Source organism: Silurus aristotelis (assembly GCF_946808225.1).
Source record: "Silurus aristotelis genome assembly, chromosome: 7".
Lineage (NCBI taxonomy): Eukaryota > Metazoa > Chordata > Actinopteri > Siluriformes > Siluridae > Silurus > Silurus aristotelis.
In genome coordinates, this window is record NC_139580.1 from 12,586,980 (window position 1) to 12,659,068 (window position 72,089).

Sequence of the window (72,089 nt, forward strand, 5' to 3'; positions counted from 1 at the left end):
GGCACTGCATCATTACAGACTTTGTAAGTGCAGGCCCATGATGTACATTTGACTGAAGCTTATGCTTGAGAAACTCTTTGCATAATTACCAGTAGAATCTTCTAGACAACACAATCCTGTCATCAGTTGAATGACACAGTACATTCAGTTAACAGCCCTTTTTACGTTTATTGAACCGAAGCAAACTTGTTCGCCAAATTAACAAAACAAAAAGAAGACTGTCCTCTATCTGACTTTAGGGGGGACAAAATTATAAAACAAGTGGCACACTGCATTTCTAATTCACAATCTGTTTGTGTATGCGTCAGTGTTTTTTGCTGAGATCCGGGAACACTACTTCGCATCTGATTTCTATGCTGGTACAATGCAGACTCTACAGAGCTTAAGCTTACCGCAGTAAGGCATGCTTCACAGGGGATCCCACGTTTCAAGACTGACTTTATGAGCACGACACTCGGCCGCTCTGGCAGCAGAGCAGAAACACAGGACCATGAGCAATTCTATGAAATCACTTTATTCTCAGTGTGTGGTGATTCCATTAAGGGGTGTGGTACAGTGTTAAATCAGTCTAAAATGGGCATGCAGTGGGAGCTAACAGGTGAAGCGATTAGGACACAAGAGACACACACAGAAGTATCTTTAACAACCTTGCCTACAGCGCACACCATATGCATGCATACAATTTGCCAAAGAAGAGAAACAAAATAATGCACAAAAAAGAGCAACAGATTTTTTCCTCTTAAAAATACAACACCAGAAAGACAACAGGAAAAAGATACAGACATAAAAACCACAGCAAGAATCGTTTATCTTGTATCAGCACAAAGGACACGATTAAGGACAATGTAGAGAAACAACACACATTTACATTCAAATCACAAGAATGAAACAGCTCATAGTTTTCAGTCAGGCAGTTTGTTGATGCTATGAACATGCGAATGAAGAGGACATGGTCAAAGGTGAGAGCTAAAATTCTGTGTACGTAGGTTTATGTGTGTGTGTGTGTGTGTGTGTGTGTGTGTGTGTGTGTGTGTGTGTGTGTGTGTGTTTGTGCCTTGAGTTTGATTTTGATTTTGATTTTGATAAATATATGTTGGTTTGGAAACTGTCACAGATTATTGGGTGGCAGTCTGAGTAAACAGAAACACTGCTTAATTTTGAATGTCAAAATATAGAAGAATTTTGAAATGCGAATTTGGTTACATTTTGGACAGTATCTTACTCTCACTCAAGTATAAAACATTTTGGACATGAAATAATACAAAGACTCAAAGTAAAATTAGAATGCATGATGATGTGGTGTGATAAATAATGTCAAAACAAGAGTAAAAACTTATTCCACATTAAAAACTTATATTACATATAAGCCCACTCTTTGGTTTAAGAAAACTTTTGTTGTAGAGGAGATGGGCAGAATGAATGGGTGATGGAGTTTTCTGGGCAGTGTTCCCACTGTACGTTAGCAATCATCTCACAGGACACAATGTGTGATCGACAACAATGAGTGAAGCTGAAGGCAGTTTATACACGTTTAAATAAAACACAGTAAGTGTTGTGCACTAGACTTCAGTCTATTATGTTACACTAATTATTTGTTAATGGGAGGATTTCTCTACTGTATACTGCAATCATTTCATACAATTAAGCAGCATAACAGCACACTAGTTTGGACTAGCACAGTAAGATCCTTTATATTTGTTGCTTTCAGCAGTACATGGCAGGACAGATAGCTATAGGGTACAATGTATATTTGTAGGCTTCACTACTATTTCTTAGAATCTTTAGAATTGGAGCCACATCACATTATTTGATGCATTTAGATTAGATCTAATCAGTCCAATCTAAATGCATCAATGCTTCAACAGCTGCATATAAATCAAAAATAAAATAATCTGGGAAATCAACCGAGGCCAGATGGAATGTTTGGAATATTCGGAATGTTTTAAGCAGTCCAGTGGCAGCTGATAGCTAACTACATTTCTCTGAGCCTAAAAAATGTCATGAACTCCACATTTTAAAAATTTCAACCGTGTGAGAATGATTTCACCTGAATATATAATAGTTCATAGTTGTTATTTACTCTAATACAAACAGTATCAGCATTATTTGAAATGTAAGCATGTTTTCGAACATTATACAAAGCCACTGTTTTTTTGTTGATTTTTTTTTTTTTATTCAAAGAAAGTTACAATATGAGCTATGGCTCATCCGAGATAGCTGATCTTGCATCACTGACGAATGCAGACCCATTCTTTTCCTTCTAATCGGTTGCTACAAATGACTATCACAATGACACTGACTGACAAAAACTTAAATAAAGGTGCAAATAATCTTATCAACACAGGTTGAGGCAACATTGACAGAGCACGGCTCAGAAAACCAAACCGCGTTTTAAACCTACATTGAAACTCACACTGACAAATGAAACTAAATTCTCTGCTCCCTGCTTTAGCTACACACATCTCAATTGTTTTGTTTGACTAACAATAGTAAGACAACACAGTATCTGAACACTAACATTCTTGAATTAATTATTAAGTTTGAAATACATAATGATGAAGATTGTCTGTTATTGCTGATCTGGGAAAAGATTCCCATAATTAACCAACGGACACAGGACATCTTCATTCTAAAGCAAATATTGCACTGTTGTCACTGTCTGCTCACTTAAAGTGTACGCACAACTGAGTTGTGTGTATAAACAAATATGTAAACACTGAATAACTATATTCATTATTGTACAGAGATGACAATGAAGATTACATATATGGATTTATAAGTGTGTAATATATATATATTTGTAGAGCCCTATTGGTCCAATTGTAGCAGTATGCACTCAATGTCACGCTGTCAGTAGGAGCTAAGATAAGCTATTTTGATTCAATATAGCACCTAGCTCTATGTTTCACTCATCGTAACTACATTAACATGCCTGACACACTTTTAGACTGGGACAATGAGTTTACACACAAGGGATGTACTGTCATTTTTCTAAAGGAAGAGCTTTACATATATAAGGTAGCATGTATGAGTCAACAAAATCAAAGAACCAGAATTATTGCCTTAAATATCAATGTATTTCATCTAAAAAAGTCAAATGAAATGTATACAGTGCATTCACAAGATTGCCATGCTTAAAAAAAAGATGATTTTGTTCCCCCTCTGCTTATTTCCATTTTCCAAGATGTCCAGTCATTTATAACAATTTAAAATAATGAAATGCTATGATAAATGGTGTTATGGTGATTTTTACATACAATTATACACTTCTACTACATGGCTTTAACAATAATATCTTTAACAGAACAGCAAACATGAATCAAAAGTACAATATGGTTTGGAGGACTTACTCCAAGTTAAAATTATGGCTTTTGCTCTTAGTAATTGTGTTCATAGATATTGTTATATTCTAATATTCATATATAGACTTTTTATAAGCTATTTACAAACAAAATATGTGGCGCTTGGGTAACTTGTCGTTCCATTGACTGGACTCTGCCATTAAATGTGTTTTTAATTTGAAAAGACAAATGTATTTGCAATTTTAGTGCACAACTGTAGATGTGATTTCTGGATCAAACACTCCAAATTAAAGACTACATTCATGGCATGTTCAATGAGTCCAGTAAGTTTGGAACTAATGAGTGAAGGGTAGGGAGAAAGGGGATGTGTGGGGTTGAATGTTATAACATTAATGACAGGTTGAATAACAACACCTTTATGGATGTGTTACTTCTTATTGAACATGTCTACAAGAGAACCTGGAAGGAACTTCATGACTGTGTCCACAATACTCTCTTCCTCATCCTCGTCATCACCGCAGCCAGTGGGCACAGCTTTCTTCGGACGAGTGAGACTGCCTTCGGACGCCTGCTCCATGGCAGCCTGAGCCTCGGCCTCCTTCTCCTCCTTCTTCTTTATGCCATACTAAATTTACGACAACAATTTACATTTACAACAGAGAAGAATCTGAGTTGTCTAAATTATTGTTATTATTCTGTTAAAATGTTGACATTAATTATTGTTACGTTTTACATTAAACCCATTTGATTCAAAATGCCAGTCAAAGAGGCAACTATTTATAAGAACTCAATAATACATTTAGCTTTAAAGATGGTGACTTTTAATTCCTATAACTGTAAAAAAACATCACTGGCTTTCCTTCACAGACCACTGATACTTAACAACCAGCATAAATCTAAGCAACTGCATGTCAAAAACTGTAAACTGTATGCCCGTGACTCTAAGCCTGTGACTGTATGTCCATGACTGAAGCCTGTGACTGTATGTCCATGACTGTAAGCTCATGATGTTGGCAGAATGCCACTAGGCAAAGCTTCCCAATTCCTCTAATGTTCTGACAATTAGCCCAGTGGTTCACATAAATTCATTTATACTACATGCATTTGTTCATTTCAAATTAATGTTCTGATTAAAAGGCCTTGGCAAATACTGACAGAGAAGAACATTTTATTATACATGTGTTTAGATTTCAAATGGTCTCCAAAAGTCACTAATGCAAAAAGAAACCTAAATTATTTAGCCTTGGGGTTTAGTGATGTTTAATTTTTTTTTTTTTATTGTGTGTATTAACATTTCGTCTGTTAAATATTCTAAAAATTGCTTTAATATTAAATATTGTTGTGGGAGGAGCATTCGTTTTTAAGCACTTGAGAGTTACTTAAGGGGAGTGATTGAGTTTAAATCTCAGCTCGACTAAGCTGTCACTGTTTGGCCCTTGAGCAAGGCCCTTAAACCTCAACTGCTCAGTTGTATAAATAATATAATTGTAAGTTGCTCTCAATAGGGCATCTGCCAAATGCCATAAAAGTAAATGTTACACAAAAGCAGATCCCTGCCAAACCCAAGTTCAGCACACTTGGAGCTTCCTCTGTATTTCAGTCACATCTTCAGAAAATGTCAGGATGCAGTCAGAATCCTTGTGACAAATTAGACCCATGGGGTGAGTCAAAGAAATGCCTTTCTTTATCCCTGAGATGCAAACTACGGGGCTTTGCATATAAATTTATCTCTTCTAATCAAACTCTGTTAACTCACAGTCGGAAATGATTCACCATTTCATGCACCCATGCACATAGGCCATTAGCTCCAAGAACCAACATAACCTAACACAATACTCACCATTTAACAACTGCTGCTAAGTTATTCTAACAGTCGATACACATAACATTGGGACAACAAATAATTCAAAGCCTCTTAATACTTTTACACACATACTACCTCAACCTGCAATAAGACAGTCACCACACTGAAATGTGTGTTAATGGGAAGTGAGAAATCCATTGTAAAGAGTGCATATCTATTCAAAGTAGGGAGTCTCACTATTGGCACACAGTGGGAGGCCAATTTAGCAATGTAAATCCAACCTCCCTTTTGTTTTTATCTCTTAATGTTTTACTGTTCTTTTACTTTTCTCCGTGATTTTATTTTGATCATTTGGTGTATCCTACAGTAATATGGAAAATGACAAAATCTTAATCATATAATATTGTACTATACTGAAATGTATAAAAGGCAAAAAACATTTTTAAGTATTGTCTGGCATTTGTAATTTATCTCATGACTCGATTGATTATTTATATAAACATCAGTATAGGTTTAATTGACTTAACACAAAGAAATGATAGTTATAATAAAAGAAGATTCATAATTTAATTTATTTATTTTTATTTACGAGCCTGATGAATATATGAGTAAAAGTTGTTATCTGTTTCTGTATTGGTTTTGCTTGTGCATTGTTTATATGGCTAAATATCTGTATGTGAATTGTTCTTTAGCTACTCTAGCAAATTAATAATCAATAATGGGGAATTATTCATGCAATTCCAGCATACCTCCATATCTATACAATAGTGCATATGTGTGTATATGTCAATTAAAACATTTATCAAATTGGTTCAACCAATGAAAAACTTGGTCAAGTAAAGTACTATGAATGTTAAATCCTGCCATCTCTAAAGCCATATTGTAAAAAAAAATGCTATGTGACAGTGTTTAGGGTAAGTCAAGGACAGACAGCCTCTTTGTCTACAGCAAAATGCTCAGCAATTCTAAGCTGTCACTTTTCCCCTGCTCCAGATCAACACAAGTCCTTTCTAACTGATACAGAGTCTACCACTCAGCAAATGTTTGTATGCTTATACCTATATGTATGAGTCATAATATGCTGGTAACCTTGACAGGATTTTGTATATGTGTGTGTATATATATATATATATATATATATATATATATATATATATATATATATATATATATATATATATATATATATATATATATATATATATTTATATATATATTTGACACTACAAAAGTATTATCTTTATATCTTCATATACATTATTACTACACACTACTGTACTATAATAAGTTCCATTTGGATCTTACTTTATCCCTGATGCCCTGTCGGATTGATTCCCTCTCTGCTTCCATTTTTGCATATTTAGCCTTCCTCTCTTCTTCTTGCTGTCGGAGAGCCTCTTGTCTTTCCTCTTCCTTCTTCTCAGCATCAGGGTCCTTCTCTTCCTTTTCTCCCAGCATTTTGCCCATGTCTTTGGTCGCCCCTAACAAAAGAGGGAAAAAAATCAGATGAATCAAAGGATCTCAGATGAATAGATATCACAATGCAATACATCACCCCATGAATTCTCTTTAACACGATTGGGATGGAAAAAAAAGAAAATAAATGAGTTCCCTTGCTTATTCTGTGTCTTTTATATTCCCTCACTGTGGCCGCTGCTGCCTATTTCAATGCAACAGTGGGACAGGAGGGACAATGGGTCAGAACAGTACAATGTTAACACAGTAAGCGAGATTGCAGGATGTGGACCATGCAGATAATAAGTTCTGATTATCTCAACCATCCATTTATCACAAACGCAGCCAGCACTTGTTAATGTCTCTGAATGTGCACATTAACAGTGGCTGTATGTGTTTCACTGTAGTTCTCTACTGATGCTTGGACTGCATTAATGGAACGTCCGGTCTTTACAAGCTGCTGACTGTCTGTACCAAATCGCCTGCCATATTCAGTTCTAAACACAAAGCTGTGTATTGTACCTGACAGAACATCTCTGGATAAATGAAAGCTGCGCTTTTCATCTATCACAAATCACAATCAATGTACTTGATGTTAACACACATTGTACAGAACACTGCATCAAACTTTAATTACATCAACTGATACTAACAAGCAACTTATTAAAATAATTCAAAACAAGGTCATCGCAAGTTTCAGAAATTTCACACATTTATTTCCAGAAACGATAATGGAAGCTGATCAGTGTGGAGAAGAATGGACTGAGGGAGAACAAGTCTAGTACATGGATGACTGAGATTTTCCTTTTAGAAAACATCCACAGTTGCATCACAGCAGTGTGTAGAAGTCTCCCAGATGTCTCTCTGAAAATCAGGACAATTTTGTTAAAAGATTTTTGGGGTATTTTATCCAATTCTATTTAAATTTAATGATTTGCCAGTTCTCACACACTCAATTTTAGCTCTGCAATGCAACAGCTACCAAGCAAGCAGAGTTAATGTTTACACAAACTTATCTGAAATGTGGAATGGGATTCAAAAAGCAGGTGTCCACAAGCTTTTGTCCATATAGTGTACCTGAGGTCACTGATGCCACGGACTATTAAGTGTCTCAACACAGAAGAGAGCAATCCCATCCCTTACACATCAAGAGGCATAGCCATTTCTTGGATTCTCAGCTTTGGGTAGTTATTGATATTAAGGTTTAACTTCACCAACAGGATGAATCATTGGTTCAGAGCTGTAGTTGGTTTTAATTTGAAGGGAGAGTTCATCCTCATTTGTTAAACACCTCCCAGATTCATTATCATGTGGCAAATTTTAAAATGAATTTATTTAGTATGCTAAGAGATTTAAATAGAGCAAGCCTACAACAAACTGATTATCATTAACCATTATATTCATACTTTTGACTTGACATACTTGTGCCTGTGTGTTTGGATTTAGCAGCAGAAATACACTATGGATTCAGTTCTCAGAGTCTTCAGAGCCTTTAGTGTTATTTTGCTAGCTAAAATGTACTCCCTTGTTGAAGGTTTTGCTTTGCACAAAATATCATATTAAATATTAGAACAGTCAATAAATCGCATCCTAGTGAGTTTTCTTAAAACCTTTTCATAAAACTTTGAAGTTGACATTGAAATTTTACCTGTTGTTTGTTTGCAGCTCGAAAACATCCTGTTACACTGCATTTGATGTCATTTTGTCCATTCCTGATAGCATAAACTAGCATAACACACTCCCATCACTGAGATAGTCACACCAGGCAAAATGCCTTTCTACCTGTAAGGTGCAGTGAGGAGAGGATATGTCCATATATACTTCAATGGAACTGAAAATGGGAAGCTCTAGCTAGAATGTTCCAACAAGCAATTTGATTAAATTGTATAGCTTTTTTAACAATATACATTGTCACAAAGCAGTATTTAGATTCCTTAGGAACAAGTCAAAGACAACAGTGGCAAAAGAAAAACTCCCTGAAACAACACAAGGAAGAAAACTTGAGAATCTAAAAATGGAACCCATCTTCTTCTGGGTGACAGCAAAAAGTGGGATTATAAATCATTACAGTATACAGTTGTAGCAAACATGTCAGAGCTGATCAATGCAGATATATCCAGGCAGCTTGTATCAAACTGCAAGAACTTCTACAGAGCCAGGACATATAGCTGGATATGGTAATTTAGATGCATTTCACTGAGGTTTGTGTTTATCATATCATAGCCACTGCATTTTCCTGTCACTATACTAAAAAATCAAAGAAACTGTCCAAACTGCTGTTGCTTTAAGTTGATTATAATTACAATGCTATTGTTTTGCCTTATATTATGTTTATTAGCATGATCAGTAACTAGACAAAAGACACCGCTACACTATTATTAATGATTTGTTTTTGTCTTGAGAGACAGTGTAGTTTTAGAGACTTAACACAGATTCCTCAACATTGCTTCTTTTACCAGTTTTATATAGACTGAAATTCATATATCATAGATATATTAGGTTAGCTATATTAGATCTTATTTAAGTTAGACTATATTGATTAATTTTTTTTATAATGGTACAGCTTTGACAGTACTGTGACAGTGATTATTCTTTCTTTTTTTGTTTTTTTGTATTAACAAAATGCACAGGGATTTGTATAGTGGACACACAACATCTACAGACCTGTAAAATGTATGTAACTGTTGATATAGTAGTTTTTTTATGTAAGAAGATGTTGTAAAACAATGAACATAGCAATAAATTATTAACAGGAAGTTGATGGTTTGGGAAACTGATGTGGTGTAAGTGGAATTAACCATTATAGGGCAATTAGGTATTGGAAAATAGAGGGTAAAAGTAAGTGCAGTTACACAGACTGAAATATAGTGTTCTACTAGATAAAAGCTGGATGTGTTGGATCAATTTTGAAAACCCATGGGTCCAAGTGAATATGAGTGTATTTATAAGAAAGAGAAATAAATGTATATATTTTGTATTGTTAGCCTTAGGAACAGTTAAGCACAAATAGAAAGATCCCTAAATCCTAAGTGACACCGTATTGGGTTGTTTTCTTATGTTATTGAATTTTTGTCATGAGTAGCATTCTGAATACCATTAGCAACCTCTGGGTCTGAAATGCCGATATTCGTTGGAGCGTATTCCCTGTGGTCTACATTTTGCCTGAGGAAAGGAAACACAAAGTGTTGCTAAGATTAGCTTGTATTACAGAAAATTAGTTCCAATATATGTTGAGCACACAAATGTGGCATGCAAGCTATATGAATAGGGAAAAAAACATTTGAGTAACCATATATTTAATATTTAATAATTATAGAACTATTGGAGATTTAAGCCTGCAAATTCCCAAACTATTTACTTATTCAGCTGGAACTACTATAAATTATGCAATAAATAGAAATGAAAAAAATTGGAGAGGTGGGGACAATGAAACTGTGCCATGGCTTCTGGGAGTTCAGGATTAAAAAAAAAAGCAAGTAGAAGGCACCTGTTTTGCTGAAAAGAATAATTTGTAGTTTAATCTTTGCTTTTGCCTAAGCTTTGTCAAACAACCAAACAAAATTGGCTTGGATAATGAGAAAAATCCTTTCAGACATAAACCAAGTATGTGTTTACACACCCAACTGATTGTGTGTGTGAGTTTGCCATGCGCAATACATCTCTGCACTTCCTTGCATTAATGATGATTATATTCGCACTGCAGTTTTCTCCTATCTGAGCTACTACGTGTTTCATTATCTGTTTTTAATTAAGGCTGTTTTCTCCTGCATCGCTATCTCTCCGCCGTGCAGCGCTGCTAATCTGAGCTCTTAAGGCTAATTAGCTCAAGTGATCGTGACAGAGTTGCCATGCCGCCAAGCGAGACAGCTGTGTCCCAGAAGTCTTTGCGACATTGCAGTGGAGATCTGTGCTGCCAACTGTGCAGGAACTCAGCAAGTGGTTCAGCCAGGCACAGTAAGATTACCCTGTGATCTGTTTATAGCAAGCCGCTAGCTGGCTTAAACCAAAAAAGGCCTGGGACTGCTTTTTTACTGTACCCCAGTTAACACAGATGTGAGAATGCTTTATTTTGGTTGTTTAAACTGCATGCAATGAAATTAATTTGTGTGCATGAATTGGAAATACAGTCATTCTGATTATTTTTTTAAGTGGCGAAAAATCTCTTGTAGAAATACATGTTAAGAGGAACATGTGACAGGCAAAAATGATTGCATCATAAAAACAATGTCAGGTTTTAATATACAAATGAAAGCCATGTAGCACAGATTTTGTGTATTCATAGAGCGAGGTTTTCTGACAAAACCCGAAAAACTGCACATGCTGTATTATATATATATATCATATATGCCCATGATCGTCAGAGCATATAGCTAGACTTGCTAGAGCTGCATTTTTAATGCAACTAAATGTGTTTATCATATCATAACTGCCACTAGCATTGTAATGTAAACAATGTGGAAATTTAAATACTGCAGATGCTGTGTGTTTTATAGAAGTATATTGCTATTACTGTATCTTGTGTTTTGCCAGCATTGTTGTGGTCGATAGCTGGAAAAGAGACACCACTTCACTACTATAGATGATTCACTTCTGTATAGGATCAGTACAATTACAATGAGTGAAATATGGTATTGTGCTAGATAAAGGCTGGATAACATTATGCTGGATCAATATTCAGAACTCCCGTGCCATATCCTTAGGAAAAAACGGATGATCTTTTTCTACATGTTCAGCAATGTATTATTGATTCTTTCATTAAAGGTACCACTTTATTCTGGTCAGGGTGGCAGTGGATCTGGAATGTATCTCTCACCACAGAAACAAACCAGGAGAATTCAATCTAAACGACAGTCTATTTTAGGTAACACATATATTATTTGCAATACAATCTGTTGTTTAAACACCCAATGGCCTTGAAAAGAAAGTGTTAAATGTTTTTTACACTTAGATTTCTCAATATTGCTCCATTTATAATACAGTTACTAATGTTTTTACATTTTTAGTAGTATAGGGCTATTGAATTCTTAAATAAAATTGGCTGATAAATTCTGTAAAACATCACAACTTTGAAAATGATAAAATTATACAGTACGATACAGTATATGCTGGTGCTAATACATTTTTTGTTTCTATAGTAACAACATGCACAGGGGTTTGTGGTGGGCAGACTACACAAACAGACCTGTAAAATGTGTGTAATAATTGGTTTGGTAAAGGTTTTTTTGTAAGTGTCTGCTTATGTTTTTGGAAATGGGAAAGATTTCAGGACAGAGGAGATTCTTGTGGGGAGGGTTTTGTATTTTTTTTTTATTATTGTCTAAAGAAAAAAAGTAGCATTGAGAGAAAATAACATAATTAAACATAACTATAAAAGGATCTGTATGACGTGTTTCTTAATTAAATCATGGTGGAGGTATCTGTATAACAGTCATGTATACTAACTGAGTTGAAGCTTGAGTTCTTGGAAAGATTTCGCTACAGCTATGGAGCATTATCCATATTGTTAAACTTCATGGGTGTTCTCTCAATGTGATGCAGGTCTGCCTATCAAGATTCTGAAACAGCTAGATGAAAGGAAACAGTGAGAAAATATGCTCCATTTTGAAAGAGCTCTGACCGTGACTTAAAATGGCCTGCGTTATGTAAAAATCTGCAGTGTGACAGTGTGAGAGAGGATAAAAGTGAGAAAGTGATGGAACTGGTACGCTCAATGGCTTGCATGTCCTTGAGCCTTTGTGTGTCTGTATGTGTGTGCATGCCCTCCCAGTGAGAGAGTGTGGGTGGAGGAGAACAAACTGTGCCACTCTGTGTGAGCATGTGTGAGAGAGCAAGAAAAAAAAGTGAGTGAGAAATGTATGCATTGGTGAACATTTCTTTGATTGCAAATGTTTTCATGCATTTGCAGTGTGTGTCTTGTGCGTGTGTGTGTGTGTGTGTGTGTGTGTGTGTGTGTGTGTGTGTGTGTGTGTGTGTGTGTGTGTGTGCGTGTGTGTGTGCGTGCGTGCTGGACTGTGGGTGTCGGAGTGTATGTGTGAGTGTGTGTGTGTGAGCGAAGGTCATGGCTATGCACTGAAGGACACTGAAAGGTGCAGTAGAATCCCTGTGGAGCTGAGACATGCATGTGGTGCTGTGAGAGGAGCTCAAGGACTCTGTGTTCTGTCTCCTCCATCTGTCATTTAGTGACACCTGCTCTAGGAGCAGAGCCCAGCGCCCCACCTTGCACTCCCACAGAGACATCAACTTCCCTCTCTGTAGAAAATAAACCACACCGAAACCTACAGCCTGCAGCACGCCCATGTTTTAGACACCACACAAGTATATAGTAGGTGAATTGGCCTTTAACACCATGGGTATAAATCTGTTCGAAGTTGGACACATTAAGAACGGCCAAACATGCCACAGAATTTCTTTTGACCTAATTTGTATGAAAGTAATTTTAATATTGTATTAATCTGTCATCTTTAGGTCATTCTGACATTTTATTACTCAGCTGTGGTCCTAAAATCTTTATTTACACTTTTTTATATTTACTCATTAAACATTTACTGATTACCATTCCTTTCTGGTTCTTCCTGGAATTATGGGTGCTGACACACTAAACTGACCCACATGACCCACCATACTAAATCCCATCACAGATGAGTGTTTGTGCTTGAAAGAGTACATTACCTAATTTATTTAATTATAAATTAGATAATAGTATATGTATTTTCTATGCTGATCAAACGTCTTCATTGATCTTACAATGTACGATTTTAGTTTCAGGCATGTCATGAATAGCATCCATCTTACAAAATGATCTATGCATATTTCCAGAATGTGTCAAAGGGATAATCTGCTTAATTTACATTCCAGGGTCGTTTTGTTGGGTTCTAATAAATGTTGCACCATTTATTAAAACCCAACAAAACGACCCTGGAATGTAAATTAAGCAGATTATCCCTTTAACACCCCTGTTTCCTTCTTGCCACTCTAAAAATATTATCAATGATGAATGTCAATGCATATAAAGAACCAGTTCCACCTTTTTATCACTATTAAAATAAAATGTTAAATTAACATTAATAAAATGCCTCTTATTAATTAGTTTTGCTTTTTTGTTCTTAATTCTTTTTGAAGCAAGTGAAACTTTAGTACTATGAGGAGGAGAACTTATTAGGCCTGACTCTTGTTGACCATAGTCTGTTTCAGACAGGCGATTAAGTGTTAAATGACACCCTTAGCCTGTTATGGATCTGTCCAGTGAGGCAGGGTGGGAGAGCTGACCAGCAGAAAGTGCCTTAATGAGTGTTTTATGTGAACAGAGAGACTAGACTACATATACACTGAACCTTGTCTTACTAAATCACTCTGGGGGAAACTGAACAAAATGGCAAGAGCTACATCATGGAAGATTTCTTCACTATTATCATCCGCAGCCAGAACCCAAAGTGCAGGTAATATGGAAGGATAGCAGGACTAGGAATTGCTACATCTTTGATAATGTACATCATTTTACAGCTCTAACACCCCAGTATCTACTATACAAGGATTAAGACTGGGCATTGTAGCTCATTTCCAAGAATGTAATAAAATTTCCTAAATGAAATAAAACATGATTATTTACTATTTATTAATATTAATATTTTTATTTTATTTTACATTTTTATAACATGCATGGTGGACTACATAAGAAAAAAACTAATTGAAAAGTAAAATAATTATTTTAAATACAAATAGAAGTTCTAGTTACGAGAGAATAAACGGGTATGTAAAAGAATACCCTTATTGTTTTTGAGACAAGGAAACTGCATTGCAACCAATCTTGCATAAAATCTAGTTTGTTCTAGTTCATTAATGTAACATTATTGCATGAAGAGTATTCTCCTCTACTCTAAACTTGACTATAATGTACACTAATCAATTACTTTGTGTCTCTGTTATTAATTGTTTATGATTTAGTAAAAGATCACAATTACAATGCAGTTACTTAAGTCAAACAAATGATAAGTTTGTATCATAAAAACATTTTATGAAGGAATTAATCTGTTTGTTTTGAGTCTGAACATTGTGCTTAGTACTTTGTGAACACATTATTTTCTGCTTTTAGAACACCCTGAATATAGAAAATTGAATTTTAAAGAGTGCTGTTCCTCTTTCTCTTGAATTTGCTAGCTAAAGCTCTGAAACCGGTAGACGTGATCGTAAGCAATCAGTCACACCACACTAAGCAAGTCAATTTTATTACTCATACCCTCTGCATTATCTTTTTTAAGCCAGGTTTTATGCCAGCTGTTGGTTCCTGGCTCTAGAGATAAGGATGCATGAAAGCTATGTGTGCAAAAAGTGCTGCAGTCATTCTTAGGACAGGATGGTACACTTGGTTGGGTACCAAAGATCATGCAGGGCCTCGGTCGGCACTCACAGCCCATTTATGGTTCACATGTGTGTAATGACAGTGGGTGTGTAAGACAATGACAAGAAGGCAGAACTACCCATGGTTAAGAAAATATTTGAAGTGAATACAGAATTATAGCAAATTCAGAATTCTGCCATTCATGCCCCTTGATTGCACTTCACTTTACTGTTGTTATCATGAAATATTTTGAGCAGTGGTTGGGGATGAAAGAGAATGAGAGAAGAGTTATTAAGGGTCCTGGCAGGTGAAACACATTTTAGATTCTGCTGAAATATTTGCACGTTCTGTTGTCGATATGAGGATATATCCATCATTAGCACTCAGTAAAAATGCACACTTTCTCTATAAAGTTAAGTTTGCTGAGTAAAACCTTTATAATCATTTATCTGGAGAGCCCTAAACTAACTTATATATATATATATATATATATATATATATATATATATATATATATATATATATATATATATATATATATATATATATATATTTTTTTTTTTTTTTTTTTTTTTTTTCAAATATTTTAGTAGCTCTGTGTCTTATTACATGGCTCAGGCACAAAAACTGTGGTTAACTGAAGCTAATGGTGATAAGTTTGAAAAGCAACTTTGAAGGAAAGGAAGCTATAATTATTAAGGCAAAATATAGCCCACAGAATTTAGACAGCTATATAAAAAATGGCTATATAAAACAGAATGTGTAAAACAAACAGTGTATAGAGTGATATAGATGGATAGAGAAAATTTTACTGAGTCTTTTACACTACATTACTGCTTGTCAGGTGGTGGGAAATCATCTCACTCTAGACATAGCTAAATATATTAGCAAACTAAACCTTCTGTATAGTAGAAGAAGGAGTGTTTGCACACTTTTCATAGATTTTCATATTTTAAAAAGACAACAAAAAAAAATTTTTAATACAAAAATAAACTTAACCTCTATCACTCAGAATAATGTGTTTAGTTGTTCTGACAAATACATTGCATCATTTACAAAGACAAATCCCTCACAGTCTTTTACTTTTCAGAAAACTCTAAAATACTGTACTTTTGGTGCTTCAGGCAATATATTTTAGTAAAGACTTGGACTCAGCTTTATACTGTCATTTTGAGTAATAAAATATGTAGCATTTGATAAATTCTAAATATAATAAATGAAAAATAAAATGAGGTAAACTTTTTTCATTTTCATTCTGTGCAAATGCTGCCATGCCCTCTATTATGTATTCACCTGCCACATCTTAAATCTCATTTCACTGCAGTCATCCTGACTAGATCCTGTCTTTAATGGCTCTCTTAAATGCCTGGCTGCAAAGTTGATTGAACTTGAAAATGCAGATTATCCATTAAGCTCAATTACAAATTACATAGTGCATGTTTGGATTGTCTGGCACTGTAATTGTCTTTCTCTCTCACAATTAAACCACAGCAATGTCTACTATGTTATTTGCATTCTACTGAATGGTCTTGATTATTTAGTTCCTATTATCCTAAACTGTCAATCAATTCTTTAATATTTTCCCATGTCAGATATTTATTTGAACCCTTTCGGCTTGCAAATAAGTAATTGTTTGAAAGCAGATATTAACATCTTCTTAAATGTCTACAGTGAGATTATCAGAAATGTATGGTGTTAAATATCTTCCTCTCCTAAATGATGCAAAAGAAAAGTGTCTGGCCAATCATATAGAGGTTGCAAATTTGAATCTGATGATGCTATCTATGGACAGGAGCCAGAGAGAGCAGAATTGGCTGTACTCTCAGTAAGGGAGGGGTGAAATACCACATCACTCACAGCAACACTATCCAATTATGGTCGTCTGCGAGTTGATGCATTTAGAGGGGGCGGATGACGCTTTATGCTGCACAGTAACACAGGCAGTTACACTATACAATGAGAATGGGTTCCACATTTGCAATTTTCCTGCTAATGCCACAATCAATAATACCATACTTGTTATCTAGTTGATCGCTAACCAGTCAAGTCAGCCAAGCTTGAGTTTCTGACGTAATTCAGAACTGCATTGTACAGCTATATTGCATATATATGCTATATTCTGGGACAAGTTTGCTGTCATTACTACTTCAGTGTTGAATGTCTAAAAAATGTTTAGTAAAAAATAGGTTTATAAGAAGCTAACAGAAAAATTTCACTTATGCTGAAATTATTTTTTTGTGCTTGTAGCTGTGCTAGCAATGACATCAGACTGCTAACATCTTAAAAAATAATAAAAAAAATACAGCACAAACCAACAAATTTGCATCGCTATACACATAAAGAGATGGTATTTAATGTGTTTTAATGTGGACTTTAATAAGACAGATTAACTTTTTCCTTGTCACACATCCTTGTCTTTGATAATTTATATTATACAGCTTAAACTGTTTAGTTAACAATAGCCCACTTTTGACTTGCTCAAGCAATTTTGAAGTGCTTGTTAGTTTAGACTGAGAGATCTTACGCATGGTTATAGTGCAGTATATATTATGCTGAAGGCAATACAGCTGCACAGTTTTGATAGCCATTTGATAAAATTCCATTTTCCTCTTTGACTGGAGGTCACCTTTCCTTGCTGCAGCTATTTATGTCATAAGAATGAACCAGAATTTTGTCAGCATTTTTCTGAAAGCACATTTGCATATATTTTTAACAATGGCTAGACTGAAAGATCTATGCATAATAAATTGAATGTGAAAATGTAAAGTTTCTTAATTTAAAAGAATGAGAGTTTGCTTCAGTTAAGGTTTTGTTTTACGTTTGACCAAATAGAAATGTTTCCTGTTTGAATTGTTTGGAATGCCAGTTGTTCCAACCAGAAGTTGGAAACCAGAGTTGTTAAATTCATGCAACCTCAAACCAGAAATCAAAATAAGAAATGCAACCTGACATTCTTTTTCTTTGCTTGATGCAATGTTTGTTTCTTTTTTATTGTAACCCGAGATATGCTTAGACTCAGTCCTACAATATCTGTGGCAACAGAGGCTCACCACTGCTCCGTCTATCTTCTCTTACAAAATCACTCCCTGTTGTCCTTCATGTGACTCCCAGGAGTTGGCCATCAATCACACAGTCAATCTGATTCCACAGATAACCAACATCATTATTCAAATGGGATTCACCCACATTCTCCTCACCCTTCACTCCAGTTTGGAGAAATCTGTTTGGCTTCATTTAATCACACAATCTGTGAAAACCCATTTTGGGGCAATCCGATTCCCAGCATGATGCTCCTGAGGGGTCAGAGCGCACTGCTGGGGATTTCCCACATATCTTATTGGGATGCTATATTTAAATACCTTCTCTCTAGTGGTTAAAATCCTGGATATTTTTTCTTATCCCATCTTTTTAAAGGCATCTGTCACAGACAGCCAGAACCATTACTGTTGGTGGGTAAGAAATCACTTGAGGCTTCAGAGAGGTGTCTTCAGGCCAAGGACAACGTAGTGCCCTTCAAGGTTTATCAGTTCCCACATGCAGCTAAGAAGTCTTTTTATTCAAATACATGGCCACTTTGATCTCATTTAGTAATGGAGTGGAAAATAAATGCCTTAAGGAGCTGTATGAATTCTGAAGAGCATGCTGATTTTTTTGGATTTAAGAAGACATGTTTATACCAGCTCAAATTAGAGTTCTTATTGTATGTACATTTTACTTATATTTTCAATTAGCAATGTGGCAATAAGAAAGGATCACAAACATTTTAGTATTTCATTTTAGGTGAAGCACTCACAGCCTGTCTTTCAGGGCCATTCTGGATCCTTTATTGCACATGTAACATTTATATACAAATAAATATATATAAATAAATTAATTAATAAATAAATAAATACAAACTTAACTCTACTGCTAATTCTGCCTATTGGTCCAGTAAAAAACAGCCTTCATTTAAGCTTCAACTAGCCTACATTCACTGTGCAAATATACTCCCAACATTCTCTTTTTGGTCAAAGAAAAAGTGTTTAGTCACTCACTCAGGTGACCAAATGCAAATAACACACACTTCAAATGTGACAGACTGAACCACTTCATAAAGGACAGAATGGAGCACTTCAGAAATTATAGTCTGGGACATTTCAAATCTCACAGACTGGAACATTTTTGTCATGCCTTTGAATGGAGAAATGACTAGACTGAATCAAATACATTTACAGTCAGCTGGACTGAGCAACCTCTTAAATGCAAATACAATGTTTATTGTATTAAATATAATATATAATTTCTGAATTCTGGTGCATGAATTTAGTCATTGAAACCTCTCAATGGCTGCAATAAAATTAGTGCCAGACCTCATTGTGAAAATTACAACAGCTGGAACCGAGCCTAATTTGGTGGTCATGGTGAGTGGAGGCTTACACGCATCTCTGACTTACAATTATGACACCAAAGAAGAGACACCATGCAGAAAGTGTTGATCCACAATAATAAACACTGAAGCTCTGCTACTTCTGTGGGCTGACTGAGTCAGAATTAATAGAGTTGTCTATGCTTAAACCTTTTTTTGTTTTGTTTTTTTGTTTGCATGCATGTCATTTGGGCTTCCCTAAAAAGAACAACAATGTGAAAGTTTTCAAATGGCCCATATGAAAATCTTTTATGTTGTTTAAAAGCAATTCATGCCATTTTATTGTGAAATCATGAGTTATCTATATGCAGATTTTATGCCAAGTGGCAGGCAGCAGTGCTGTGCAACAAGTCATAGGTAATGTGTTCAGCGGCTTATTCATAGGGAAAAATGTGAATTAGCCCCACCAGATACATAAACCAATCACCTATAACATTAAAACAGCCTGCCTATAAGTCACCTTTGCCACCTTAACAGATACATAGGCATGGACTCTAAAAAAAACCTAGATACACAGATCACTTTATTAATCTTAGGTGTCCTAGATTCATCCTAGTAAAGTATATGTGCTCCATGATCCAGCTTTGATAGTCAAGTGTCCATGATAGTCTATTGACAGGGGTCAGCATGAGTTATCATTAACTAGTAGTCACTATGACTAGTGGTCATAAATGAGAACTACAACAAGCACTTTGGGCCCATTGGGGGGCAGTGGTGAAACAAGCTAATGATGGCCAGGGGGAGCAAATAAAACTATACTAATGACAGAAACCACTTACAGATAGAAGCATAAACGATTCCTCTTTATTTAAAAAATATTAACAGTAAATACAAGTGTTTCTAACACTTAAAGATTGATAAAATCCTGAGAATTCTTTTACTCTAAAAGCATAAAATGTACAAGTGACATTTTATCATATCCCTTGGTCTTTCCTCCAGTCTCTTTTATAAAAAACTGCAGATGTCGAAATCCACAGACAAAGTGGATTATGATTAAATTTTTCATAATCTTATTTTGTTATGATTTATTTGTAGTGCTCTGCCACTAAGGAAGGCTGAGAATTGAGGCTACTGACACATATCTGAGCTGTTTGGAGTTTGGAGGCAAAGGTCAAACAGTGGTAGAAACGCTTTGAGACGCTCCTTTTTCTCATAATTTGGGTTTTCACTTGACCATCCCTTGTTCAAGGAACTGTATTCATTATTTCCTCTGAGAGGTAAAGTTTATTAAAGATTTATAGTAAATCTTAGATTCATAATATCACAAAACACATTTTTCATTCTTTTTATAAGGAGTATAAATATTAGAGAAACATTTTTCTTTCTTTCTTTCTTTCTTTCTTTCTTTCTTTCTTTCTTTCTTTCTTTCTTTCTTTCTTTCTTTCTTTCTTTCTTTTTTCAGCAATTGTAAAGTGAGTCATCAAAGTCATCAATATTTTAATATGGTTTATCTGAATCAGCCATTTGCATGGGCATGAGTTAACTATGTAGTTAACCAAATAGAGCACACCCTGTAGTCTATGTTTCTCTGCCACACTGCTCACTGAACCATACACTCTGCCATATTGCAGTTGTTATTTGTGATATCTGTAGCTGTACTACTCATAGCATGTGAGATGCAATGTGTATACATACTGGCTTTGCCCCATTCCATTATGTAAGTCATTACTAAAACACATCTGACAGGAGCTACTCATTCGAAAAATTAACCTTTTATAGCAAAGAGGAGGGTGACGACTAGCTCGGGCTCTCCGGGGTCTTTCTAAGCTTTATTCAGAAATGTTCAGTGTGAGTGTGATTGCATTGCTGCTAGATGTTGATTTAGCATACTTTTAGCCAGTGAATATACATTATTTAAAAGAATGCATGCCTGAAATATGGATTATCATATTTGGGATATGTACCGAGTGCAGTTGAAGATAAATGCTTTCAGAAAAACAACAAAATTAAAATAAAAACACATTGAGATCACAATATAGATAAAAGAAGTTGAAGTCATGCTTGACTTATCAAATGCCACAGCTTTATCATGAAGTGCTCGGTTACAGACAATATGCAACTTTGATATCTGTATTAACTTTTCAACTGGTGACAATACATGCTATCTCCATAAAGTTCCTGCCCTGAAAGAGCAGGCATTAATTAATCAGCCTGATTGCATCCTCCTGGCATTTCTTCTCAATCGCAGTCATTAGTCATTAACGGTTCCAAGCACATACTATCCCAACTGAGTTCCTTCATGCTCCCTTCAAAACTCAGTGTTTCTCTTGTACTCTCATTAGCAGAGCACAGCATGACACCTACATGAGTTAGAACAGGGCTCCAGAATGACATAAGCATGTTATGTGTCTGGGTCACGTTTTCCCTTTTTCCTCATCACTCTGACATGTTGACATTGTGTTTCTTTTTCTATGCTGCAATAAAATTAAGCATCTTTTGAAGAATGAATCATCTTGAAGGAATATATTAGTAACCTACATAAATCACTATGAGCACTCAACAGATTTTCAGAAAGCATGCTTCTGTAAGCAAAGTAATCCAAAAATTTTGTATGCTTCTTGGAAAGCAGGCAACGAATGCCACAATCTCTAATAAATGCTAAATTTGGCACCCTACATTGACTCCTGCCATGCAAGAATGAGTGTCTTAACCTTGGCTTATTTTGCATCTGTATTTTCTCAGATAACAGTTGATTTGCATAAAACTTATCAGATTGTTTAGTCTTCCATTTATGAAAGGATAAAGCCCCTGACCTGTGGTGTCAGTTTAATGGAAAGGGGTAAAAAATTCTAACCTTTCCTTTGAACAATCTGTCGTTAGAAAGACAATGGTTTCTATGTCAGCCCTCATTTAGAGCTATTACAGTGCTCTCGCCGTGCATTAGCCTCAAATGGGGCGCTAATTACATGTCTAGATTCTTGCTGGTCTTGTTTTCTCTCCTACTGTCTGTCGTGACTTAAATAACAGCGTCTGACATTAATGTTGGCCCTTCTTGCATTCCTTTAAGAAGCTCCCAGTTTAAAGTTTTGTTTCTTCTATTCTTCTGCCTCATTGTCCTCTAAGTGACGCCTTTGTGAATGCTGAATACTGGTGCACAAACTTTCTTTATGCATTTGCCTCTTTTCTTTACTGCAACGCATGTCGTTCAAATTATCCACCTGCAATAAGGGTTGATTACAATTGATTTTGCTCTCGCTGTTAATCTCCTCACACCTGTCTTTTCTTTTTTTCATTCACTCTGATTGCTCATTTATCATACAGGACAATGTTATCAAATGGAGAACACAGCGTAACTAAAGCAATGGCCTATCTACCGAACCCAGAAGAGAGGTTCTGGTCCAGTGCCTTTTAGCCTGAGCTCTCCTAAGAGACAAGGAGGGTGTGGATGAGACAGATATGCAGGCCTGCTGTTTTCAGAAGAAAGGCACCCTACTGATTTCTGAACTATGTTATGTGTAACTATTAACTAGCCAAGCAGATAACTGATGCATTAATTATAACAAGGGGGTGCTGTAATTTCATGCACCTATTAGTCTAATTACTTGTGACTAAGATCCTTGTGATAAAGTAAAATTCTATAATTATACAAAATATGTTGAAGCAAATTAAATACCAGGTTTATTTTGGATATACTAATATTAAAGTAAAATGCTGTAAATATAAACTATAAGTTTGCTTTTGACTGAACTGTGAAAATGGGGCTAGACATTTTACTCAGCCTTAGGTTGGGAAAATTATATGATCACATGTTTTGAAGGCTAGCATTTTCTGTGTTTTATTGCTGTGTGCAATAATTTTATTTAATTTCAAAAGTCCATTGCTTGTGTAGTAATTAAATTAAAAAATGTATTAGATTTTTTTGTGTATATTGTCTTTTAAATTTCAAGAATGCTGTTTATGACTTCTGAACCCAAGAACATTTATTTCAGCAAACACTTATTGTATTTGTAATCATACCAAGGGACCACCTGGAACCACGATTGACTGTTTTAGTTTAGCAATTTTATTCTCAAATACCACAGAAACCTCAATTATAAAATAGCCATAGTGGTTGTATCAGGTCAGTGACTCAGAGAGGAGTAATTTCCCCTATTTTATTTTTTTTCCTTTTTATTTGCCATTTATCTCAAGGGCACTTGATTTCTAAAGTTCAATTTCCACTGATTTTCAAAAATATATCCACAACAACTTTGCATAAATATTTGACATGGAGAGAAAAACAAACTTATTCCCCTATCATACTGATATATATCCTCGCCTTGGTTAACTGTTTACATTATGCTGTAACTCATACAGAGACGTCTGGCATCTTCAGCTAAGGCAAAAGAGAACTCTGAAACTTGTTCTCATTCCACTAGGTTCAAAAGAATCCTTTTGATTTAACAGCGAAATTAGAAACTCTAAATATGCATACACAGCATTTCAACGTCTGGTTATTTAACTAAAAGTCAAAATCGTGAGGAAGGAAAGAAAGACTTTGATGTCCTTATCCTACAGTAATGGGTTGACCTATTTGTTTAGAAGGAGGTTCCTCTTTTAGGCCCTCTTTAGGGATTGCCGTAAAGTGATGGTAGATCAACAGAGGTCTTTCTGATCGCCCACATCCCATGCGTAGGTACTGCCACTGAAAGCATACAGCACCACAAAAACTTTCACCTCACAAAACCCCCTCTATTATAGCAGCCAGGAGGAGGTGGAGGTTTAGTTGCAATTGCCTTCATCAAAGTAAGTTCCAAAGGTCATGCAAGTGGAGGGATGTAGGAGTGAAACTTAATTTTTTTTTCCTGTATTCTATTTCCCAAGAACATGTTGCTATTCATATATACTACTAATAAATTCAGTGCTAGGGCTTTGCATAGCGCCTTGTAGTTATACCATTTACATATACAGTACATACTGTATACATACACACAGATTTATTCATATAAACAAACAATTATGAGACTGCTCTGCACCAGTATCTACCATTAAACAATTGGCATAATATGTTCTGAATAGTCATTGATCAAAATCAGTTGGTCCTTTTTTGTCCCATCAGAGCTTTTCCCTTTCTCCATAATATTAAAATTTCCGCAAGGAGGAAAAGGAATCTCCTCTCAACAGATGGCAAGTGACGCAGCCTTCTGACAATCATGGTGAAGGCCAGAGTCCAGGGGCAATACTAAGAGCCAATGCTCCCCTCACTGCACCAAGCTGTGTACACATGGACATGCCACCATACCCTGGGAATGGAGACACTGGTGGCAACTTATAACCACTACAACACACTCAGCTCCAGACAGTTGTCTTTCATTCGCTTGAGTTGAGCTGCAAGAGTCCCGTTGTGCACCATATGGAAAACATGTATAATGTTGTAGGAGTCTAATCTACAAAAAAATGTTTGCACACTGGTTTAAATGCTAAATTATCTTTGCCAGTATTTATTAGCAGTAAGATTTGCCCATTAGTAAAGGTACATTTTTTGCTGGTACAGGTACAGTGACCAGGTACTCGAGTACAACCACTTTAGCTACAGTTAACAGTTACAGTTAAAGCATAGGTGCACTTCTGGAAGGAAATTGCAACTAAATCAATTCAATATAAGCCTAAAATATATGACCAAGTTTTAAGTGGATGAATGTAAGTAACCTGCACAGAGCCATAAACTCAATACCATTGATTACCTTTGGGATAAATTCCAATGAATTTGTTGGGGAGTGGTAAATCAGTGATGTTAGACATCTGATCAGAAGATGAGAGTTAAAATCTCAGCACAACCAAGCTCTAGTACAACCGAGCTCCCACTGCTGGGGCCCTGACCCTCAGCTGTTGTTGTATACATGCAATAAATGTATTGCAATAAAGAAGGGCAGCTGCCAAAATGCCATAAATGTAAATTGGAGAGCTGACTGCTCAGCTAATATCAGCAACCTTGTGAATTATGAACACAAATTCCTACTGCAGCACTTAGAAATTTAGTGTAGAGATTTTGCAGATTAGTGGAGGTTGTAATAGCAAAGGAGCACTAAATCTGAAATTAAATGTTCACAATGAACATATACTGAATGATTGAACACCAGCATCTCGTTAATGGAGTATTAATTTTGCCTGTATATACTTTGTTGTCTAAAAAGCAAATAAGGGAAATCTATTCACAATACTGAATCGTATTTCATTAAATCAAAATAGTAAATTATAGCAAATTAAAAAGCAGTGGAATTAAAAAAACACCAAATCTTTTTTTTTTTTTATACCAAATTACACTAAATTGAATCAAAGATTAAAAATAATTTCTAACAAACAGTTTTGCCCTGCATTGTACCACTTTTGCATTGATGTAAATTATATCATATTAAATCACTCATTGTTTTAACTATAACAAATATTTACATCAGATAATTAACTCTATATTGAAAATGTGTTTCATCTAATCTCTAAAGAAAGGATACATGAGTGCATGAGTAGAGGGGAAAAAGGTAAAACTAATTAACAGACTAACTATTTGCAATGTTCATTAATGTTTTTTCATTAAGATTTATCTTTATAGGGCTTGAAGAGTGTAAAATCTGTGAAATGCAATTACTGGTCAGGTGCAGGAGCACAAATGCAGGAAAGTAATTGATGGTTACCCGCTGAAAGGAAAAGCGAATTCAAATTAACAAATGGCCACCTTCACAGTGGGGAGGTGCCTTCATTACTTGTAAGAAGGTTGTAAACCCATCTGTATGGAAATAAGAAAATGGAAAGAGGTGCAATAAAGTGCATACTAAACTTTAAATCTTAGAGCTGCAGACAGCACAGGCCAGTTATAATGCACCACTCTTTTATATATAGTACATATTTAAGTTATTCTGCACAAGGCATTTATCAGGCTAGTCATGACTTATTGACAGGAAAGGTGACAGTCAAGCTTTTAGAGACCTCTTTTGATCTTCATTGGCATAAATGGTGGATCAATACTGAAGACAGTGAGAAGAGAAAAACAATGCAGTACCTGGATCTGAACTAACCTAAAGAGACCAGCTCTCATCGTTCTTGGCCTGCAGAAGGTTATGCCTTGCCAGAAGGAAAGAGAAAGGGAAAGAGGGAAAAGTGGCCAGAGCTGCCAGATCTGCATGCTTCCTAGGCAGCCATTTTGGAAACAAGTCAAAAGAGTGTGTAATAGTACAGCCAAAAGAGCTCATTTCCGACATCAGTTAGTGAAGCAGTTATCTCTGAAGGACACAGGGCACCAAACTGTGGACTCAAATGCTGAAAGGGGCACATTGTGTTTACCTAACTGCTGATGTCATTAATCTATTTTTGCACTTTGAGGTTCCTTTAAGAAATTGGACTTTCAAATGCTTTGTGTGTTAGGAAATTGAGTTGAATCTGCTTATCACCCGCTGAGAATGGAGATTAAGTACATAATGAGCGAAAGGGAATACTTTCACACAACAACGATTGGATTAAATCACAACCAATGCTCAATGAGGGGTGAAAAATAAAATTCCATTATGCAGATGTCTTTACAATTATCAAGAAAAAGTATTAACATACAGGATATGCAGTATATATATATATATATATATATATATATATATATATATATATATATATATATATATATATATATATATATATATATATATAAATATACAACTTATCAGGTTACAGTGAGTGTTATATTATAGGTACATTCATTATATTGGATTACTCTCAAACTATATTTCAAAACACCTCTTCACCTTGACATAATACTCAAGTCATAAAATAATGTTTTTTGTCTGCATCTATTTTTATAAAAGAATGTCCCCAAATTAGGTCACACTTGCAGAAGTGACTGTGCAGCTGAAACTGTAATGCAAAAACTGAGTTTATTGCACAGCAACTCCACCGCTGTATGCTATGTTTGTGTTTGTGTAAGTGCGTGTGTGTGCGTGTGTGTGTGTGTGTGTGTGTGTGTGTGTGTGTGTGTGTGTGTGTGTGTGTGTGTGTGTGTATGTGTCTGTCCTATTCTTAGGCAAGGTGAACAGTGTCCTCATCTCACTAACCACTGTATGAGCTAATCATTACTCGAGCCGAGTGTGTTACTGTATTGATTGTCCTCTTAAAGTATTTTGTCAGAAGGACAATGAATTTAAGCTTTACCCTTAACTACAGAAAGGTCTAGAAGATCCAAACAAGATTGCAAAAATGACTATGAGAAAGCAGTATAGTTTTATTAAACATAAACACACAACATGCAACTTACAAATGAACAAATGTAATAACCAGCTAGCATACATTAGCTAACTTTATAGTCATTGTTAGCACTAAGGAGTCTTTGCCACAAAGTAATGCATGCATAGATAATTACATCTGTATATTATTAAAGAAAAAAACCTTATATTGTATATAAATAAAAAAATGTATAACGTTTATTTATATACTATATTTATACTTTAAATATAATTATACTATACAGTATATTTATATAATTTATAAAATTCTGCACTGAAATCTTTTGTCTGGGTCTACTGTTTTATACCTGAGAAGACTAATACACTGTGAAAACTTCAAGTATACAGGCTGCATCTACACTTCTAGCAGTTTAAATGCCTAATGTGAATACTTTAAAAAAAAAAAAAAAAGGATAGTTCTAGCTTACTTTTTTTATGCTGTTTTCAGAATGAAGGTTTTTTTTAAAGCTTTTGATAACTCTTGCCATTGCTGGAGTTAAAATAAAAACTCTAACACTGTGTTTAATAACAACCAACACACTGGGATTTCAACACAAACGAGTTGTGTCATGTTAAATTGCCAATAGAGAGGAGGCAGAAGAGGGGTAAGGAAGTTCACTCTGGTGTCAAGAACAAATTCAACACTCAATAGTGCACATTAATGGCTACAGTGTGATGGGTTCACCAACCTCACAGTCACATGGTTGACAGACTGTGTGTGTGTGTGTGTGTGTGTGTGTGTGTGTGTGTGTGTGTGTGTGTGTGTGTGTGTGTGTGTGTGTGTGTGTACAAGTTGTCTGTAAAGGATGTTTTATTACCTGTTAAAATAGGTATGCTGGTTTAACTCAGGAACTCTGGGCCTCACCATACATTACTCTACATACTGTACATTATATATATATATATATATATATATATATATATATATATATATATATATATATATATATATATATATATATATATATATATATATATATATATATAATATAAGAGTGATGATGGCACTGGGTTGCACTGAGTGGATGATGGCACTGGGTTGCACTGTCCAAAAAACCAAAACCACAGTCGACACGGTGTGATGATTTAGACAATATTCTTCTGGGAACCTGGGTTACAGGCAGTCATGTGAATGATGATTTGACATGTGCCACCTACCCAAACACTGTTGCAGACCAGGTTAACTTTTTTATGCCAATGGTATTCCTTGAGGAAATTGCTTATTTCAGCAGAATAATGCACCTTGCTAGACTCTGGAATGGTTTGATGATTGTGTTTCTCTGGACTTTAAATTCTCCAGATCTAAATCTGCTCAAGCATTTGTTTTCTGTTAAGAAACAAAAACAGCTCCAAATTCTTTGTTAATGTCATAGTAACATATACCACAGGCCGTGTGGAGTCATATTTCTCAGCAGATTGAAGCTGTTTTAATAGACCATAGAGGAACCACAGCATGTTTGGCAGGTGGTCATAAGGTTTCGTTTATTTATTTTATATTTTCCACTAGGAGGTTTTGGTGGCAGTCATGGTTCTCTAGGGGGAGTTTACCAGACAAATTAGTATAATTTTGCTCATATGTTGATTTCTACTGCTGCAAGGAACCACTGAAACATGAGGCTTAAATAATATTTAACTAACATTTAAATAACCATAAATGAAATAGTCTGCAGACCCACAAATGCAAAAAAACACCAAGAAAAAGAAGCTTTCTTCTAACTAAAATTTTACTTTATGATATGACTGCTGATCAAATGTTCTTTATCTTAAATATATTCTTTATCTGAATACATCATGTCCTGTCCTGGAACACATTCTCAAAGAAGTCTAATTCTTGGGGTATGCATATGTATGTGTGTGGGTTGGGGTATATGTGGGTGTAGTATATTTGCACATTTCTAATTTCACCACTCATTGACTACCACATTAATTTTTATGTTCTTTTTCACTCTCTCTTTCTTGATCACTCTCTATCTTTGTTTTCCCAGTGTCTCTCTTTTCCTTTTTGTCTTTTTACTTTTTCTCTACAAATTCACTCTATATATGTGTCTTTCTTCCTTGTCTGACTTACTATGCAATATGCTGTGTCATTCTCCTGCAATAACACTAAGCTCTTGAGCTGCACAGACTCACATTTCAACTAAATGCAGGACATTTATAGGATTTGCTGCTCTAATTCCTCATTATGGTGGTGTGGTCGATTTTTATTGCTTCACTGGTCATAGTCATAACTCAATATCCACTACCAAGCCCCTCCCATAGTGAAGAGATCGCCACCTGGTATCAACGCATCCGCACATTGATTTCTGTCCCCCAGGGTGCACACTGCAGACACAAGCTCGCTTATGGATTGTCTCATTGAACAGTTAAAAATCCTGCCTGCTCAGCATCAGTGATCAGTCCTTTTCAATCAATAACATATCAGCTTTCACATGGCCCAGCAGTGTGAAATAGTAGAATTACATGCACCCTGTTGTTGTGGCTTTACTAGACAGCATGAATTCTTGATTTAGCCAGAATCAGTGATGTATTAATCTTTTGATAATGCTACTAATCAGGCTTTCTTTTATCTGGTCCTCTTTCTTGCAGTTTCAAAATCATAGCGGTATACTTGCACTTTTTTCTTTCACTCCACTGCAGTTCAGTTCTTTTAATTCTGTTCCACTCATGTGAATCTTCTAATTTTATTTGATTAGTTTGTCCATGAGCAGTGACTCTCTGTTAATCTAGCCATGACCCACTGAGAGCTCTGGTTGGTGTGATCGTGAAGCAGAGAAGCAATGACGATTCAACATGTAGGCCATCGGTAATGAATCTGTCACTTCAGTGGCCATCACTTCACTGCAGCGCCACTTGACCCAGCATATGATCTTTAATGCTGACAGGAAGCAATTGGTGCAACATGGCAGTGAGTGCAAAGAAAAGAAGAGAAAAGAGAAAAGAGAGAGAGAGAGAGAGAGAGAGAGAGAGAGAGAGAGAGAGAGAGCGAGAGAGAGAGAGAGAGAGAAAGAGCGAGAGAGAGAGAGAGAAAGAGCACAAATCCCATCGATATCCTGGTGCAGAAAAGGAAAGGAAAATAAATTCCCTCCAAGAACTGAATTCTCCTTGAAGCATCTTCAGAAGTTTCACTGTGATTATAATCCTGAACAAAAACCCTTGGCATGTTAAGCATTTCCTGTGACCATCATGCAGAATAATAGAACAGTTCACATTTATTTGGAGCAGGATGAGAGTAAACTTGTGTTGTTCCTGACAGTGGCAGTAAAGTGGTTAAGGATACAAGTTAGTGTTCAAAAGTTTGTCAGTTTGAATCCCAGGAAGGCCAGAAAACCACTGGTGAGCCTTTAACAAAGATGTTGCTTGTATCCTCTATCAATTGTGATGCTTTATTATTTTTTTTTATGCCCATGCCATGTACTAAATATACCCCTGAGGCATTTCTGACTCACCACCTGTGTAAAAACCAAATGTTCCTGTAAATGGTCCACATGATCTGTCACGCTGTGCTTCTGTTGATGTTAAGCAAGTTTTATCAATCCCTTGTGAAATAGTTCAAAAGAAAAGGCAAGAAAAATGGTCCTTATGTGGAAGCTCGTGTGAAGCTGGCTTTTTAATGAGAGTCAAACCAAATAAACTGTGATTCCTGGAAACTAAAATCAACTGTGATTCATCCAGTGGCTGAACAGGTTCCTGGGTTCCCAAAAAATGTTTTGAAAGGGTTGCTGCAGTATATAAACATGTCTATTATCAGTTCATTATTGACCAGGTCAATATTTTTTTAAAGTACAGCTTACTGTTTCATTGTATGCAAACATGCAAACAGGGAGTTTTTCCCTTGCCACAGTCTCCACCAATTTGATAATCAGGAACAAAATTATTCATTCTTTATTGCTGCATTATTTGTGTAAAGCTGCATTAAAGCAATGTTCATTGTTAAAAGCGCTATACAAATAAAAAAGATTTGAATTGAATTGAATTGAAACATGCTTCAGTGTAAAACATATGGGATGACACCTTGTAGTCACCTTTACCATTCTATTCCAGGGTTTCTAGCTGCTTTAAAGTATCGAGTGTATCAAATGCGCCTAAGTTCTCTGTACAGAAAGTTATTTCATGAGTGAAAAACGTGTGTCCATTGCCATGTTTGTTAGCTTCTGTCTATCCACCAGTCTGGAGTAGAACTGCAGAGGCTGGTGCATGCCTGCAGCACATGCTACATATCAGCCTCATTAGCACTCTGAATCTGCTATGCTTTTTCCACATCACAGGATTAGAATCGTCAAGAGAATGAGAGAGTATGAAGAAGACAAAACCAGAGATGAATGATGTTTGGAGTGGTGTGTGTGTATATGTGTGTGTGTGTGTGTGTGTGTGTGTGTGTGTGTGTGTGTGTGTGTGTGTGTGTGTGTGTGTGTGTGTTTGTGTTAATGGAGGTGGGGGTGGGGGTGGGGGAGTGAATACTCTAGGGAGTATAGACACTGCTGTCTCAGCTATTTATGTGCACACTTTCAGGATAAAGGGTACTGTAGGTCAGAGAGAAAGACATACAGAACAATCTTTTTCCTGAGAAAAACAAAAAATGTGAATGTGCTTATATTAACAGCAAGGTAAACACAACTCTGTGTAAATATGAGCATTAGAACTACTGACTTTTGCTTTGCTTTTGATTCGGTAATCATGCAGTAGAGATTTTTTCCTTTTGTGAGTGGGATTGTGCTTCTTAACGGTGGCGCCTCGGTGGACTGAAGTGCAGATAGTGTCTCCACTGGTTGACCTTGGGCCTCTAAATCTTTCAGGCACAGACCCATTATTTCCCCTCAGCCTGGATTTTATTATCTAATGCAGGTCGGGACTGCCCAGTGGCTGCTATATGGAAATTGCCTGTGTGTTGATTTACTGGACTGGTCAAAAGGAGAGAGCAGAGAGACGAACAAAAGGCCCCTTGAAGCTTTTATGTGACCAGTTTTGTTGTTGTCAATGAATCAATTTTCTCTTTTTTTTTTTTTTTTTGGTCCAATAAATGTATTTATTTACAGATTTGTTTGAGAAAGCAAATAGCCTCTCTTGTATATTAATATAGAAAATAAAGAATAAAGCAATTGATCCTGAGATACTGCTTTAATGTTTAAGAAAAACAATTAGAATAAAAGGGTTGGCTCTTTAGACCTTGGCACAGCTCAGATTTGTCAAGCAGTATTTTTACACACTGTTTAGTTGTTTTCAATCATTTTCTTTATTAGCAGAGCTGTGTACTGGACCTGACTTACTGACACACTGTTTTCTCCAGCAGTGGGTTAATGACATGGATCTCATTAACACCACCCCAAAAATCCATTAAAACAAAACCAGCTTGTGTCAAACTATTAAAGCAGGTAGTAAAATCCCTGACAGAAAGTGGCCTTTTTCTTTGGAAGGCATTAGAAAAATTGTTTGTAATAAATGCAAGACAAATAACATGTGTGTGTGTGTGTGTGTGTGTGTGTGTGTGTGTGTGTGTGTGTGTGTGTGTGTGTGCGTGTATATATATATATATATATATATATATATATATATATATATATATGGCAGTAAAATATACATCAAAATAAATGTATTTAATAATGTCTATAGTTCATTCATTTATTTCAAATAAATAAATGCTACATGTTATCTAGTAACAAACAGCATTCTCTTTCAAAGTACAGACGCTCACCCACTTACGTGCTAAGATGACCTCAGAATTTTTTTTTACTTCTTTTATATTGAATAAAAGGGGGGAAATCAACCATAAAGTAAAGCAACACTTATTTCAATTCCATCTTCCCACACAAATCACACAGTGCAGTGAACCCTACAGGTCACATTCGATTTCATTAAAATGGAAAACTGGTCATGAGGAAATCTGCATTTTACACGCACACAAAATTAAAGTGCTCAGTGCCTTCTATGGAGTATCCCCGTAGGACTGTGTGTGACTATTACGTGCCCTCGTGTCTGGAAAAACACGACCGTGGGGAACTTACCTCCCAGCGCTTGCTTCATAACAAAATTCATCTTGATGGCTTTTGATTCCTACTTCCTTCAAAGTCAGCTGTTACATTTACTTCAAGCTTCTTATGTTGTTCGTTTTCACCGGCTCTATAAAACACACACACAAACACACACACACGAGCACGCGCATAAGGCTACGTAAGGCAAGAGCTCTCACATTGCTCTAGCACAGTTTGAAATATGACAGCAACCCAAGTAACATAAACAAACTCACTTCTTTGCTTTGGCATGTAATTTATATTTTCTGATTTCAATTATCCTTATCGTGCTGGTGAAGTAACAGTGCATTAGGAAATATCAACTTCCACAGATGATGAAGGTCATTAAAGGTCAAGACAGAACCTATTGTAAAAAGTGTTATATCATTTTAATTGATATTTAAATTGTTTATCTGACTTACACAAAGTGGATTCAGCCAAGACAGATGCAGACTTTTTTGTCCAATTTGAAAAACACTAATGACTGCATTACACTGCAGCCTAAATGCTGACCCATAAAATTTCCAAAAGACATACATCCTCCTAAACCAGTTATGGTTTTTTTTTTTTTTTTTGCGTATAAATGAAAAACTCAAGATCCTAGAGAGCGTTAGTCTACCACACGGGTAAGGATTGATCTAATAAACTGTGGTAAACAGGTTATCTTAACTCCCTAATCTGAGGAAAAATAAATAAATAAATGAAAATAACAGAAGCATTATTGTATTTCTGAATTGCATATCTTCGTATCTGCATTTCCTAGCGCTAATATGCACTATATTGCATCCATGAGTTCACTATCGATATGTGTATCTGTGCTCGATTGTCCTCTGAAACGTTTTTCTGCCCAGATGAAGATGTCCCATTACTCTCTGTACTTGATACACGAGGGGAAAACACCACAGAATCACTTCCTTGTTGGTGAATATTTCAGCACCATTGCTGCTGGAGAGCTCCGGTCCGTCCCACTACACCGGGCAAAGCCAAACACACACACACACACACACACACACACACACAGCGAGCGGTCGTTATTACCTGTCCGGTGAATTCCGATCTTTTCGACACACGATGATCCTCCTCCAAGTGAAGTTTAGGTGTACTAGCAGTGCAGGATTCTCAACTGCAAGTCCCTAGCATCTCCGGCTTCCGGGTAAAGGAAAGAAAGGACGTCCTTGCTTTCACAGGCAGTGAGTGTGTGAGTGTGAGTGTGTGTGCGTGTTTCAGTGAGAGAGAGAGTGTGTGTGTGTGTGTGTGTGAGTGAGAGAGAAGGAGAGAGAGAAAGAGAGAGCGAGAGAGAGAGAGAGAGAGAGAGAGAGTGTGTGTGTTAGGGCGACGGGAAGCGCAGCTGCCGCGGATGGAGGGACTCACTGAAACGTCCCACACGCTATGTGAGCACACAGAGAGAGAGAGAGAGAGAGAGAGAGAGAGAGAGAGAGAGAGAGAGAGAGAGAGAGAGAAAGAAAGAGAGAAAGAGAGAGCAATGATTAACACCGCCTAGTCTTGGGGCGCCCTTCCTCCCTGCTCTCTTCTCCTCTCCATTGCTTTTCCTCTCCACTTCTGTCCCTCCCTCCATCCCTCACGCCCTCCCTCCGCGCACGTTCTCTCCGGAGCAGGATTGATAGTGCACCTTCTTAAGGTCATCTCGGTGTCTGTAATACTGTTTTAGGCGCGCGTGTGCCGCTGCTCACGCGAGGAATTAAATGCGCTTGTCAGCGTGCATGGTTGCTTATTTTGTGCAGAGAGAAATAGAGAGAGAGAGAGAGAGAGAGAGAGAGAGAGAGAAAGAGAGAGAGCGAGATGCAAAGATTTCTAAGCTGGTTATGGAAATGTAAGGTTGTAATAAGGCTCAGAGACGCGTGTTTCACCTCGACTTGTCCTTGGAGCGCGCGCGGTTTTGCGCTGAGACATGGGTCACACGCGCTATATCTCGCAACATAGCTGCGTCCCACATCGCATAGTGCTGCACTAAATAGCCTAGTGTGACAGTCACACGCTACTGACTGCAATATGCGGTTTTGCCATGGACCATGGATGTGTGTGTGTGTGTGTGTGTGTGTGTGTGTGTGTGCGCGCGTGCGTTGCGTGCATATGCAAGCGCGAGCACTGGTATTTCGTGGTTTGTAATTTGTAAGAATATTCTGCTGAAAGCTGAAACAATGTTCTCTATATGTATGTATACATACACACACATATATTTATTTTATTCTTAATATTCTTAATCCATAGGGTTTAATATGAAGTTGTCCACCCTTTGCAGTTATAACAGCTTCAAGTCTTTTGGGAAGGTTTTTCACAAGATGTAGGAGTGTGTTAATGGGAATCTTTAAACATTCTTCCAGAAGTGCATTTGTGAGGTCAGACACTGATGATGGACAAGAAGGCCTGGATTGCAGTCAATTTATCCCAGAGGTGTTCTATTGGATTGAGATCAGGACTCTGTGCAGGCTAGTCAAATTCTTCTCACTCATCCATGTCAATATGGTCTTTGCATTGTGCACTGGTGCCCAGTAATGTTGCAACAGGAATGGGCCGTCCCCAAGTAAGGGGCTGATCCCAACTCCTGAAAAACAACCCCACATCATAATCTCCCTCTATCAAACCAAAGTACCGTTCTCCTGGCAACTGCAAAACCCAGATTCGTCCATCGGGTTGCCGGACAGTGAAGCTTGATTGGTCACTCCAGAGAACACGTCTCCACTACTCTACAGCCCAGTGGCATCAGGTGCTTTGCATTGCACTTGGTTATGTAAGGCTTGGATGCAGCTGCTCGACCATGGAAACCCATTCCATGAAGCTCTCTACGCCCTGTTCTTGAGGTAACTGAAGGTCACATGAAGTTTGAAAGTCTTTAGCTATTAAATCCTCAGAAAGTTGGCGACCTCTGCGCACTGTGCGTCTCAGCATCCGCTGACGCGCTCTGTGATTTTACGTGGCCTAAAACTTCGTGGCTCAGTTGCTGTCATTACTAATCGCTTCCACTTTGTTATAATACCACTAACAATTGACTGTGAAATATTTATTAGGGAGGAAGTTTCACAACTGGACTTATTGCACAGGTGGAATCCTATCACGGTACCATGCTGGAATTCACTGAGCTCCCATTCTTTCACAAATGTTTGTAGAAGCGTTCTGCATGCCCAGGTGCTTGATATTATACACCTGTAACTATGGAAGTGACACCTGAATTCAATAATTTGAATGGGTGAGTGACTATATTGTGTATAGGCAATATAGTGTGTGTGTGTGTGTGTGTGTGTGTGTGTGTGTGTGTGTGTGTGTGTGTGTGTGTGTGTGTGCATATATATATATATATATATATATATATATATATATATATATATATATATATATATATATATAAATATATACACACACACACACACACACACACACACACAGGTCTGTACACGCTGCCCATTGTATCTGGTACACCAAGTACAATAAAGGTACACTTTATTTCCTGTAGCCCATCTCTAGCTGTGAACAACTTCTCAGGCCCGCTCAATCATTGTGTATATAAAGAATTTTCAAACTTAAAGTAGATTTAGCAATCTCTTAATAAAATATAAGCCCTTGCCATGTTTAATAGGAACACTGATACCCCTTCTCATTTGCACTTATCCAATCAGCCAATCATGTAGCACAATGTTGAAGTCAGAAGCCTGGTTAAACATATATCAAACATCAGAATAAGATGAAAAGTAATCTCAGTGACATTGACCGTGGCATCCTTGTTGCTGCCAGATGGCCTGGTTGAAGTATTTTAGAAACTGCTGATCTCCTGAGATTTTCCCAAAAAACCCACTGTCTCAAGAGTTTATACAGAGTGTGGTGCTAAAAACAAACCCGTCAAGTTCTGCTAGAGGAAATGCCTAGTCAGTGCGAACAAATGAGAGGGGAATTCAAATAGCCACTTTTTTGCACCTGCGGTGAGCAGAAAGGCGTCACTTTTAACAGCACTTTAAACCTTGAGGTACATGGGATACAGCAGCAAAAGACCACATGAGGTACCACTCATTTTAGTTAAGAACACGAACAGTGGGCACAGACACGTGAAAACTGGACGAAAAACATGAAAAAAAAAAATTGCTGTTTTTTTTTGGATTTCTGAATACAAATAGAATACATAAGGTGTTTAAATGATTATCTATATGAAGTCAGCAATGCATATAATAGGACTGATCATGGTGGTTGGTTATTATTAGCACTGTAGATCACACTCTCTGGTTATGCTTCATAGATATTTAGCAGTGCTCAAACCCCTGGAGATTAACTGGATCACAATAAGATAATGCGTATATATTTTACAGTTCAGAGCAGAAAAGTGGTGCTGACTAATGTGTGGTGTTGGTATAAGACACCTGCCTTGTTAGTTTATCCATTAGGTGTAAAACCAGGAATAGGAAGCTCCATACACCGTTTGCCTTAATCATTCTGTGGCTCTTTGTTGGTGTCAGTTTGAATCCACAGTATTACTTACAGCAAAGTCTAAACTGTCCATCAACATGATGTGAAAGGAGCCATGGATTTATCTAACCAGGCAATTTATTTCTCTAGTATGATGTTTGCCATTCTCTACAGATCCTGTATTTTTTAAAAGCTGTTTCCATACATATTATCACTACTCAGTGTTTGCTGTTCAGACCATTCTCTATAAGCCCTTAAAACTGTTGAAACATTGTAACATATTCATCATTTAGGTCTTTGATCTTTGATTTGGTATTCTGTACCTTTGTAGGTTTTGGTTAGAAATCCAACAAGACAAGGGAAGGCCCAACATGAGAAGTAAAACAATCAAGGTCAAACCAGTATACTGTATGTATATATAGGTTTTGTAATATCACCAGTGATAATCTAAAAGCAGAACTTTGCAGTGAACTAATGTTTGCGGTGTGGACGTAAAGACTGATGAAGATGAAGATGAGATCTGAGAACGAGAACTTAAAGCAAGGCTGTCGGCTATATGATGAATCACAAGTGGTTTCCATCAGAGCATACAAAAATATAACATTGTGCAAATGTCTTTTTTTATTATCTAGTAATGACAAAGGTCTTAATTACTCAAGTAGTTTTTTTATGCAGTTCTGACACACAGCTTATTCTCTCTGAAATCTCTATGTGCTTTAATGAGCTCTAATTATATCCAGATGAACTTAACCATAAAAATTAAGCCTTAATTTTCTCTTCAGGATTTAGCTCTTAGCTTTAGTTTACTGTATAAATAATATATATTGACTAATAAAAACAGATCTCTCTAGTAAAAATGTACAAAGCTTTTGAAAAATATAGGCTGTGCTGGTTCTTACTGAATCTTACGTGTTCAAATGAGTTCTCGGTCACATTATGTTTACAGTAACTGTTTAAACTTTCAGCTTAATATTAAATATTGAATATTCAAATATATATAGGCATTGTAGTAAATTTAGTTTAACCTTTAGGACTTTAGTTTTGTAAGTGAGGAAAACCAAAAACTATACCACAGAAGATTTTTACTGTCTTGGCAAAAAGCATTTATCTCAGGGACCTATATCATTAAGGTATTTTTTCTGTATTTTTCCTGTCTTTCCTGTAAAAGAACAATGCAGCAGAATGTATGTAAATGTCAGTGTCGTCAAGGCTCATGATGTTTTTAGTTTGTAAAGCTTTGCTTTTTTCAGATGCACCTTTTGCTCTAACACCAGGCGTGAAGATGATTTATGTATCAGAGAGCAAAGCTTGTTAATAAACTTAAAAAAAAAAATATTTTGAAGTGGAGCAGGAGGAATTTCTGAGCTGACGTTTGGAAAAATCTTTCGGTCATACTTGTCTGAGAGTGCCAAGTGTCTCAACGTGAGCAATTGGAGAACCAGTGGGAGTAAAGATTTTTATATTTATTTGTTAAGACTTTAGCTGATTTTTCATTTTGTGTTTATGACAATTTGATGTAGCATGCAAGTCACATGACTATCATGTGGTATTTCATTGTCTTATGACACTTTCTGGCCTGACATACATTAGAATGTCATGACAGCTGATTTGTTAATCAGTGTTCTCGAGCAGAGAAGAAGGTCAAAGAAGTGACTTTTTCATAAACTTTTACATTTATGCTGTGCTACTGTAATATAATCACTGTAATGTCACCTGGTAACAGATATCTTCTGTAAATCAGCTCCCAAGAAAATTGTTTTTGTAAGATAAAGATGGCAGGGAACCACCGGCCACGCCCCCCCTCGGCACTCAGCACACTCGCAGCGCCTCGCCTCCATACTAATCACCTTCACCTGTCTCCAATCATCACCCTCCCTTAATAAGGCCCCCATTCGCATTTACTCACCGTCCGTTCTACAGTTCATTCGGGCAATCATCCCTGGACTATCTGTGTTTTGGAATATACTTGTTTTCCGGTACATGCTGCTTCCTAGCTTCCGTTTGTTTCCCAAGGCTAATAAACGTCCTATTCGTATTCTGGTTTCTGACTCTTGATCAAAGCGTGACAATACAACTGAGAGAATTGGAAGCAATTGAAATTTTATTATTTATCTCTGTAAAGCTGCTTAGGGACAGTGTTCATTGTTAAAAGCACTATATAAATTGAAATGAATTGAATGGGAATTGAAGTTACAAAATATATTTAAAAGAATATTAGCCTATGGTTGATAATAATAATAATAATAATAATAATAATAATAATAATAATAATAATAATAATAATACCATCACCCTCAGGTGAATCTTACACAAGATGTTTTATAAGTATATCCTGAAGCATTTAGGCAGGTAAAATGAGCTTTTAGCTTTTTTTAAATGATACAAATGAAATATGTTGTCTTTTTTAGCTGGTCAAAACTTTTATAGGGAGGCAGAACACTCACCAGGGAGTTAGTCACCTTAACTCGTGCATAGCTTGTGCTTAGCAATAATCCTTTTAGCACTTGCCTCTGTCTCACTCTCACAATTTTAAACCAGGATTATTCACAAATGATTGTACATGAGGTGAGATGATGCATGTGTATATAAATAGTGTGGCTATGAGGTGAAAAATGGCCACTCGACATGTACAATACTGTTACTTACATACTGACTCAAGCAACATGCTTCTGTTTGCATTACCATCTTTAAAAATGCCTTCAAGGTCAATAAAGCAGCTGTCAGACTCTCCTGGTGTGCATTTTAAAGTAAAGTGGCTATAGCTGTAGCATTACATTCCTGTCTAGACTGCAAAAGGAAAAACCAGAGTTTACAATAAGCATTTGGATAATTCCAAGATGTAAATCTGTTCAAATTATGAACTGTGGGAAATGAAGCCTCCCACACAGTGGAGTTTATAGGAAGTAATTCAGTTTCTAAAGTAATTCAGAAAAAGAATGAAAGAAAGTGTGATGCAGTGAGAAAAATAAGAACGGGGAGCAGCTTGAATAATGTTCTTTTCTCTAATCTTTAAAAAAAATTCAAATTACTCAGAACCTTCCAATCAAAATATGAAAGCATGTTAATCCAAATATTTTTTTCCCCTATTCCCAATTCCAAGCTTTCTTGCTTTGCCTCCTGTGTGTCCTAATTTAAACCAAAATTTGAACCGAATGCAATTTTGTGAATTATTGTGAATCCCCATAGACATTCACAGTACAAATCCTCTGACAGAACAGTGCAAACCATTATAATTCCCTTACATGGGAAATAAATTGAATGAACATCAAACAGCAAACAAACAAACAAAGAACACACAGACACACACTGAGGAATGTGGGTGTGAATTAGTTTTAGGGTCTAATGAACTGTATTTTTTCTCCATGAACAGGACACTTCATTTGTACACATTTGCCTACTCAGTGAGCAGGCAAAAAGTAAGTTCTACAGAAGCAAGGATCCAGAAAATAAGAAATAAAGAAAAAGCAGGGTTTTGTTTCCTGTGCTCTTTTCATATATCCTGAAGAAGCATTCCTTCACCTCCTGTGCTTCCTTACTAATGGATAAGTTTCTCATTTCACCATACAATCCCATTCTGCCTCCAGGTCACAATTAATCAATGGCGCTGAAGTTGCTGCTGCTTGATTACAATGTGTTATAAGTTTAATTCAAGCAGCACAATGCCATGGTGATATCTGATACATTTTTTTTATTCATTTTGTGAAAATAAAGATTAAATAATTAAAGAGAATTATAGAGAATCCCTATTGATGTGCAATGTTATAGAGTGTAAAGAGGAAAAGTTTTATAATGTCTAATAAATTCATAAACATGCATATGATTTTTTATATAGTTTTAATATAGTTGACTCTGTCGATCAAGAAACATCTTCAATACATAATTTGTATTGAAATAACTTCTTTATGCATGCATATTCATGCAATTATCTCTTTGTGAAATCCATTGTCCTATCTCATGACAGCGGTGCAATCCATCTGCAGGTTTGCCACTTCATCATCATTCATCATGAACACTTAATGTACATCATCTGAGCAGATTGACTTTTACAAAAACACCAAGCAAAGTTCATCTGATCAGTTTTAGTGAACCTGCACCCACTCTAACAGTATTAATTTTGACTAACTGTAGTATAACACAATGTGGACATCAGCTGTAGTCCAGAGTTTTGCACATTTTGAGTTCTGTTTCTGCACAGCATGGTTGTAAAGTGTGGCTATATAAGGTATTAGTGTCTTCCTGTGGACCCGAACAGTCTGGCCATTCTTTGCTAAACTGTTTGTTTTGTTTTTCTTATCATTCTCTGTAAACACTAGAGACTACTGTGTGTGAAAATATCAAGACATCAGCTCTTTCTGATATAGTCAACCCAGCCTGTCTGGCACCAACAACCATGCAATGGTCGAAGGAATTAAGCTTTTTTCTAAATATGATGTTTGATGTGAACGTTAACTAAAGTTCTGGAACTGTGTCTGCATGATTTTATGCATTGTGCAGCTTCTGTGTGATTGGCTGATAGATAATTGCATGGACATGCAAGAGAACAGGTGTTCTTATTGCCTATTTATATTCTTATTATACTGATAAGAATATTAAATAATAAAAGATAAATGTCTTCATAATGAATCTTCATTTCTGAACCCAGAATAGGTACAAGAGAGGGTGAGGATGGTGTTGTTTGATTTCATATAAAGAATAAAATTGCAAGAACAATCTTGCAAGAACTAACCTCTCTTTTTCACGTTGGTCAAAAAAATTAACATGTGAGACTTTGTGGTCAAATCTCCTCACTTTTAGTAGAAATGACACTGACAATCTGCTATGTTTCATCCTTACTGTTCTGTGACCCACTCTCAAAATATAGCTTTATTCCATAAGATCACTGTCTAAAAAAAGAGATGACATTGAAAGAGAGGACATATGACTACACAGATTGGATTTGATCTTCATTTGGCCAAATAGGATTTCACTTAGTTTTTACCATTTGTACATTAACACAGACTAAATTGAAAAGTTTTTATCAGCTTCATTCATTGTTCATCTCTTGCAACTGACTGTCAGCCACCCAGCCACATCACAGCCAAATCTATAGGGAATATCAGGTTATGTAGTAATGAGTTAGTCATCTTCAAATCTTACCTCACCCCAGACTACACTAATATTTGTTTGAGAACTTTCTCTACAGGTCTTTTGCTCTTTCCCATTCTTTAAATACACTGAGACTTTCTCATAGCAAGGAGCAGACTCTCATCACCACAGACCTCCTGCTAGCTCATAGGGCATGGTTTTACACTGGAAATCTCTTATTTTTTTTACATGGTCTACATGCCATTAATTGAGTCTTTTTTCCCCCAGAATGGATCATAGCAGGGGCTGAGCTCCCCATTCTCAGATTTAATCTACTCTCTCTTCTGCACCTCTATCAAGCTTTTCTCTCTGTCCCTTTTTTCATTATTTTGCGATCAAGATTGATGTATTTGTGGAGACATAGAACTATTCATAGTGATTAAGTTTGCCAAAGCCCTTTTAACCTTCTCACTGGAAAACTGTCCTGTGCATCAAATTTAAGATAAAATTGTTCTTCTATTAAAACTTGACATAAATTGGTGTCTTTTAGTCCTGCCAAATGTATGTATTGCATATTTCCGTAGTGTTTTCTAATTGCCAGGTAGTTGGCAAGGGAATAAGCAGAGGTAACTGTTTTCATTAAATGCTTTATCAGGATCAGGCTCACAGTGGATTCAGTTTATCAAATGGGAAAACCTGTGGGAGAATGTAACATATCACTTATGATGTTGCTACTTTGCATATCCTCACAATGTAGCTTACAAATGAAATTTTCTATTAATTACCCTGCTATCTTTACCCTGTTAACATATTTTGAAGGAAAAATTACACTCCTAAATTCTCCTGTTAGCATGACTCTGGCTACTCGCAGGGGTATAGATTGTAAAACCACTAGCAGTGAATAAACACTGAATGTACTGAATAATCTCCAGCTCAATCTCTTCTCTTTTTGTCTGCTCTACTTCTGGCCTATTTCTGTTTTCTTCTTTTCTGTGTCTGTATTTAGAAATTCCTCTTTGATCTGTTTTTAAATAGTTTGTACTCACAAGTTCGTGCTGCCACTGGGAAACCTAGATAGTAATTTCCTATGTACACATAATCTATAATATAATATAATGTTTTTTTTTTAAAAAGCATTTGCTGCAAGGAGATTGCCCAAACCTTACTATGTTTTTCACAAAAAGCTAGCTTTTTAAGGAAAATAGCTTAATACTACTTTCAATGCTAAATCACACGTGGCAATCAACTGAACTGGTTTGTTTATTACAGTTAAAATACAGGTAGGAAAAATTCATGCCGATGCAGACAGGCCTCTATCCTCTGTGCACAAATGAACAATGCAAAGTAGTTTATAGTGGTGAAAAATATGTTGTAGATGAATAAATACAGAATAACTTAAAAAGCAACAAGTTTGAGAAGTTAAAGTGAAAAAGGAAAAGGTGACCTATAAGTTTAATAAGTCTAATTTACACACCTTTGTTTACAACAGTTTTACAGTTGTTTTAGCTTTTAAATGGAAACTGCAAAACAGTATTTTATAAAATAGGAATTTAACTCCCTTTCTGATAGGTTGGTTTCAAAAGTTGGCATACAGTAGAATCTGCTTACATAGCAGTTTATTTAAAGTAATTACCCAATTAAATCCAGGATAGTTACTCTTGGGAAGGTTTGGTTTCCGTTAAAGTCAGCAATTCTTTTCAGCTCTAGAAAGCATAAAGCTGCTTTCAAACTGCAGAGGTAAAGATACAGACACAGTTGTTCCCCAGTTATAAAAAGTTAAGAGTTTTTGCATGTACCTTCCCCCAGTTGCGTTTTTGTTGGGAATCTGGTTGGCCATTGGTCTGGGTGGTAATAATAACTCATGGTAAGGTTGATAACTGATACCCATTCAGTCAACCACAATATGTAGCAAAACTGTCTCCAGGTGTCAAAACTGAGACACTGTTTTAAAACCAAGCCACATGCTTTGTAAAAGCCACTAAACCAAAAATAACCAGATGGCACTCAAGTAATGAAGAAGAGAAATCAAGGCCATCACATTCATGGGTGAGAGGAGACCTTTTTTCCCACCCCACATGTTAAAATTCAGTATGGTGTTGTAAATTGGCCTGGTGCTTCGCTGGCCCACTTTCAGTGGTGTGACATTCATTATCTTCCCTTAATAAGAGTAAAAGTGTAACAGTGTCAATGTTCATGTAATAAAGGCCAGAAGGAGCAGATAAGCACCTGATATCTGATAGCTGAGCCTATAGTGTAAAAACAGCAGTTGTTATTCTATTGCTTTCTAAAGGATAAGGATGAGGTGGATAAATGAACTTAAAGTGAGCTGTTTGGTCAGCTTATCCTTTAAATCCTGGGCACATTTTTCTGTGCAGGAGAGTGAATCATTGAAGCTTTGATATTAGTTTTTAGTAACTTGACAACTCAAAATACTGACTTGAACGTGTGATTACATAGCCTATATACCACACATATTAGAATTGTAAAACACTTTATGAAATTAGGCTATGCTTGATCAACCTGGACTGGGCTATACACACAGTAATATCCTGTGAAAGTACTAGACTGCTAGTTTATGTTATATTTGCTGTAGATTTAAACAAAATGCTTCTTCAGTTCACACTTTTGCATAATCTGAATGGCCTGGCTAATAAATCAAATTAAGCAGCTACAGTAAACAATTTAGAACTTAAGTAATTTTCTTCATGTAAATATTGTCATAATATTTAGAATTATGTATTAAACAATGGATACAAACTAGAGTCATGAAATAGGCTAGACCACTCTGAGACATTCTCAAGTATCCGAATGACATAAAATGTCAAAAGCACAGCTAGTGACAATTACTAAAACCATATTCTTATTAAATCTCCCCAAAGGAGATCAGTGGCCTCTAGCTACATATCTGAAGTGAACTTCATACCTCATGAAAGACAGAATTACAAAGACCTAAACCTGAATGTGGATAAGGGTTTGCTGTCTGGTCACCAAAGGCATCATTGTGAGCCTTTGGATTGATCCTCATGAAAAAGACACATCTAATGAGGCCATCAACCTTCAGAATTGGCCAATATATAGTAGCCCTTCTGTCTCCCAGATGCACTAAGGCATGTCTTTTTGTCCACACACACACTAAGCAGGAAAACCCTCAAAGGATAAAAAGCCAGACTGTATTGTATAGCAAGTTTTTTTTTTACTCAAGCTGTGTCATGATCTAACTTATTGGATAAGTGAGTGCCACAGTCACACACTCACACTGGGAAAAGACACCTAGAAAAGCAATGCTGAGCTCAACTTGCTCACTGATAGATCTGAAATCAGCCAATGATGTACAGTAATCAAGTCTCAATAACTTATTTTCTACATTTCTCCAGTAAAACTTTTCTCATCATCTTTTATGTCATACTCATGTAGCTAACATATTGTATGTTAAGCTATGTTCACTGGCTAAAGAACTAGCCAACATTAACATGGTTATGATTCAAGTGACCTGGCACTAGTCCTTACAGAGTAGTACTGAACAGACAGTTATACCTTTTGAGATTTTGGTTGTATATTCAAATCATACCCTATTTTATTTTGACTGACCTCTGTCCTGTCCAAAGTGTATTCCTTGTGTGCAGTTGTTTAGGCAACTAGATACTCTAGATCTATTTATTATGGGGGGAAACATCACATGCATTTCAAATGTAATAATAATAGTGTTATTAATAATAATAACAACAACAACAACAACAACAACAACAACAATAATAATTATAATTAATGTTAGTGTCTTTGAAAAACGTGTGAAAATACATTTAAATTTGTTATGCCATGATGTGTGACTTATATGTGATAAATAAGTGAATATCATTGATAAATAAATCAAATCACAAATAAAATAAAAAAAATTTATAAACAAACAAACAAATTATAAAATTAACAGTCCTGTATATTTATTTATGTGAAATCAAATATTGCACTATATAACAAAATGTAACAAAACAATGAAATCAATTTGTTTGTACGATGTACAATCAGGCATTTTCAATGCCAATATCCACTGCTCAGTTGTACCAAAAATCCTTTTTCCTGGATGATTGCACAGGCTATAAACTGAAGGTCTAGAACTTTAGTGGTGGGAGCCAAAACAATTTTTGTGGGTTATACTGAGGCCCATGTTTGAAAGTCTCTTACAGACAAACTACATATTGATTGAATGTTCAGCACAAAGTGAGAGACAGAGTCATGCAGGACCAAAACACTTCACAAAATAAATTACTAGCATATATCTTCACTTTCTGTAACAATTTATTTGTGCCTGTCTGAAGCATGTTGTAGTCACATATATATTTTTTTTTATAATTAGATAGTGTGTTAATGCTTCATTTTTAGAAAACAGAGGAAAACAGCAGATGTAGGTAATCTTTAAAAGGCTGAAGCACATTGATTTCAATGAAAAAGATGGAGGTTTCCTTATGGAAGGCTCTTCCCTACAGTGACTCACATCCCAATGTGATGCCAGCCTGTCTGTGTTCTTGAATCCAGTTGTCAAATGTCCCTTTCTTTCATTTGGTGCTGTAACCAAATGATTCATAAAATGTCACAGTAAAATCATGGCATCTGGTGTGGACTTTGGCTTGTAAAAAATGTCTGATATTGATTTATAAAAAATAGGATACAAATATAATGAACAAAAGCACATAAGTGAAGTGCACACATCTGAAAATTCAAACAAGTTTGGGTTACAGAGCCCTGACCTCAATCACACAAAACAATTCACACAGCCGAAATCCTGCTAAAAGCCTTCACAGAAGAGTGGATGTTGTTATAACAAAGGAGGATCTCAAAAAACATATATAGCTGTGAGGGTCAGGTCAAAGCTTTGGCCATATATTGTGTATTGCATAGCTATACACCTGGTGTGTGTGTGTGTGTGTGTGTGTGTGTGTGTGTGTGTGTGTGTGTGTGTGTGTGTGTGTGTGTGTGTGTGTGTGTGTGTGTGTGTGTGTCTGTGTCTGTGTCTGTGTCTGTGTGTTCTCATCAGATAAGAATTTACCAGTGGAGAGTAAAAAAAATATACACTCCTTGTCCAAATAATTAGGAAAACCTGTTACCTGCACATGAAGTTATCCAATAAGTCAATAATAATGTTCATATCAGACATCGGTGTGATTTCTTGACTTTATTTATGGCATTTTAATCATGGTTTTTTTTTGCTACCAGATGGGCTGATATGAGTATTTCACATACTGCTGATCTCCTAGGATTTTCACACACAACAGTCTGTAGAGATAACATAGAATGGTGCAAAAAACAAAACAAAAAATTATCCTGTGATCTCACCTTGCTGGTGAGAGAGAGCAGAGGAAAATAACCAGACTGGTTTGAGCTGACAGGAATTCTATAAAACTCTTTACAACACTGAGCAGAATGTCAGCCAAGAATAAAAATCTGATGCTGAGGATAGAGAAAAAGACCTTTGCACACGATATCTCCAGGTTCCTTTGGCCTTAGTCCGTATTAATGCACATAATACTATGTTACCTATTCTATTATGTTAGCTACTTGTCAGAATGGTTTCTAGCCAAGTAAAACATGGACGTGAGCAACAGAAGCAAGCTTTCACTTGCTGGAGTTTCTAAAGTAATAGCAATATTTTGTTGGTCCATATATCAGAATCAGTAGGTGGCTTAAATGTACAAAAACTTTTTTAAATTTCACCTTTTCTCTGAGGTAAATATAACAGAAAGGTATATTTTTCCAGAGGGGCATAAAATACTTTACACATACAGCAATAGTCTGACAGAAAGTGACTGAAGAGAAACCCTGCTGCTTATACACCCAACGTCTCGCTTTTTTTCTTTCTTTCACACACACACACACACACACACACACACACACACACACACACACACACACACACACACACACACACACACACACACACACGGACAAAATAACTTTATGATTTGGTAGCAATTACATAATCATGCAACATCTTTTGCCTCCTCTTATAATAAAAATGTGTATTGCACATGCACATAGTTATTATGGAAATGTAGCCCTTTATGTTTTCCTTCTGAATGTCAGCAACTTGTAAAGTAATAGTCATCCATGCTTTCAGCTGTACAGAGATCAACAAAAGCAATCTGACAGCAGCCTATTTAGACATAGCTATGCTGTCATTAGCTGTAGTACCACCACAATCGCCACATTGTATTTATACGGTCTCATCTCTCTGGTGCTATTTTCTTATGTGTCCATTTGGGTTTCCATTCAGCATTTCTCTTCAGCCATGAACGAGTAGTAATGTGTAAACGTCCACCGGTTTGAGCATGCACAATGAAAGTTTAAACCTTGCAACAGCATTTCATAGAGTTTCCATGGCTACAGGATCACAGATGAATGAGAAACAGAGCCCAGATAAAAAAAAAGAAAAAGTCTTCTGGAAATCAATGATTTTCTATAGAATCACAAGTGGACTCCTTTAAGCCTGATGTAAATTCTCTAATTCATGCACACTATAAAATAGTGCATGGTGTTGACATTAATTTTACTATTTCAAAGTCCTTTAAAATGCAGTAAATATTGTTCCTTTTTATTCTCTTTTGTTTTTGACTTTCTGTTTTTGTTTGTTAGCTAAAGTTGTCAGAATGAATATTATAGTAAAACTGCTTGCAGACACCTGGTATTTCCAGTAGCAATAACATAAAAACCCTGAAACCCATCTCTGGTGAATACTTCAGCACATTTTGCCAGTGCTCTTAGCTGTAATGCGCTGATATCTTGTGTCTTTGCAGCTGTCATTATCCTGAGTGTGTCCACAGAGCCTGAGCCTTAATAGCTCTTAGAGATTTTTTAGAGAACAGTAAAACTTTTGGGAAATAAGATGGCCTTGATACTCTATTCTATTCTAAAGCTGTTTTGGTAAATAAATAGTCTTCTCCATCAAAATTCACCAACTCTAAACATAAAATAAACATCCAGATTTGAAAGATAGACAACTTTACCATTCTATATTTTCTGCCTTTTTATTATTATGAATGCCTATTTACCAAAAAGTAACATAATAGTCCCCATTTTTATAAGACTATTCTAAATACAATATTTATTTTACTGCTTCATAATTAATGACTTATAAATGCATGAATGCTTAGATTTTTTGTGCTTTTTTAGATCTTTGTAAGAAAAGAAAAAACATTAGAGTGCACATAGACACATATATCAAGGTGTAAAACGGAACAGATGATCACAATCTGGTAACAAAGCAATGACAAGGCAAAGCAGGTTTGTGTCTTCACAAGAAACCTGGGGATTCTCTCAATGGTCTGTAATGCAGCCATTGTTATTCACTGCTTATTTTTAGACATTTGAGATTTACTATTTTGACAGACAGTGAAAAGGGGATGGGTTTCGGTGTGAATGACTGGAAAATTGCAGGTTCAAATTCCCCCACTGCCACCGAGCACCGAGCAAACCTTCAGCCCACATTCCCATCTCAGTTATAAATTACATTTAAATGTTTGTTCAATAATTACATGTAAATAAAATAAAAAATGTAATTAGTATACTAATGCTTTAGGTGCTATTTTGTTTATAGGCAATTGTAGTTAGAACGAAGATATGCCCAGTTAAATGATTAATAATAATAATAATAATAATAATAATAATAATAATAATAATAATAATAATAATAATACTCTACACATGCTTCTGTACACCTCTAGATGTATCCCAGATTTATCTTAAGATCTTTTTCACAACATTCTACCCACATGGTGACTAGCGCTGGAATTAGTGGTGGCATTTTTCCTTCATTAGTATGGAATGAAACCATACCATCCTCCATCATAAAATACATAACATTTAATTAGAGTGCATTTAATGAAATCAGGTGTGTTCTATTAAAGGGGAACTTTAAGACATAATACAGCTAAATATTATATACAGGATGTACAGTATATGTGCATATACAGTATACAGTACCAGACAAAAGTTTTGACACACCTGCTCCTTTAGTGTTTTTTCCTAATTTTATAATGGATGTCATGTATGAAAATGTGTAGTTAACCAAAAAAAAAAAAAATGAAACAACCCAAAACATGTTTTATATTTTAGATTGTCCAAAGTATCTACATTTATCTTTGATAACAGCTTTGTTTTACAATGAGTTAGTTTGTGACATTTGTGACTTTCCTAATGTGCTTTAGATCCTCAGTTGTCTTGTACAGAGTACAGAGTCAATAGCCTATTAGTCCTACTATAAATACTGTACAAATCCATATAATGGCAAAAAACACTCAGCTAAGTAAAGAGAAACAATCCTCTATCATTACTTCAAGAAATAAAGGTTAGTCCAAAAAATCTCAAGAACTTTAAATGTATTCCCAAGTGCAGTCACTGAAACCACTAAACACTATGATAAAACAGACTCTCATGAGAACTGTCCCAGGGAAGGAATCCCAAGAGCTACCTCTGCTGCAGAGAATAAGTTTAATAGAATAACCAGCCTCAGAAACCACTCGTACACAAATGCTTGTTGGAGTTCAAGTGGCAGGCATATTTCATCATCCACTCTTCAAAGGAGACTGCGTGAGTCAGGCCTTCAGGTCAAATTGCAGAGTGAACAGATAGTTTCTTAATGTGAGGTTCCCACTATGAAGCATTAAGGATACTGGTGTTACACAACTAACCAGCATGACTACCACAGCATTTTGCAGTGACATGCCATCCAATCTGTTGTTCACTTGGTGGGAAGATCATTTGTTTTCCAGCAGGACAATTACCCCAAACACACCTTTAGGTTATGTAAGTGCTGTTTGTTTAAGAAGGAGAGTGATGGAGTGCTGCATCAGAATACCTGGCCTCCACAATCACCTGATCTAAATACAGTTAAGATGTTTTTGGGATGAGTTGGAGTGAAGAGTGTAGGTGAAGCAGCCAACAAACACTCAACACCCATGGGAACTTCTCAAGATTATTGGAACATTCCAGGTGACTACTTCATGAGGATGACCGAGAGAATGGCAAGAGTGTGCAAAGCTTTCATAAAAACAATAAATGTCTACTTTTAAGAATATCAAATATAAAAAATACTTTTAATAAATTCCATACATGATCTTTTATAGTTTGTCTTCAGTATTATTTACATTTTATATAATATTTTCATAAAATCATGTCAAATATCAAATTGTCAAAAATATCCGCTATTTCCTATTTTAAGATTATACTAAACCAATTATAAAATAAAACCTATTTCAAGTAGTTTGTGCTAAATTTAACATCATTCTTTTCATATTATGTTTAACATTTATTTTAAAGAAGAAGCCAATTTAAAATTAATAATGCCAAGAAATAATGTTTAGTATCTTATATTTTGTATGAAAATAAATATTAGATACAATGGACTATATCCAAAATACTTTCACTTGCTAACACTTTTTTGCAGTGTACAGAAGCATTGTGCCATTCCTTTTCCCAAAGTAATCAAGGCACAGCACTGTCTCCTTTTGTGAGTCAAGAAGGCAAATTGCTATACACTTCTAATAAATTAAACTGAATTTAGACATGCACTAAATATGCATTGGTATTTTCATAATCTCTGAAATCACAGTACACCCACTTGCGCTTATAAAACAGCAGATGCTCTGTGTATGTATATTCTTCACAATTCTTCAAATCAATTAATTCTAAAATTGCAGGGAAGAAGTAAGAAAATCCTAAGAAAAAATACATTTCAGTGTCACCAACACAACCTTTGTATGATCCAGAAACTGAACCATAAATATAGATGGAGGCCTTTAGTATGTACTATGCACTGACACTATATTAATATAAGCTGTGTAAAATCCCTCACTGTGCCCTGGCAGGGTAAAAAGGCATCAAGTTTTGTGGTGCATTTGATTGGCATGCAGTCATTTTGACACATTGTCACTTCTGCCTTACTTCCCTCACTGTAATTTCCACATTGTCCTCTTTGCTTGCTTATTTGCCTTATTGACAACAGTTTCAGCATGTTGATTTATAACAAATAAATCAACATTTTGCATTTAATTACTAGTATATAAATGTTAGAGGAAACAACTCACCTTGATTGAAACCATTTGTGTTATATCATGTGCCAAATTCATTTATCTTCATGTCCTCAATGTATACTAACCGAGATCTGTGTTGCTTGATCCTCATGTTTATTCAAATGGTACAAATGAAAATACAAATCCTTGAAGACCCAAAAAGTACCACATACTATATATTTTTTTCTGCTTTAAATTAATTCAGAACACCAACTCATTATCAATGCTCTCATGAGTTGGATTGATGAGTAAGGGGTGTTGGAATATTTAAGAGAAACCATTAAAATTTGCAGCCTGTTAGTTCACCAGCGTGTGCATTTTGACAGTCCCTAATGTAGAGCACAGAATTCGAGTATTCATTTGGACACACTTTTTATTTATGCATGCTTTATTTATTCTACATAAAATAATTCCAAAATTTTTACATTGTTTTATTCTCAGTTATTCAACGTTGTAATATATCTAAGTGTGTATGAAATACCTATGTATAAAATATGTCTAATTTCTTTTTAGTTTTTATTTTAGTTCTTTACATTCACTCTTTGTGTCTCGGAGAGACAATCATTCTCTGTTGAACTCCAGGCATGTTGCGTAATCATGATCAAAGATGTGATCTTCCAATAACAGAGTGAACACTTTAATCGAAACATTTTTAATGCTTATTTAGATATTTTGAACATTAGATAATCTGATAATATTTCAATTCAAAATATGGCACATGCAACTTACCTTGATCTCATTCATACTATTCATCCATTCATTCATTTTCTCCCGCTTATCCGTAATTCGGGTCGCGGGGGCAGCAGTCTAAGCAGGCATACCCCGCCTTCGACTGCTGCCCAATCCTTACAGCACCGTCCCTTACGGTCCCTCCCGCAGGTGGCCTTCTGATCCAAAGTCCAATGACTTAACCACTAAGCTACCTCCTGATTTGAGGGGCTTAATGCTGCCCACACCATGAAATAAAGCTGTTGTCTTTAGTGAACAAATTATTTATGTTCTATATAAAAGTAAGCAAGTAGGAAACAACATTTTTAGCACCTAAACCACATTAATATTATACTGTAATCATCCACCAACCACTCAGTAATTTATTTTTTCTCAGTTTAAAATTGTAACCTTGTTGAAGTCTAGTTAAAAATATATTGTTATTAATAAATTGGACAACAGTAATTAAGCAAAATTTCAGATTTTATTATTACAGATTTTTTTTTTTATTATTACATTCAGGATTTCTGCAGGTATTTTAAACCCAGGCTGTGGTTGCAGATAAGGTCTCCATGGCATTATATATAGTCAATGTAAATACATTTTTATTCTATGAAAACTGACTACAAAGTCAAGCTACAGGGTGAATTTTGGCTTCTTATTGGCTACTGTACATAAAAGACAATATGTAGTGCACAAAGCAGGAATGGAATGGAAAGACATTTAGAGTTTGCCCAATTCTCTGGGCTGACATGCACTGTTACCATAGAAACAGAAATAATTATGAATGGCACCATCAAACCTTTGCCCCATTTCTTTAGTTTAAACATTTTGTGGTTATGGTCTCTCTCCATTCAAGTAAAGGAATCTGGTCCTGTGTAATTAGACATAACTGCCCCTGATTATTGACAAGGTGGCTACGGAGTGGAAAGGTTTTACTTCAAGGAATTTTTACACACTCACTTTCTACGAATGGCGATAGTAACCATGGGGATTTTATAGTACATATATTATATTAATTTTCATGTGGCAGAGATCAAATTTCGTTTAGCATTTTTTTGGTCAAAATAGTAATAAAGGCTTGCTACTGTTTCAAGAAAACACACACAGACATTCAACATGTACTCATTTCAAACTTTTTATCGTCCCTATAATATATTTTATAGTATATAGTTGATAAATATGTAAATGTATGTGTGAAAATTGCTCAAACAGAAGATTATTAATGTCATTTTTCCAGAGGGGAATTGTTTATCTGGCTATAAACAGATATCATCTGAGTTGACAGAGAAATAAATCAGTCAAAATATATGCACTATACCCAGCTCTGAACCAGTTCAGTGGAGTAGCCTTGATATTCCAGGCTCAGGAAGAGAAAGTACATTAAGCCAATGAGTTAAAACCACCACAGGCACTTTCTATTTCCATCAGCAGAGACACAAATTGGCACATCTTAGTCCACTGACTACATCGCTCTTTCCATGGAACAGTATTGAGCATTGACTCATGTGTCCACATATTTCTCATTCTCATTCTCATTCTCATTCTCTGTTCTCTCTCTCTCTCTCGCTCTCTCTCTCTCTCTCTCTCTCTCTCTCTCTCTCTCTCTCTCTCTCTCTCTCTCTCTCTCTCTCTCTCTCTATCAATCTCTCTTTCCTTTATACAACTGTTTTCCACTTACCTTAATTTTTTTCAGTTATAATGGGGATTGTATGGGTTGTAATATGAAAATAAGAATGTGGGAGGAAATTCAGCAACTCTCCTTGTGTTTACACTGTCCATTATGGATTAAACTTTAAAATCATGAAACACATAAAACACCTACACACAGTAATTGCAGAAATAATTAGGCAGTAACACAAAGATGTCATATTATCTGCTTCCTCTGGCTATGGCTCTAGTCTAATTTTTTTGATAGCTGATGTATAAACCTGTGAAATCTAGTAGTAGAAAATAAAATAGAATTTATTGGGAAACATAAAACCAACTACCCATTCCTCGATTCTCTCTCTTTTTTTCCCTCTCTCTTTCTATCTCTTGTTTTTGGACCTTAGTGCTTGCCATGTGAGTGTAATCCCCTCATTACACAAGCTCCTTTTATTTAATCATTCTTCCTGCAATAGACAGGCTCTCTGGTTCACAAAGGGGTTAATTATCTATTAGAATGAAGACTGGCTTAGGATGTGATCCATTTGTGCCTCCTATTATGTAGCTAAAAACCCTATTTCACAAAAACTAATGGTAATTATGACAATAAAAACCAAGTTATCTTTCTTTTTTCATTTTAATAGTATCTTGAAGTCAAGCCAGAGCAGATAATAATCCATCCTTGTACTTTAAGTCAACAAAAGTTTAATTATGCAGCTGGCTACAACAATTTCAGCTGCACACAGCTCTGCATTTAGGTAATATAAAAACAGACACCCAGCGCAAAAAATTATACTAGTGTGCAGTTTTTTTAATTTCCCCAGAGTAAAATGAAGTGCACTCATATTGATTTGGAGAATATCAGTTCCAGTTTCCTGAATCTCATTGGAATCTCAAGTATCATGAAGATGCTGTGTCAGATGACTGTATTGCAACACAGTATTTACATTTACTTTTACATTTGCTAAGCACAAAATTGCTTTGAGTTTCTATCAATGAATAAATCTACACTGGTACACTAGATTACAGCTTAAAATAAATCAGCCTACAACTCTGTTGAGAGGTTTTTTTTTTACAAAACAATCTTAGAAGGGGTTAATTTAAGTGTTTCGGGAAGAGGTCAAGACTTCACCCGTCACTTGAAGATAGCCAGTGACTTTGCTGTTCGGACATCTAGGAAAAGTTCATTCCACCACCTTGAAGTATACTTACCTCTTACCCTGAGAAAAGGTGGTACCAGTCGAGCAGTATGAACATAGACTGTTGGTTTTAAACTGAACTTTCTATTTATAATTTCAGCTTCTACTTTAAAATAAAAAAAGCAAAAGTGCTGTTATTTTAGGGCAAGGTCTTAGGTGCATGCCATATGCAAGTATGCAGTAAAAAAAAATGAACCTGTGAAGAATCTGGAAATAAAAGTACATTCATTGGGTGTACAATTATTTGAGACTGTTAGAGTATGCAAAAATCTGCCCACCTAAAAATATATATTGAATTCTACAATGTTGACATTGAATGTTCAACAAAATTACATATAGAGAAGCTTTTAAAGTAGTAAAAATTAAATGTTTATAAATATACATAGTGAGAGCTGTTGAGAGCAGTAAACAGGGCAAAAATGCTAAATTAAATCAATATTTAATGAGACTACACTTTCCCCTATAGCTACATCCAATCCCTATAGTTCACAGAGTTTTATAAGGAAATCAGCTGAAAGGTTGTTCTAAGTATCTTGGAAAACTTGCTAGAACCATCTAAATTTTTATTTTATCTAAAAAGTGGTCTATTATTCTTTGTTCTTGTCTACCGACACACAATAGCATAATCTACAGGATAAAATAAGCTTAAAGGATGAAATCAACTAAATATGTATTAAAAAGTAGAAGAAAATGTGGTGTTTGAAACTAAAGGCCAGTCTTGCTCCTTGAGGGTTTGTGTTTGTAGTCTATACTGACCCCAGTAAAATTTTTCTTTAATTATAAAATTCTACTAATGATCTTTATGATACTCAGTGGTCTCACTTCAAGAGAAACTTAGTGATATGTTGGCCTGTTTTGAGTTTCCATGCTTGCAGGCTATTTATTATTACCTAAAATAAGAAATAACAAATATAGCATTTCACAAAAAAAGTTTAAGTCTCAGTTGTTTATTATAAGTGAAAAATTCCATATTTATTAATATACGTTTGTGCCTTCTAACAACTGCTGATGTCATCATAAAGACTGTGCTCATCCCAGAATTCTTAGTGAACATTCTTCCAACACAAATACCAAGTGTCATTATTCTTCCACAGCTCTATACTGTATTGATTTATTATCCCACTGTCTGGTGTCACCCAGATAGGGATAGAATCCCTTTTAAGTCTGGTTTCTTTCATGAATTCTTTGTCATGTCATTTCATGGAGTTTTTCTTTCCACTGTTTTCTCTTGCTTTCTCATTAGGAATCTAAATCTACATCCATATTTCTGTAAATCTAATTAGTGACCATGCCTATTGTATTGAGTGCTATTTAAAAAACAACAAAGAATTCAATTCACTCAGTAGCTTAATTGTCTTATCTGACATCAAGACTTCTATATCATTAGCTGAAATGCACCCAGGCCCTGACAGAGGTGTCACTGCGCTTCAAAATAAACTTGCATATGTGCAGTCTTATTCTCCTCACCAACTCCTTTTCTGACATGTTGGTGCCTTTGCAAACCAGAAATCTCAAATTCAGACTTATCACTGTATAAAACTTTTCTGCTTGTGGTTGTTGTGCAATGCTTTAAAGTTTTCAACAGTGAAATATGTTTGCACTGCCTTTGTGGAAATAATGGTTTAATAGCTAGAATCAGCATTCATGACTATTTCTACATCTGATTGCAAATTATTCTGATTCTTGTTACTCTCATTGAATTAACTATCAAAAGTACATAGATCAACTGGATTAAAATTTGCAGTCATTTTCTACATTTAGGAACCCTTTAAACTGCACCATTTCGACAGGCTGAACTCGCCATTATTCACTTTGTAGGGGCATTATGATTAATATGTTTTCATAAACACCACAAACCATTTTGCAAGCTGTATTTTCAGCTATGAAAATAAACTCAAACTGAGATAATGATATGTTTACATTAATGAGCTCATTCTAACACGTAATCAGTGCTACAATAATTCACAGAGACTTATATGATGAACATTCCACATAACACAGCTAATTATTTATACTATACCAAGAAGGCCTTCTTTTTTGCTTCTAAACATTTTAATAAAATTTTAGTCTTGGACAGTGGTCTGTCTTTTTATTTTTCAATCCTCCTAACTAATAAAGCAAGACTAATAAATATACAAACGTTTTCCTTCTAAAGCAAATTGTGGATTATGTTGAAGATTCACCCTTGCTTATTAGATTTCTGGATACTGTGGCAGTTCTGTTCTTTACTTCTGAGAGACTCTGCCTCTCTAAGATACACTATTTATACCCAATCATCTTACTGACCTGTTGTCAAATAGCCTAATTGTGTGCTAAATGTTTCTTTTCTGTTAAAAGTTTTGTTGCCTGATCACAACTTTTTTGAGACATGTTGTAGCCAACAATTTAAGAATAAAATATGGATTTATGAGATTTACAAATTATTGCATTCTGCTTTTATTAAATTTTTAAAAAGTGTCCCATCTTTTTTGGAATTGTAGTTGTATACATATAGTTGTAGAAGTCATATAATTTACAGTGTAATCACACTATTTAGTGTCACAGAGGATAAGTTCACCTTATGAATATGGTTCCTCTAAATGTTTATTCTTTAAATCATCTCATGGAGTTTTTCTTGCTGCTGACACCTCTGGTTTAACTTCATGTACAGGTGCATCTCAAAAATTAAAATATTAAATATAAAAAAATTTATTTTAGCAATTCAATACAAAAAGTGAAACTCGTATTTTATAAAGATTCATTACATACAGACTGATATAGTGCAAGTGTTTATTTATTTTAATTTTGATGATTTTGGCTTACAGCTAATAAAAACCCAAAATTTAGTATCTCAGAAAATTTAAATAATTTGAGAAAGTTCAATATTGGAGACTCATGGTGTCGCACTCTAATCAGCTCATTAAATCCAAACACCTGCAAAGGTTTCCTGAGACTTTAAATGGTGTCTTAGTCCGGTTCAGGTTACACAATCATGGGGAAGACTGCTGACTTGACAGTTGTACAGAAGACGATCATTGACAGCCCTGAACATGGAGGGTAAGACACAAAAGGTCATCGCTAAAGAAGTTGCTGTTCACAGAGTGCTGTATCCAACCACATTAATGGAAAGTTGAATGGAAGGAAAAAATGTGGTAGAAAAAATGTAAACAAAGCCAATTCAAGAATTTAGGGAGATTCACAAAGAGTAGACCGCAGCTGGAGTCAGTGCTTTTAGAGCAACCAGCCACAGACGTATCAATGGGCTACAACTGACGCATTCCTTGTGTCAAGCCACTCCTGGACCAGAGACAATGCCAGAGGTGTCTTACCTGGGCAAAGGACAAACAAGGATTGGACTGTTGCTCAATATGCCAATGTCATCTTTTCAAATGAAAGGAAAGAAAATGTTGCATTTTTTTTGGAAATCAAAGTCGAATCAAAGAAGAGAGGAGAGGCACAGACTCCAAGTTGCTTGAGGTCCAGTGTAAAGTTTGCACAGTCAGTGGTGGTTTGGGGAGTCATGTTATCTGATGGTGTTGGTCTACAGTGTTTTATCAAGTCCAAGTTCAGCACAGCCGTCTACCAGGAAGTTTTAAAGCACTTCCTACTTCTGTCTGCTGACCAGCTTTATGGAGATTCTGATTTTATTTTCCAGCAGGATTTGGCACCTGCCCACACTGCCATTACAGGAGTTACAGTATGTTGATGAATAGATTTGGTAGATTTGGTTATAATCAAATGCCAGGAAGTTCCCCAATAGGCTGTTTAGAACAATGTATTTTTCATCTTCAGCACCTCCTTTATACTAGTTAGTGCCTTGATGAGCAGCATTGTTGCAAAACACCAACATAATCCATAAAACTATATGATTAAAATGACAAACACTGCCTATTATGATTTATAATTTTTTTCTAAATTACTGTCTGACTTTTGTATGTATTTTGTATGGCATATGAGAGCTTTTTAAAATGTGTGTGTGTGTGTAGCCTCTGGTCAACAAATATCTCTTAAGAAGAGCAATAGGCACCCATAAGGGTTTTAATGGAATGCCAATTAGACAGATGCACCACTTGTTCCAAAATGTGATTTATCTGGCCTGCTGAGTGAGAGAATCTGGGTAAATAAGATGGCATGGAAACTATCGTCATAGAAACTGTTGTCCTGCTGCAGTGCTGAAGGGGGTCAACAGTGCTGTAAAACAAAAAGGGCAGAACGCAAACATAGAGAAGGGCAGAATAGTTAATGAAATCAGTTCACAGGTTTTTTAATGAGCAAAATTGTCATGTTTGGTGAGATGGTTGGTGACCCTTATTCAGGTGTACCAGCTGTATCTAGTGTCTTCTTTGTCTAAAAAACACATGAAGAAGAATATTCTAATTAGGGTTGTGTCTGGATTGTGTTCACCTACACAACACAAATGATATTATGTGTTGTGTAGGTGTTATTAATACAGTGTTATTACATTTAATGTAAAGCAAAGAATAAAAATAAATAAATCAAGAGACCATGCTGTCATGGTGATATAATTAATGGTGCACATTGTGACCTCTAAATGTATTACTCTTATGGCACAGACACTGATAATTTTCTAGGGGCAGCACATCCTGAAGAGTATATACCAGACAATTAGGACCACAACTGTAAAACAACAGAAATGTACATTTATTTTACCCATTTATCTTAAAATGTAATGTTTAAATAGTTCCTTTTATCACTTTTAGCATTTTTTCTCTCTATCTTGAAGATAATATGAGATGTATCGAGTGTTGTAGCATCCAAAATTCTTTTCTGTGTTAAAATGTAAAGTTAAAGCTTTACGTCTGCAACACGGAAGACTGGAAAAAAATGCGCAATACATTTCTCCTGACAGCAGACTTCACCATTTTAATTGCGTATGCTTTTTAAACTGTTTTTGTGGGACATTATTCATACAAGTGTCTGTGTAAGTTGTTTCTATAGAGACCAATAACATACTGACACAAGTAAACTTTGCAGCTAATACTATTATGGAGCTGCTGGTTTGGAAAACGAATCAACCTCTTCTGACCAGTCAAAATTGAGTATTCAATAACTCTGCGATATAAAAAATAAAGCAACAAAGAGAGACAAGGGTATTTTAATTTGGTGTATCAAAAAAGATCCGGTGCCAGTAGAACACATACAACATGATGCTTCCTGCTTTTTCCCCCACACACAACTAAAAGATAAATACTTCTCTCAATTATTCTCTCTGGATGTGATCATATTACTACACAAAGCATTAGTTTATTGCAGTAGGATAACAGTCAGAAGCGTTTGCACTCACATGGCAATGCTGCATGATGGTCACATAAAGCTCAGCTCTCGTAAACAACACGCATCAACACGCATTGCTCAAAATGAGGGGGTGTAAGTGATTACATCATCGCTAAATCTCTGATAAAATCCAAGAATTTAAAAGATTGAGAAGCCAAGTTTCATCTACGCTCTCATGCATGCCAAATCAAACTACTGCCAACAGTAGCAATAAAGAAAGAGAATAGATCTGAGCACTTTGCCTCAACCTTCTGTCACTGCATTGCATAGCGTTTTCCAGATCTTTGGCATTGTGTTTTTTCATTTGTTGAAATCTCTTTCTATGTGTGTGTGTGTGTGTGTGTGTGTGTGTGTGTGTGTATGAGAGAGAGAGAGAGAGAGAGAGAGAGAGAGAGAGAGAGAGAGAGAGAGAGAGAGAGAGAGCGAGAGTGTGTGTGTGTGTGTGTGTGTGTGTGTGTGTGTGTGTGTGTGTGTGTGTGTGTGTGTGTGTGCGCACGTCTGTGTGTATGTGTGAGCGTAGGTGTCTATGACATTGTAATCCAGAGCATGCTTTTAAGACTGATGTGTGGGAAGTAGACTCCTTGTGGTGCCGTTGTAAGGAGGTGAGTATAGCATCAGCTTTTAATGTTTCTGTTGTACCTTCAACATCCTTTCAGCCCCCAAAATCTCTACCAGCTTCTCTATCTTTCAGGTAGGAATGTAACCAGTCATAAATATAACTGCTCTGTCAATAGCTATTTTTTTATTTATTTGTATTAATCCAAATTCGAATATTATTATTTTTTTGGAACAATGGATATGTTCGGCTGTCATGCTTTAACCGAATATAACTTTGAAGAGGTAACTCTCATCTAGACATGGCAAACTATAATAGTGAAAAATATCCACTTAATCATTGTCTCTGAACAGAAACATTAGCTATAGAGTTAAAGGGTCTATATTATAAAAATGTAAAACATTTAAAAACTGTGAGTTATTTCTGGGTTTTCACCCATTGTCCAAAAAGATGCCAGTAGGTGCATCAGTGACTAATTAATCCCAGTTTTGAATTAGTGTATTCCTAATCTAGGTTAATGCTGGATAGAACCACTATTATACCTACAATTCTTCACAGATCTGCTTTGCACATATAGATCCCGATATGTTTGTCCATTTCTTGGCAAAATTGTTCAAGCTGTGTCAGATTCATTGGGGATTATTGAACACAACATTTCACCATGGTGCTCTCATAGTTATTTGAACACAGCCAAAAATCTACTCTCATCAGACCAGAAAACATTTACCATATATTTGCAGAACCCTAAAAAGGGATTTCACATGTCCTTTTTTCAGAAATACCTTTATCATTACCACTCATCCAAAAAGCCCTACTTTATTAAATGTCCAGACTATGGCTGTCTTGTAAACAGGTTCTCCCATCTTAATTGTGGATCTCTTTTAGTTGGTCTCTTAACTTATCTGACCAATGATCTACTCTAGGCTGGATGTGGTTATGCCACATTAAGTCTATATTTTAAATATTAGATTTAACAGTGCTCCACATGATGCTTATAAGTGAGATCTTTTTCCAAAGCCTGATCATTTTCAGAATGTTTTGATAGTGCCTGGGTTTACTATTTGTTTAGTTGTTTTGTAACAAACTCTAAGGCCTTCAAGGAACAGGCAAATTTATATTGAGAACACATTTGCAAACAACTGGACTTCATTTGGCTAATCATCTAACTTCTAAATGCAGCTGCAGCCATGACACATCAGGTCACCATGCTGCCTAGCAGCTTCAGGGCCCTGTTTAATCCTGAAACAGGGTTACAATCTGTGTGGAGTTTTGCACATGTTCCCCGTGCCCCTAGGTGTGAATGTGTGTAAATGCTGCAATGGACTGATGTCACATCCCTGCTTTGTTTCCCTTGTTCTTGGAAAGAATAGACCTTCCAAGAATCTACAATGCTAATAAAAATATTGTATTTTTTACAATGCTCATGAAATATTACAATAAATGTTTTATTAATATTAGTGTTCATATCAGTAATTTTGCTAGGATTCCATGCTTTCATACCATCCCTGCATAATAAATAGTTGTTATAGATTCATAACAAAATAATACAAATAATACTTGATCTGGATTAATAAAATAATAAAAAAACAATTTTATTTCCAAGTTGTAACAGTTCCAGGTTATAAAGTGACTTCAAACAGACTTAATTACATTTTATTGGTTTAATGTTCATTCCATTTTTAAAGGACTTTTCCTTTTCAATTATGATTGAATTATAACTGGATTTATAAATTTATACTAACATTTATACTAGCAGAAATGGCATTTCTAAAAATAATTTTCTTGAATGATGACTTCTCATAGAGGGTTAACTTTAATCATGCCTACAGATACTCTGCATGTAGTGATGAATAACCCATCGCCTTCGTGTTTAAAATGCAAGCGCTTCTAATTGCACTTCATGACAGATGTGAACTGAATGGGAGTTGTTGCTACTTGTGAATAATGTCACAGCTGAAAGAAAGCTGCCAGGCTCATGCACTGATTTCAGTGGTTCTTGTAATGAAGATGGTGGGGGCATTGACAAATGGGCAAATGAGCGGGCAAAAAGAGCCCAGCAGTTGCTTCTCTCCAGTTTTTATCTGGCACACATTGAAGATGCTTCACTGCAGCATTGGTCACAAGAGCCCCGAACCCTCTGAACATGATGCGGCATTTTGTAATGAGAGGCATTTTATGCAGAGTCTATAATTAAAGACTGACAGAATAAGCTGTCACATACTTTGAAAAATATCATACAACCATGGTTTACAATCTCCACAAATGCAAATTTCCAGGATATAGGTCAGTTTGTTTATGAATGTTTACTGTGTGCTCCTGTTCATTGTGTTTTGTTTTATTGGTGAAACTAAGAGCTGGAAGCATTTACAATAATCAATGCTTTCACTTTTTTGTTCAGGAAAGATTTGTGAGTAATTTAATTGGTTCTTAGGGTTACACATTCAATCTCTGCTGGGTCAAGATGTCTTCCTGCATGAAAAATGTTTGATGTGTAATTGAATTTTGGTAAACAGCAAACACTGCTGAAGTAGACAAGGTTGAGTATCAAAAACTGTAAACAGTTTTTCAACCTTTTAGTCGATGCACATTACAGTACACCTTATGGATAACAGTTTAAAATATAAAAGTGTTGTTGCTTTTTTCACTTTCACCTGTTAGCACTGTTTTCAGAGGTTTGTCCTAAAAAGGTTGTCTTCCTGCATTCAGTATTTTCCTTTAAGAAGACTAATATATATATATATATATATATATATATATATATATATATATATATATATATATATATATATATATATATATATATATATATATATTAGCATGCAAACTCCCTTATTTGTAAAAATACTAATATATATATATATATATATATATATATATATATATATATATATATATATATATATATATATATATATATATATATATATATATAGTGTATGTGTATTTTTACAAATAAGGGGGATATGCATGCAGGAAAATGTAGAGACAACTCCATTAACCAAAACCACAATTTGTCGGATTTTGTTTTGTTGTGACTGCAGGTTAGAATGTGTTTTTTGCTTGTAAGTGTGGGCTGAATTTTGTCCAGTTACTCACTGCTGCCCTACATAGTGGTTGAAGTGTGCGAACAAAAGCTTATAATTAAGCAAGTATAAACCTAGTGTAGCAATGCCAACAGATGCCTTCTATATAAATGTCTGTCCCAGCAAAGCAGGTTTCTGACTGCACATGGCTATGTGGGTATTATAGACTATTCTTAGGCTTTTGGATTTTTTTCCACAAACTTCATTGCAATCAACTAAACTGAATAAAAAGACCTGTGTTATGAAAGATACTGTAATTCTATAGCTGCTTATTGCTTTTTCAAAAATAGAAATAGGAAATATATAGACTATTATTTATTTATTTATTCACCATACAGTGAATGTTAAGCACAATGTTAATAATTACAGAGGATTTTCAATAGATAAAACATTTTCTATGCAGTCGATTGCAATTAACAGAATGAAACTAATACACTACAAAAAGTGACAAGTAAACTTCAGCACAAACTTTGGCACATTTTCACAAAAATAAAACCAACAAATGCATGTTTTGTAGGAGTGTAAAAAAAAAAGAATGCACTTCCAAGTAAATTTCCAGATAACCATAATGCCAAACTTCATTAACAATGAACACAGTGCTACAATTACAAATGACAGGCAGTAATAGACTGTTCAATTCTTGTCTTTTAGTCCAGTCATCCAGCTATGATCTTCTAAGCTTCACAGATGCCTTCTTTCTGATTCCTGGCAGGTGGAAATGTACAATTCCCAGCAATTCTGCCATGGCCACCATGATCTTCTAATAAAGGCCATGTCTGATCCAGGATACCAGCAGGAAACAGGAGGGCGTGAAAGTCTGCAGCTCTCTGTCACATTATATGTCTCTGCCAGGCTGAAAGGAGAAATATGGGCCTACATCAGATACCGCCAGACTGGCAGCCTGTAATTAAGAGTAGTGTTTATTGCTCGTTCAGCCGGTGTTAAGGTGGCAGCTTTCAGGAGAGGGGAGGTCTTCGCCTGCTTACACAACTGTTAAATATATACAGGAAACTTAGTTTAGGAAACTTTGTGACAATTCCTGATGGAAAACTCGCATCTTGTTTCATTATTTGGAAATGCATGAGAAGAGAACTTGTTAAAAGAATACTTTTTGATTGGTGATTCTGTTCTAGTGTAAAAAATTAAATATATTGTTGTCTTAATTTAGCAAGAAGATAAACCAATGTCTAATCCTTAAAAAGTTCTCATGCTTTTTAACATGAAGTCATACTTTAAATCTAAACATAAAAATGAAATAAAAATGTTAAATCCCTCTTGATATGCACATTATTATTATACCTTTAAACCATATTGTATTAAATAATGGATTTGTCATGAATGTTAAAAATCCGATATAGTTTCATTCCAATTTCCCTGACCAGAATCTGATATAATATCGTCAAGCACACAAACTCACAGTGGTGGGTCTCGGATGCTGTCGGTTTTCTTTATATAAGTAAAAATTAGCTGAACCACAAAGACTGGAAGAAAGACAAATGCGGATCTACAAGGCTCATAAGTGCATGTCTGTTTAGAGTGAGCGTGAGAGAGAAAGAGAGGGAGAGAAAAATGCTTTCAGAAATACTTTTCATGGGGAGGTACTTTTTAACCCTGGTGCCTGTTTTGTCTTAAGTAATTAATATGTGATTAGTAATTATTACAAACCCGATTCCAAAAATTTGGGACACTGTACAAATTGTGAATAAAAAAGCAATGCAATAATTTACAAATCTCATAAACTTATATTTTATTCACAATAGAATATAGATAACATATCAAATGTTGAAAGTGAGACATTTTGAAATGTCATGCCAAATATTGGCTCATTTTGAAGGCCTGAAAAGTTAAGGAACAGCTGGAGGACCAATTTGCAACTTATTAGGTCAATTGGCAACATGATTGGGTATAGAAAGAGCCTCTCAGAGTAGCAGTGTCTCTCAGGAGTCAAGATGGGCAGAAAATCACCAATTCCCCCAATGCTGTGGCGAAAAAATAGTGGAGCAATATCAGAAATTTTCTCTGAGAAAAATTGCAAAGAGTTTGAAGTTATCATCATCTACAGTGCATAATATCATCCAAAGATTCAGAGAATCTTACGCACAGAGATTGCTGTGCGTAAGGGTCAAGGCCGGAAAACCATACTGGATGCCCGTGATCTTCGGGCCCTTAGACGGCACTGCATCACATACAGGAATGCTACTGTAATGGAAATCACAACATGGGCTCAGGAATACTTCCAGAACACATTGTTGGTGAACACAATCCACCGTGCCATTCGCTCTATCGGTCAAAAAAGAAGCCATATCTAAAAATGATCCAGAAGCAAAGTTTTCTCTGGGCCAAGGCTCATTTAAAATGGACTGTGGCAAAGTGGAAAACTGTTCTGTGGTCAGACGAATCAAAATTTGAAGTTCTTTTTGGAAAACTGGGACGCCATGTCATCCGGACTAAAGAGGATAAGGACAACCCAAGTTGTTATCAGCGCTCAGTTTAGAAGCCTGCATCTCTGATAGTATGGGGTTGCATGAGTGCATGTGGCATAAATGTAAAGAAAAGTGAACAATTTGTTTTGTGGCCACTCTATTTCTCTACTGGAATGTTCAGCAATCAATTTATATAGATCAGGGTCATAGTGAATGCAAAGCCCATCCCAGGAACACTGAGCATACCAGGGAAGGAACATCAATCAGTAAACAACATCTGTATACAAAATTTACACCTACAGTGTTAAGCTTAGCGAGTCTACATACTGGCATGTATTTGTGAAGTGGGAGGAAACCGCAAAAGATCAATGAAGCCCATGTGGACATAAAGAGACCAGAGTTGAGTTGAAAAACATATGATTAAAAATCTACATTTAGGGTGAATTAGAACTACATGCAGTAGGTCCCTTGAATCTGCAAGGGACCTACAATAAAATGTCTAGACCTGCATTTAATCCAGTAAATAACTGCTAACAAGCTTTTCATTGTGTATGATTAATTGGAGGATAGGGGAAGGTCACTTAATATGAATTAACAATCATATGTTTGTGTTAATCCCACACCACTGGAAACCCTGTTGGAGAGAGAAGCCCCTGTGGAGTGCAATCAAAATGCATCAGCTCTTTAATTTCACATGGTTGCTGAAGCAGCTTGAGGGCAAAAAGGCTAAACAGTGTTGTGACCCACACAAATCAACCAAAACATTAAAAACTACTTCAAAAACATTGATTATCTTGTTACATTGGCACCTGTCAATGGATGAAATATATTAAACAGCAAGTAAACCGTCAGCTTTTTTTAGCTGATGTTTTGGAAGTTGAAAAAATAGGCAAGCATACGAATGTGAGTTACTTTGACCTGAGCAAAATTATTGGCTAGGCAACTGCTAAGTCCATGTCCAAAATAAAAGGCTGTTGCAAGTACCTACCAAAAGTGGTCAAAGGAAGAGCAACAAGTGAACTGCTTTCTTGATCATTGATGTACAAGAGGAGCAAAGTCTTGGGTGTCTGGTTAAATCCCACAAAAGGACTACTATAGCGAACCTGCTGAAAAATCTAATGCTGGCTATGATAGAAAGGGGTTAGAACACATAGTGCATCGAAGTTTGCAGCATATGGAGCTGTGTAGCTGCAGCCGAGACAGCGTGCCCATCCTCACCCCTTTCCCCAGCAAAAGCTCCTACATTAGGCATGGTGGGGAGCATGCCCAGATGAATCCTGTTGTTTTTTACATCATGTGGACAACTAGGTGCATGTACATTGCTTACCTAGGAAAGATGGCACCAGGGTGCAGCATGGGAAAAGGTCAAGCTGCCAGAGGCTTGTTTTGTTTGGGCAATGTGTTTTTCTGGGCAGTGTTTTGAGTAGGCAATGTTTTTAATTGTAAATAAGTGTTACAGGGAGCATAAGGAATCATTCTCCCACATATTAACGACCACAAAGCGTCACCCAATAAAAGAGTTCAAGGTGTAGTATTGGCCTCCAAATTCCCCAGGTGTCTATCTGATTGATCTGTGGGATATACTGGACAAAAAAGTGAGAGCCATGCAGGCCTGATCTTGCAACTTACAGGACTTAAAGGATCTGCTGCTTATATCCTGATGCCAGATAAAACAGCATACCTCCACACCTCCAATTTTGCTTTATATGTCAAATCTGTTACAATTACCATTAGGATTACACTACCGATTATTTTACTATTTATTTTACCAATGAATTTTCAGATAGGTGCTGTTTGTGTGTTAATGCCATACATTTACTGCTTAGAAATGAAAACTGATTTTAAAATCATATTATAACATTATATCGTAGCATTATTAAAATATACCATTATTTCAGTGCAGCACATCTTCACTCCTGAGGGAAAAGCATATTTATCCACTATCAAAGATCCTTCTTGTCCTTTCAAGTGCAAGGTCTTTCCCCACCAGGGAATCAGTTCTCCACAGCTCCCTCCCACACTTTGATCTTCTTCTCGGATCTGTCTGAAAACAACACAAAACACACACGACTGCAGGAGAGAGAAAGAGGAAGAGGAAGGTCATTTACTTCCAATTTCCCACAACACTTTCAGGTTGCAGTGCACTTTTACAAAATCCACAAAGTAATTACCCCTCCATATTTAGCAGTGACCTACAGTCCTTGTTCAGGGAATACAAAGGCTCTCTTATGGCTGAACCTAGAGGACACCAAGGGTTTGTGGTCTATCTGAGCTGAATGTCCTGATAATATGCTCAGTCACATTGCACTTCAGACAGCCATAATGAGATGTGACATGGATAGCAAAATCAATTGGCTTTCACATAACTGAAGAGCAATTGAGGTGCCCAAAGCTTTAATATTCGATATAGGGTAGCGAAAGAGATTGGTGGCAGTGTCTGCTTGTGTATGTGTGTGTGTGTGTGTGTGTGTGTGTGTGTGTGTGTGTGTGTGTGTGTGTGTGTGTGTGTGTGTGTGTGTGTGATTACAACTGTACTACATTTACAAAAGTAAAAAGTTCTGGTTCTGCATATGTTGCCACAGCTGTAGTAAAGTAACCTTATTTTCTGACCCATTTTCTTTACACACACACACACAAACACACACACACACACACACACACACACACACAAACACACACAAATGTGTGCTGCAGGTTCATAACAGTAGTTGGGGTTGGATTCTGAAACTCCACAGGGCCTTCGGTGTGCAGGCATGAGCTTGCTGTGAGTGCAGCTGAGGGCTACTCTCCTGAGCCCTGCTACCATACATCCTGTTCATGTGCTACTCCTGAAAAGATGGCCTCATTCAACAAGGAACAAAGGAAAGTCAATTAAGGTTGTCTATTAAATTAACTTTTTTAATAATTGTTTTTTATTTAAACCTTTTTTTATTAAGAGGGCATATTTGATGTGAACTTTAATCAAGTTTATGAATACCCAAAGAAGTTGTTTCAAATTAGCAGTTTGAATACAACTGCACAAAAGTAAGTACATACTGTATAGACAGAAAAATATGCTGTTTTTTAAAAGTAATGCACGTATGTCTGCTATGATTTTTTGTTCTCTGCTCATTGTGCTTGTAATGTGGTAAGGGCACAAACTAAACATGTAAGTCATTGAGAAATCATTGTCCAAATTTGAATCACAAAGAGCAATCAATTGAACTAGACAGCAAGAAACAAGGACAATCGATTACAACAAAAATAAAAATGTAAAGGTCAAAACCAAAAACAAAGTTCAGTAACATACACTTTCAATAAACAACAATTTTGGGATGAGATGGCAATAAATTACTACTATACTTGTAGAAATTGGCAAATTCTACTGAAAGGTAACACAAATCAAAATAATCTAATTCAAACATACCTATAGTGACCTATTTATAAATTAGACCCGCAATGTACTGTGTAGTATTGGCACACTTACTGCCCAAAAAAAAAGAAAAAATTATTGCATATTAGATTAACTAGTTCGATACCCTTTACTGCACCAGTGTCTCTGTGTATTGGAGTTTGTAGTTATAAACTTTTGAGTCCTCTTCATACTACATTGTATGATTGAGAGGTCTTATTCTGTCTAGACTGTTTCAAGTGGGAGTTCATTGCAGGTGTTTAAAAAAAGCCAGTCCCCCCAGAAAGAAAGTTGTGCTCTCTAGGAAAAAATATTGGACCAGCTCTGTACCTTTCCCTCAAATAGTAATGGGAGGTGGTAGCATTTTTTCACCTGAAGTACAGAGCAAGCTTCTTTGTCTCACAGACACTTAGCTGGGGGTCATTCTCTTTCCACCACTTTATGAAACCTTTAGCTGGACTCTTCTTTTCAAATTTCCTGCTTTCACAGATTCAATCCATTGTCACAGTAATATGTTTCTAAAAGTAGTTGCATTTTGTGTTGCACATTTATGATGTCTGAAGTGTTGTTAAAAAGCACTACCATTATATAATCCAGCCAGCACACCAGGTTCCCCTTCAGGAAATCGAGCTGCGTCAAAAAAAAGGTGGGGTGACGTCATGACCAGGAAGCATAAAAGGAGTGGAACCAGCGCTAGCTTCTGTTGTTCAGGAAGTGCTCTGTGTGTTGGTCTGGTAAGGTGACCTTACCAGACCAGGTGTGTTTTAAATCAGGTCGGAGGACTGGTTTG

At 36.0% G+C, this 72,089-nt stretch overlaps 1 protein-coding gene across 1 annotated transcript; it reads right to left on the reverse strand.

Annotated features, from left to right (window-relative positions):
- Window positions 1–498: 498 nt before the first annotated feature.
- On the reverse strand, window positions 499–34,769 carry cplx1 (complexin 1). Its single transcript, XM_083545661.1, has 4 exons — window positions 34,525–34,769; window positions 33,481–33,595; window positions 6,412–6,587; window positions 499–3,927 (listed from the first exon to the last, which is right to left on the reverse strand). Exons 2-4 carry the CDS (start codon window positions 33,509–33,511, stop codon window positions 3,730–3,732), a joined length of 405 nt encoding a protein of 134 aa, XP_083401787.1. The 5' UTR covers window positions 33,512–33,595; window positions 34,525–34,769; the 3' UTR covers window positions 499–3,729.
- Window positions 34,770–72,089: the final 37,320 nt, after the last annotated feature.

Bases quoted from the DNA above. Each gene is read 5' to 3' on its own strand.
- cplx1 (XM_083545661.1), bottom strand. From the start codon at position 33,511: ATGAATTTTGTTATGAAGCAAGCGCTGGGAG. The intron at 6,588-33,480 runs GTAAGTTCCCCA...CTCTTTTGTTAG, and splicing joins TATGAAGCAAGCGCTGGGAG to GGGCGACCAAAGACATGGGC. The intron at 3,928-6,411 runs GTAAGATCCAAA...TCGTAAATTTAG, and splicing joins GACAGGGCATCAGGGATAAA to TATGGCATAAAGAAGAAGGA.